Here is a 72,089-nt window from a genome sequence, read left to right as displayed (position 1 = left end):
ACATTTAGGAACATAGGGAGTAACTCGTAAAAAAAATCTTCCGAATGTACACTACTCTCTCCGTCCCGGAATACTTGACCTGTTTTCCTTATCGAACCGTCCCTTAATAATTGACATGTTTCTAAAAATGGAAATATTCTAACAATATTATATTATTTCTCACTCCACCCCTATTAACCTGCTACCTACCCCCTACTCCATACAAAAAATAATTAAAAATTCAACCCCTACTCTACCTCAACCCCACCCCTTTACACATTTCTCACTAACTACATTAAAATAATACCCCACTATCAACTACTACCTATTAAATTAAATAAGTCAATTCAAGTCACTTAAACTCTGTGCCGGTCAAACCGGATCGAGTATTCCGGGACGGAGGGAGTACTACAATACTACTCCAATAAATACATAGTCAAATAAGTGGAGTAGTGAGGGAGACAATCTCCTTGTCATTAACACTGTCAAAGGCACCTGGAAGACCCCTTGGAAATTGCAGAATATTATAGAAGACATTCAGCACATGCTTCAGAATTTTGATCAATTCACAATCAAGCATATCTTCAGAGAGCCTAATAGGGCGGCAGATTAGATAGTTAATGTGGGCCAACTAGTTACAGATTCAATATATATTCAGCATAGTAGTAGTCAGGAACTTTGTAATATTCTACAGGAGGACAGCTTAGGAGTCTACCTCGAGCATAGGGTTTCCTAACTGTTTGTGTATTCTTTTCCTTACCATTTTAAAAAAAATAAAATAAAATAAGTGGAGTAGTTTTAACAGTGTTGATTTCATTGCCTTTTGTGTTTGCGAGTGTAAGTGTGAATCCTTTTAAATCTACAGGTAATTATACTCTTTCCGTTTCTTAAGTGTTACCCTTTCTTACGCGATCGTTAATAAAAAGATAACCACTCACCCCGCTTACATATTTTTATTTTAACTAGTTGTTGGACCACGCGCTAGCGTGCGCGGTCCCCCAAGGGATTAAAAACGATTAGTGAAAGTAAATTTGTAAAACATGTATAGTAAAGGCCAAAAAAAAAAGAAATATAAAATTCACATATGTACAAATTTTAAACATAAATACTTAGGTAATAAATATAATATAGTATACATTAAATGTGCTTGGAAACCAAGATTCTTTAAGTTTTACAAAAGGAGTAAAGACAAAGAGTATTGGCCAAGAACATTAAACATTGCCTTGCAAAATTCCTCAGTACATACTAAATATGAAATTAAAAAACATACAAATTTTCGGAATATCAATGTTTTATAATTTTTACGCTTATAGTATTAGACGTATTTAAGTTTTAAGTCGTGTCTTGGAGACCGTGAAAAGTCAAATGGGGCAATCTTTTAGGGACGGAGGAATTATAACACTATGTTTAAGGAAAAGACTAAGCAAATAAATTATTAAGTGTAATAAGAAGGAAGAGTAAAACAACTACTCCCTCCGTCCCATAATTATCTTCCTGTTTGACCAAAAACACGGATTTTAAGAAAAGTGGAATATAGTACATGAAAAAGTGGAATAAAGTACAAATGATGATTGAGTTGTATGGAAAAGTGGAATGAAAAACATGTGAAAGAGAATATAGTACATGGAAAAAGTGGAATATAGTACATGGGTGGAGTTTTCAATTCAATTTTAATTAATATAGTATATGAGAAAGTGGAGACCTTAGTAGCCAAAATTAGAAACAGAAAGATAATTTTGGGATGCTCGTTTAGGAAAGCAGGAAGATAATTTTGGGACGGAGGGAGTACTATGAAGTATAATAAGAGGGAAGGGGAAAATAGTAAATGCACTATTGTTAAGGAAAAGACAAAAAGATAACAAAGAAGGAATTGAGGGGTATTTCAGTAACACAAATTCTTATTTACATGAGGTGTACGATAAATATTGTACACGAAGTTAAAGTTGACGTAAAATGCTTAAAAGTCACCATTATATAGGTAAAAGTTATCTACTTTTTAGTAATAAAAATTTTCATTTTAATAAAAATTACTTATTTAAAATCACTAATTATGTATAAAATTAATCATATAACACTTTAAAATGCTTATCTATTAACTTTTTTTTATTAGTATAAAAGTTAGAGAAAACTGGGTAAAAATTAAAGAAAACTGGATTAAAGTCATGTTGGTGCACAATAAATTTATTATACAACTTGTGCACGCAAGACCTTTTATTTCAGTAATACTACTGTTACATGAATAGTAATCAAAATTCAAAAATTTATAAGTGTTAGGATAAATACTGAGTATAACCCAAATGTATTAAAATTATGTGGCGATCGGAGTGCACGACAAAAGATTTATTAGTAAATTATTATCAATTAAAACCACTCATAGCCTCATAGGGCTATCAGTATCACTCTTTTTAATAATGGTTTGTTGGACACAAGCATAAAACGGCCCCACTAGTGCAAACAATCTAGCATTGGATCTTACTTTGTTTGTACCATAGATTGACATCTTTGTTTTATTATAGCAACAGACATATTCCTAAAGGTGTATGAGTGTATCTCCAAATATCACCAGCTTGCCGATTTTATGTGCTTTTCTTCTTCTCCTCCGTAAGTGCACTTCTACTTATAGTATGTTTATTTTGGTACATTCTACTTAGAGTATGTGAAGGTATGAAACTTCCCTTACCTGATTAAGAAATTTCCCGTTTTTTCACACTTCTCAACATCTCACACTATCTGAGGAAGTAAAAATCCGGTCAACAAAAACATAATAGTAAAAAAATTCAATGAAATGGTACATGTTTTATTCGAAATGGTACATGTTTTAATCGAATTGGTACTTTGTTTTTAATAAAATAGTACTATTTTTAATGAAATGGTGCATGTTTTTATCGAAATGGTACTCTGTTTAAGGAAGTGGTACTCTTTTTTTTTAATGAATGTTACTTTTTTTTAAAAGAAATGGTGCATGTCAGTTTGGCGTTGTGATGTGTTTGCTCACACATCACAGCATGCCGTCTCTCCACCCTCCACACTATCTACGTTTTTTTACAACTATTGACGTTTTTCACACTAATGTTTAGAGATACACGATGAACTATTTCAAGAATAAATAACAAAAGTTTACATTTAATTCAATTAACTACTCCCTCCATTTCTTTTTGATGTATCCATTTGGAATCTGGTGTGGTTTTTAAGAAAATTGGAATATTGATTTGTATGGGTATAAGTGTAATGATTGGGTGTAAGAGAAATGATTGGGTTTAAGAGAATATAATAAATAAAGGAGTGAAAAAATAATAAAGAAATAAGGTAAGAGAGAGGAGTGATAATGATGGGTGATAAAGGAGGTGAGAGAATGGGTATATGGGGAAGGGAAAAGAATTAAATATTATGGGTGGGGAAAATTAGGTGGGAATATGGGTAGAATCTTTAGGTATTTTGGTAATTAGATAGAAATGTAAGGGTATTTTAGGATAAAATGTATGTCCAAAAATAGAATAGATTCTAAATGGATACAACAATATGAAATGCTTAAAATGGAAACGGATACAACAAAAAGAAACGGAGGGAGTAGTTTTTAGGCCCGGGCGATGCCCCGGGTTACTACATTAATAACATTAACGTTTACTTATATATAATTTTTTGTAATGATAACATGAAACATGTAATAGCTTAGTGGTAAAAGCTTTATTGTTTAAACTCAAGGTCATGAGTTCAAACCTTACACAAACCATGTTTGCCATTTTTTTTATGTAGATGAATATTACATGGAGAGAATGACCCATAAGCAGAGCGTCACGTGTCACGTACACTTTCTTGTAAACGCCTTTTAATATATAGTATAGATAGATAGATAGTACGGAGTAAGTTCGATGATATCACTCAATCACTACGTCTGAAGTCCGAACCACCCTAAAATCTATGGTTACTTGGTGAAACACTCATAAATCCAAGGATCGGCCTATAAAAAATATACTATTAGTAGTGTGGATCCGTTTTGTTTAATTGTAATAAGGGCTTGTTTGGTTGACATGAGAATTAAATTTTCATAGGAAGTTGTAATTAAAGGGAAATTATTTCTCTTGTTAAATTAATGGAAGTTTCAAAGTTGTTTGGTTGAAAACATGGGAATTAGAAATTCCCATGAACTTTGATTGATCAAGAGGGGACTAGATAATTTACTTTCCATGTTTTGTAGGAACTCAAACTTTCCCCGAATTTCAACTTCCTCAATTTTTACTCTTTTATGTCAACCAAACAACTAACAAATTTATGAATTCCCATGAATTTCCACTTACTCCATTTTTAGATGTCAATCAAACAACCCTTAAGCCCTAAACTTCAGAGGAAGTAAAATCGTATGATGTGAGGTATTTGCAAAAACATAACAGCAACAAAGTGACAAAATAAGAAAAATGAAAAAATTTGTTCCTATTATATTATAAATGATATTTGTTAAATGAAAATGGTACGTTTTGAATAAGAATTGTACTTGTTAAACAAAAATGGTACTTGTTTCTTAAAGAAATTGTACTTTTAAAAAAATGGTAGGTTTTTAAAGAAAATAGTATTGTTTTAAAAGAAAATGACACTTTTTATATTAAAAAAAAAGTGGTTTCTAATGTCACTTTTTCTCTCCTATTTTTCTGGCATTTTCCTCTCTTTTATTCATTACTTTGTCCTTTTTCGTTTGTTCTATTCATTTTATCTTATTCCTATTTTATATGTTTGTTAGTGCACAATTATGAAAATGACCCTGTTATATGTGAGCAAATAGCTCACAGCATGCCGACTCTCCATTGCCCTAAACTTCAACAATCATTTAACAAAAGTGCTGTCAATTGTAGTTTTTTGTCTTAAAATCTAAACATATCCACAAAAAGAAAGTTGCCTTTCAATTACTTCCCGAAATGAAAAAAGAAAGTTGTCTGAAGATCTTTTTCTTTATTTCCAAAGGCTATATCTCTATATATAAAATAATATGTGTACCATCATATCTACAGATGTAAAATTAATAAATGAATTATGAGACCCGATTTTAGTCGGCAATAAATCAATAATATTATTTTTTATGGCCAATAACATATTTCTAATATTATATAATTATTACTTCATACATCACTTGCTTTTATAGACTAGTGCACTACTGTTATATTTAACTCATGTATGATTGGCTAAATTCCTGTTTGGTTTAACTTAATCAGACTTAAGAATAAAACAAGTTCATATACTAAGTTATAAGTTAAAATAACTGTAGATAATTAAAATTCAGGTAAATTTTTTTTTCACACATAAATAACAATTTTATCTAGGCAAAATAAGTTCAAATTTTGTAGATAAGTTTTTTTTTTTGGATAACAAGCTCGGATAAATTAAGGCCGATCCGTTTATTTTGACAGAAACACTTTCCTAGAAAAATAAATGTTTCATTTTCCTTTGTTTGATTTTCCCATTTTTCTTTTTTTAATGTTTGAAAACAATTTTTCTAAAGGTGAAAAAAAAGTTTTGCCATGGGAACAACTTTTCTTCTGAAATAGAAGAAATTTATGCCACATTTTCCTTTATAATTCCTTACATTTCTTTTTCTCTTCTCATATCCATCTTTCATTCTCCACTTTTGTGTCATCTTTTCTTTATAACCTTTTATGTAAGAGAATAAACGAATGAAAACTATTTCATTGAAATAAAAAAAAAGCACGTCTAAAATGAAAAAAATAGTTTTACATGAAAAATCATTTTCCTTTGAAAATGTTACTTTAAAATAAAAGGATCCAAACATACAAATAAGTGTGGAAAAAGTAAGCTAAACCAAAAAGGACTTCTACCTAGCATACGAGATATCTTATCCAACTACTCCCTCCGTCCCTTAATACTTGCACCGTTTTGACCGGATAAGTTTGTCAATGCACAACTTTGACCACCAGTATCTCTAACTACATATTATAAAAACTTATAAAAATATTAATATTTTGAAAATATATATTAAGATGAAGCCAACGATATATTATATACTAACATTTGTTTTCATATACTATAAATAATATAGGGTCAAAGTGAATTATGTGAATAGCACATAAAGTCAAAACGGTGCGAGTATTAAGGGACAGAGTAAGTATATATATACAAGAAGTACAAAGCTAGTAAGAACCATAGTTGTCTATTCGGTAAAAAACATAAAAATAAAAAAGTAAACAGAAATGGAAATGGAAGGGTTCAAAGATCATGATAATTGCTCTATTAGCAAAGAACATTTCCCCATTAAGATATACTTATGCAAATATTGTGGAAGGGATTTCATAAACCCACAGGCGTTAGGCGGCCATCAAAATGCTCATAAAATGGAGAGACGAGAAGCGAGGCTCCATAAACAAGCAAAGGTTTTAAGCATGATGATGGCCAATTATGGCGGTGGCGGCGGTGGGGCGCCATTGATGCCTGCTTGCTGCTTTGTTCAGCCACACGGCATCACTCTGCTGCAAGATAATAACAATGATGATGGTGGAGAAGAAGGTTCTTGTAGCTCTTTCAGCAGCAGTAATAACAACCACCACCACCACCAGCAGCCGCCTTTAAATAACAATTACTGGCCGGGAAGTTATCGCCTCGAAGACGGACCATACGGTGGTAGTTATCATGATAATCCTGTGCCGCCGCCTAGGATCACCTACCATGAGCAGTACCATGTTTATGACGGTGGTGCAGACGAGCGGGTTGAGGATGGAGGAGGAGGAGTATCTGCTCAGAGAGGGTTGCAGTTAGAGCTGCCTGACCTCAATGAGAACTACTAGCTAGCTTCTTTAATTAAGCATTAATTGATCGACTATTATGTATGATATTAGGGATGTCAGTGGGGCGGGTTTTGCGGGAGACCCGATCCGCATCCGCTCCAAGTAGGCGGGGATGGAGGTAGGTTTGGCGGGTGATGGGGCGGGGATGGGTATAAAAATCGTACCCGCCATGGGTGATGGGGCGGGTGTGGATTTTGTGTTGAACCCGCCCCATCCCCGCCCGCCCCGCCCCATCCCCATTCTCCCCGCCCCATCCCCACTCGCCCCGCTTCATACCCGCAATGGGTGATGGGGTGAATTTGGATTTATTTGCATCTTTAGGTGATAATATAAATTTAGGTGAGATTTTTATATTTTTTGTTTGGATTTTTTTTGTTATGACGAGTATTTTTTTCGATTATATAAGTTACTTTAGTCATAAGGTATTTTTTTTCTATAATTAACTTTGATTACTCCGTATATATGGCAAATGTTTGCTAAATAAGAAAAATTAGGCGGGTATTAGCGCGGGTATGAAGCGGGGATAAGACGGGGATGGATACCCAGTTGGGTGGCGGGGCGGGGATGGATTTTAGCTTACACCCGTTGGGGCGGGGATGGGGATGAACTTTGTACCCGCCATAGGTGATGGGGCGGGGATGGGGATGAAAATTTTAGGTGGGGATGGGGATGGAGGGACCTACATCCGCATCCGCCCCGCTCCATTGACATCCCTATATGATATTATAATTATAACTAGAGCCCGGCCCGTTAATTTGTTAGTCCGTAGTCCGTACTAAGTTTTATAGACCTGTGCAATGCACGAATTGTATGTTAGTTTAAATCTTTATTATTGGAAACTATTGTTGATGATGTTCTTGTAATATTATTATGAAGCTTATTATCTACACTCATTGATCTCTCTTACTACTTCACAAACCCTATCAATTAACCATATACGTAGTACTACGTAGTACATAATCCGTTGTTGGTTGTTACACCCAGTGGTGGAGACAGGGGTGTCAAGGGTGGGACGTCGATCACCCAATTTTGTTAAAAAAAACAATTATACCTTAGATTTATTTAAAACAGTAAATTAATACGGACTAATTAATACTAACCTGTCGACACTAGAATTCAAAAACGCCAACAACACGACACCCCGATACAAAAATCCTGGCTCCTACACTCATTTTTTTTTGTCAACGGGCGGCATCTCATCAGTTGCATATATATTTCTCATGCACTCTCCGCTGAAAAACTAGAGCTAATATATTTGTAGAAGATAACGTAGTAATTCTAATTGATAGAATATTACGTAGTATTAGATAAGATAGAGTTATGTTAATTCTTTCCGGCTATGTGATACTCCTTATGTTATAGAAGAAGTTTATGAGACTTAGAAAACCTACGAATATGATACGGAGTATGTGACAAAGTTATTTAACTTATTTTATGCAACATTTGATGATATTTTGGACCCATATTGTCATAAGAGCAAAATAATTCCTCATCGTCGTCTATGGAACTGACAGTTGAATCAGTTTCACTTCATACGGACCAATAACATCTCCTTCCTCCTCGTCCTCTGTTTCCTCATCGTCTTCAGATTCCTCTTCGTTTTCTGTTTCCTCCCTATCTTCAGATTCCTTTTTGTCTTCAGACTTCTCTTCGTCTTCCGTTTCCTCCTCTAGTAGTGGCGGAACTACAGAGGGTCCTCGTGGGTCACGTGACTCAGGGAAAGTTTGAAAAAATAAATAAATAAATAAATAAACATGGGCTCTAAGTGACCGGGTCTACCCGTTAACTGGTCTCTTAGGTAATAAAATTAATAAAACCCTCACCGCACAAAGACCAGAAGTAGCTACCAAATTGTTAACTAAACCTAAGAAATCAGTCTCCTACAACATCTGGTCTCTTAAGTTTCTTTTAATAAGGCACCAACCCATCTATAAAGTTTACCCTAAGTTTTCACCATGTTGTCCTTAAGTTTTGATGATGACAAAGCAAACTTCTTGATTATTGGTTAAGTGTGGTATTGTTTAGATCTTGAGATCCTTTGTTGGACAATGCTAAGTTGGGGAGTGCCTGAGTTGAAAAAACTAAGCATGTTGAAAAATATGCAAGCCATACAATCAATGTCAGAAACTACTGTGAAGAAACAATCTTACTTACAAGAATCAATGTCAGAAGCTACTGTGAAGAAACGATATGTCGTGGTTATTGTTGATGATTATTCTCGTTTCACTTGGGTTATTTTTCTAGCAAGTAAAGATGAAAATTTTGATGAATTCGTTGCTTTTGCTAACAAAATACAGAGAACCACATGACATCAACTAATACACATAAGGTCGGATCATGGAACTGAATTTGAAAATCACAAGTTCAATGAATACTGCAAGGAATAAGGTATGGATCATAACTTCTCTACTCCTAGGACTCCACAGCAAAATGGAGTCATTCAAAGGAAAAATAGAACCTTAGAATACATAACTAGAACCATGTTAATTACTAGTTCCTTACTAAGGAACTTCTGGGCAGAGGCAGTAAACACAGCTTGTTACATAGTTAATAGAGTAATGATCAAGGTCAAATTAAACAAGACTCACTACGAGAAGGAATCAAACCTAACATCTCTTATTTTAGAACCTTTGGGTGTAAATGCTTGGTTCATAATAATAGAAAAAGTAACTTAAAGAAATTCGATGAAAAAAGTGATGAGGCCGTGTTTCTAGGATATGCTTTAAACAGTAAAGCCTATAGAGTCTACAATAAGAGTACATATTATTTTTGATAAAACTAGTTGTGTTAATGAAATTCAGTAACAGGAGGATTTCGATATTGGTCTAATTCGCTTTACAGATGACGATGAGGAAATCTCTCAATCAAGACAACGCAATGAAATTAATGAACCAAAAATAGAAGAAATAACTACCAACCATGGAGTTCCTATTCAAGAGGAACAATAGGTAGATCCCAGAGTTCCTGAACCAGAGAAATTAGAAGAAATTCTTGTACCTGTGGAACACCATATTATTCAACAGGAACAAGTAACTCAGGAAACAAAAGGAACTGAGGAGACTGTAACTGTTCATGTGGCTAAGTTTCAACCTAAGCCGTGGAAACATAGGAGTTCCCATCCAATGGAACTGATCATCAGTGACATTAGAGAAGGAACTCGGACAAGGTCTCAACTCAGGAACTTCTGTGTTTTTCATGTGTTCCTCTCCATAGTCAAGCCAAGGAACCACACTAAAGCACTGGAAGATGCTGACTTGATATTTGATAACAACGACCATGCAAGATGGGCTAAATGAGTTGAAAAGGAACAAGGTGTGGCACCTGGAACCCAAGCCAAAACATTAGAAGGTGATAGGGCTAAAGTGGGTGTTCAGGAACAAGCTCGATGAACATGGAACAATAGTCAGGAACAAGGCAAGGTTGGTTGTCAAAGGCTACAATCAACATGAATGTATTGATTTCGAAGAAACTTTTGCTCTTGTTGTTAGATTAGAAGCTATGAGAATCTTAATTGCTTTTGCAGCCTTTATGGGATTTAAGTTGTACCAAATGGACGTCAAATGTGGTTTCTTAAATGGATTTCTAGAAGAGGACGTCTATGTGGAACAACCTCCCGGTTTTGAAAATCCTGAATTTTCCAATCACATTTATAAGCTTGATAAAGCTCTTTATGGTTTAAAACAAGCTCCTAGATCGTGGTACGAAAGATTATCCAAGTTCCTTTTGCAAAATGATTTTAAACGAGGAATAATTGCACAACTTTATTTTTAAAATAAAAAAAAATGGTTTACTAGTTGTACAAATTTATGTTGATGATATACTGTTTGGTGCAACTACTGAAAATTTGTGCAATGATTTTTCAAATCTAATAATCAGTGAGTTCGAAATGAGCATGATGGGAGAACTAAATTTATTCTTGTTTTGCAAATCAAACAAACTAAAGAAGGAATTATGATCCAGCAACAAAAATATGTGAAGGAACTCCTCAAGAAGTACGAGCTGGAAACTGTCAAAGTGAATCACACACCCATGGGAACTACCACAAGATTAGACGAAGATACTAAAGGCAAAAGTGGGAATCAAACAAAGAACATAGGGATGATCGGATCCTTGCTTTACCTAACTGCCAATAGACCTGACATCTCATTCAGTGTAGCGTCAGGTTCCAATCAAATCCAAATGAGTCTCACATGAATGCATTGAAGAGAATACTAATGTATCTTAAAGGAACAGACGACTTACGTTTGTTCTATCCAAGAAGTGGAACCTTCGACTTAAAAAGGTATGTAGATGCAGATTATGCTGGTTGTAGACACCTACTTTTGTCCCCATTCCCGCAAGGGAAAGGTTCGATGATGAAAGCATAAAAACTCCACTTGACAACGCATCTCCTATAAAATAAACGAATCTCGATTCCCCATTTCATTTCACCCAAAACCTGCTATTTATGGAAACCTGCTAAAAATAGTGACTGCCATAAAAGGTAGCTTCTAAAAGTGGCAAATCATAAAAGATAGAAACCTGTCAGAATTAGGTGTTGCACTCCAACATAAATCCTAAATGAGATAGAAAACTGCGAGAATCCTATTCCTAATAGGATTCGGAAATAAGAGTTACGTATTAATCGAAATCCTAACGAGCCTAGAGTTCGTAACGGGCCTAGACGCATTCCGTCACAAAATTGATACGCGCTAAAAGACTCGAATTAATCTCAAACTCTACGGATTTCAGGAATCCGAATCTGACAAAGAATTCGGCCCAGACATCACTTTCAACGCCCAGAGCTGGGCGCCGAAATCTTTAACGCCGAGCCCCGGGCGCTGAAATTACATGGATCTCTATTTTCAACGCCCAGCCCTGGGCGCCGAAATCTTTGACGCCCAGAGCTGGGCGCCGAAATTACCTGGGACGTGTTTTTTCCTAATTCTTTATGGATTAGAACTCTGCAATTCTATCTTTCCACGAACTCTTCCCTATAAATAGGCCCCTAGTTTCGACGTGAAAGAACACACAACAACACACAATTATATTCTGAGTATTGACTCCAACCCTTAGCCTAAGCCTCTCGCTGCGAAACTGTTCACGCGTTCTGTCGCAATCGATCCATAAATCGAACAGAACGTATCCTGTCCCATAATTGAGATTCGTTAAATAAAAAGGAGAAATAGCAAAGTCAAAGTGGTTAGTTTTCTGAGAACCGTGACGCACCTCTCAAGGATGCGTCGGGATGTGTCCCTTTTCGATGATTTAACTGCTTTCCTCGCCCTTTTTATGAACTGTTAAACTAACCTAATATGATTGTTCTATCACGCCTAACAAATATAATATTTTTGGGAAATCGGATTATCATGCTAAGTCCCTTAATGTTATTTAAATCAGATAATCACGATCAAATTAGTATTATATGTTGCATATTGCTAAAATCAACTCAGATTAGTTTAATAGTTAACGCATGTCCCTTCAATTATTTATGCTGAGCTAGTAAGGATATCCTGCCTCTGGAGTTATCGACGAGCGAATTACTCCTCTCGGTAGTTACAGTCCCCCGAACCCTCAATCTCTACCTTGCGGGTGTATATTGAGAGATCCCCACACCAGGGATCACAAGGGAACCTACGGCCGTCGTGGTCAAACATAATTGCACTCCCTTTATGTCACGATAACCGGGTTTTGTCAGTTTTTCTCATTGTCGTTAAAAACTGAATGGCGACTCCTATATTACTAGTCAATTGGGTGTATACTCACAGGAAATCCAATTACACTTGATTGAATAAAAAGAATCGTCACACCCACGAGGGACAAGGTCACGCATTAGCCTCGCGCTTTTTCGACCCCCTCACAGTGGCGACTCCACTGGGGATAGTGAAGGAAATACTTGTGCTTGTAGGTAATCAAAATAGCCAAAGGGTGAAACGATCCTACCCCGCGTTTATTTCCCCATCAAGTTGGGACGACCTGAAAATCAGCATATTAATGTGAACGGGCAGAACATCATAACGAATCTCGGCTCCCTCTGGAGTTGGGACTAAGGATACCTTTTTTCGCCAATAGGGGGGTGCATACGCCGCGCATGTTTCCCACTCGGTACTTGTGCAGGTAGTACACCTATCCCGAACCCAATCGCTCGCCCATTAGGTCCCTCTCGCCTGCATGCCCCCTTGGCTTGCACTTGCGGGTTGGCCTCTTAAGCGAAATTCGTCTGTTGAAGACACTACCTCGAGCGGGGCATGTGTTGGATCTACGATAGAAGCGGTACCAAGCCAGGCGCAAATAAACTACCCATAGAAGCCTATCATAAACTACATGGCGTATTTAATTTTCAAATCCATGTTTGTAATGTAGTTATGTGTAGCGAAATATGTGATTGTGTGTGACAAACTATCCTAGAAAACCAACGACCTTAAAAATTGCCCAAACATTCATAGACTAATTTGCCAAAGAGTTATACCAAAATACGTGTTCCACAAACCCGAACGATCGCCACAAAAATAAGCGACGCTCGGGATGGCCTGTAACGAATCCCACAAACGCTGCACAACGCGTAAAGGACGTTATAAGGCAAGCACCCAAAACTAAAGTCGCAAAAACAAAAGTATACGCAAACAGAAAACGAGAACCATCCAGGGACGCATTTTCAACGCCCCTGGCTGGGCGCCAAAGTTTCTCACGCCCACTGCTGGGCGCTGAAGTTGTTGCCTGGCCTTTTGGTCAAGCACAGCAGCCTCGGTGCCCGCGCATGAAAAAAATATAGGTAGCAAAAAAAACTTTTCGTAAAAATTGCTGCAGGGGCGTATGAAAAAGCACTCGATTCTAAAAGCGACTCGTAAAAAATTAATAACTCTTTGTGTCGGCGTTAGGTCTCCTACGACGACAATGCTCGGCACCCAAGACCGAGCATGCTAATTAAACGACCTTGAATGTCACATGGGCAAAGTATTCAAAAAAAATAATGTTAATATTTTTGTTGGATGGGAGCTGATTGGATTCAGCCTCATCTAGTGCCGTTTTAACAGTTGACTAACTCCGTTTTTTGGGTGTTGGCTGTCGAATATATTATTCCTGGTTGTTTGTTTTATTTACTATTGAATCGGATTTTATTTATATGCTACCCCGAGTAAGCAAGCTGATAGTAGCCTTGCTGACCTACTTTAAGGGTTAGAATCGGATTTTGCTTATGCTCTACCCCGAGTCAACAAGCTGATAATAGTCTTGCTGACCTACTTTAAGGGTTAGATTCGTATCACCCCGAGTCAGCAAGCTGATAGTAGCCTTGCTGACCTACTTTAAGGGTTTGAATCGGATTTTGCTTATGCTCTACCCCGAGTCAGCAAGCTGATAATAGCCTTGCTGACCTACTTTAAGGGTTAGATTCGTATCACCCCGAGTTAGCAAGCTGATAGTAGCCTTGTTGACCTACTTTAAGGGTTTGAATCGGATTTTACTTATGCTCTACCCCGAGTCAGCAAGCTGATAATAGCCTTGCTGACCTACTTTAAGGGTTAGATTCGTATCACCCCGAGTCAGCAAGCTGATAATAGCCTTGCTGACCTACTTTAAGGGTTTGAATCACAGTTTTGCCTATACACCACCCCGAGTCAGCAAGCTGATAGTAGCCTTGCTGACCTACTTTAAGGGTTTGATTAATTTGCTTATAATTTCTCGATTTCATTCCATGGGCCATAACAGGCCTGGCTCTATCGGCCTTTTGGGTTACTGATTACAGTTGATGCTTCATACGTAAAATTTTCTAAGGACACTGGCGTTCCATGAATTCTTGAGTGCCACTCCTCCCATGTCCTCAACCTGAACGCTCCTGGGACGATCTCCTCCCATATCTGATACGGTCCCTCCCAGTTTGGGGTTAACTTTCCTTGCACCTTGGCCTTGCCAGTGGCTGCAGTCCTTCGCAATACTAGATCTCCCACCTCTAGCTGCCTGTGTTTTACTCTCTTATTGTAGGCCTTGCTGATGCGTTGCTTATATGCTGCTGATCTGATTTCTGCTCTAAGCCTCACCTCTGGGAGGAAATCCAACTCTTGCCTCGGTAACTGGTCATTTTTATCTTCATCGTAATGTTGAATTCTGAATGTGGGCAAAGCCACTTCTGCTGGGATAATTGCTTCTAACCCAAAGCATAGGCGAAAAGGGCTTTCCCCTGTTGCCTCCTTGGTGGTGGTTCTGTTCCCCCACAGTACTTCCGGTACTATATCCGCCCATCCACCCTTGTGTTCTTCCAACTTCTTTCTCATGGCTGACAGTATTTGCTTGTTAGCCGCCTCCGCCTGTCCGTTGCTTTGAGGATGGCAAACGGAAGAGTAGGCGAACTTCACATTGTATAAACCCAAAAAACTCTGCACTGGCATCGAATCGCACTCCGTGATCCATGACGATAGCCGTTGGTATACCGAACCTGGTTATTATGTTTTCCATATGAACTTCTTAACCTGGTTTGCAGTAATCTTTGCCACTGGTTCTGCTTCTATCCACTTGGTAAAGTAGTCTACTGCCACAATCAGGTATTTTCTTCCTCCTGTCGCAGTGGTGAACGATCCCAAGATATCCATTCCCCATTGGGCGAATGGTATTGGATTCAGAATCGGCATGAGGTCATTAGCTGGACGATTTATGACCGCCGAGAACATCTGGCACTTTTCGCACTTCTTAACATACTCTTGCGCATCCGAAAGCATCGGTGGCCAGTAGTATCCTTGACGTTGACATATTAGTGCAAGGGTTTTTCCTCCCAGATGATTCTCACAAGTTCCCTCGTGAATTTCTTCTATCAGCCGCGCCGACTCATATGCCGATATGCACCTCATTAAAGGTAAGCTAAAAGCTCGTTTGTAGAGTTGCCCTCTGAAAATAACAAACCAGCATGAGTTCCTCGTTACCTTTCTGGCCTCTATCTTGTCTGCGGGTAATGACCCGTCTCTCTTATATGCCCACATTGTGTCATACCATTCGGGGTTATTTGTTATCACCATGAGCTCTTTTCCACCGACTTCAGTACTCCTACGATGCATGACCTCGACCATCACGGTTTTTGTCAAAGCGCTTGAGCTGGCTAGCTTTGACAAAGAGTCTGCCAATGTATTCTCCGATCGAGGCACTAACTTTATTTCAAAGCTTTCTAGCTGCGCTACTACCTGCTTTAACCTCTCGGCGTACCTTTTCATGGACTCTTCCTTTACTTCGTACTCCCCCGAGAACTGATTTGCGACTAGCTGCGAGTCAGTGGTCAAAATAACCTTGTTAGCCCCTGCCGATTCACAAATTTGCACTCCTGCGATCGCGGCTTCATATTCTGCCTCGTTGTTTGATGCTTGGAAAGAGAATTTTATGGCATACTCGAAAGTATTTCCATCGGGCGCAGTGATTATGACCCCGGCTCCTGACCCTAATCTGGTAACGGAGCCATCCACTGCTACTTCCCACTTTTCTTCGTCCAAATCATCCTCATGATAAGACGCTTCAACAATGAAGTCCAACAGAGCCTCCGCCTTGATAGCTATGCGAGGCCGATATTCCATGTGAAATTCTGACAGCTCAATTGCCCACTTCAAGAGTCTACCCGACGTGTCCATTTTCTGCATGGCTCTTTCAAGGGGGAAATTCGTAAGGACTCGATTCCATATGCATCGAAGTAAGGCCTCAATTTTCTGGCTGCAGTCAACACTGCCAACCCCAATTTTTCTATCAATGGATAGCGCTTCTCAGCTGATTGCAGTATGTGGCTAACAAAGTAAACCGGGATCTGTGTTTTGTCTTTTTCGACAATCAAAACTGCGGCTATGGTATAGTGGGAGGCCGATATGTATAACTGAAGAGTATCTCCCTCCTCCGGTCTTGCTATCGTGGGCAGGATTTACAAATGCCGTTTTACAGCCTCAAATGTCGTCTTTTTCGTCTCTCCCCACTTGAATTTCTTGTTCATTTTTAACACGTTGAAGAAAGGCAGCGACTTATCTGCTGACTTGCTAATGAATCGTGTCAAGGCGGCCATTCTCCCTGTCAACCTCTGTACATCTTTTATGCATGTCGGTTCTGGTAGGTTAATGGATCTGATATGTTGTCATCAGTTCCAATCTTGCTTATCTCGACTTCTTTTCTTTCAACGAACTCTCGTAGAAGGTGAAATCTACGAAGTACATGCTTGACTCTCTGGTGGTGTCTAGGCTCTTTTGCCTGTGCAATAGCTCCGTTATTGTCACAATACAGGGCTATTGGTCCTTTAATGGAGGGGACTACACCAAGTTCACCTATGAACTTCCTTAGCCATATAGCTTCCTTTGCTGCTTCATGTGCAGCAATGTACTCCGCTTCAGTTGTAGAATCCGCAATGGTGCTTTGCTTAGCACTTTTCCAACTTACTGCTCCTCCGTTGAGGCAGAAGACAAACCCAGACTGTGATCTGAAATCATCTTTGTCGGTTTGGAAACTTGCGTCCGTATAGCCTTTAACAATTAATTCATCATCTCCACCATAGACCAGGAAGTCATCTTTGTGCCTTTTCAGGTACTTCAGAATGTTCTTGGCAGCAGTCCAATGCGCCTCTCCTGGGTCTGACTGGTATCTGCTCGTAGCACTGAGTGCGTACGCAACATCCGGGCGTGTACATATCATAGCATACATTATTGAACCAATCAATGATGCATATGGAATCCCATTCATTCGTCTACGCTCATCAAGTGTTTTTGGGCACTGAGTCTTGCTTAGAGTCATTCCATGAGACATGGGTAGGTAGCCTCGCTTGGAGTCCGCCATCTTGAACCTATCAAGCACCTTATTGATATAAGTGCTTTGACTAAGTCCAATCATCCTTTTAGATCTATCTCTGTAAATCTTGATGCCCAATATGTACTGTGCTTCTCCTAGATCCTTCATCGAAAAACATTTCCCAAGCCAAATCTTGACAGAGTTCAACATAGGAATGTCATTTCCGATAAGTAATATGTCGTCGACATATAATACTAGGAAAGCAATTTTGCTCCCACTGACCTTCTTGTATACACAAGATTCGTCTGCGTTCTTGATGAAACCAAAGTCACTGACTGCTTCATCAAAACGTATATTCCAGCTCCTGGATGCCTGCTTCAATCCGTAGATTGATTTCTTTAGCTTGCATACCTTTTTAGCATTCTTTGGATCCTCAAAACCTTCAGGCTGTGTCATAAACACAGTTTCTGTTAAAACGCCGTTTAAGAAAGCAGTTTTGACATCCATCTGCCATATTTCGTAATCGTAATATGCAGCGATTGCTAACATTATCCGAATAGACTTTAGCATTGCAACTGGTGAAAAGGTTTCATCGTAATCCACACCGTGGACTTGCCTGTAACCTTTTGCAACCAATCTAGCTTTGAAAACTTCAAGTTTCCCATCCTTGTCCTTTTTCAGTTTGAAAACCCATTTGCTTCCAATGGCTTGGTAGCCATCTGGCAAATCGACCAAATCCCATACTTGGTTTTCAGACATGGAGTCTAATTCAGATTGCATGGCTTCTTGCCATTGCCTGGAGCTAGGGCTCGTCATAGCTTGTTTGTAAGTCGCAGGTTCATCACTTTCAAGTAATAGAACGGCATAGCTCTCGTTCGTCAAAATACCTAAGTACCTTTCCGGTTGAGATCTATATCTTTGCGATCTACGCGGGGTAACATTTCTAGATTGACCATGATTCTCACCAGATTCTTCTAAAGATCTCTGAGTTTCATCCTGAATGTCATCTTGAGCATTCTCTAGAGTTTGTTGTTCGACTCGAATTTCTTCGAGGTCTACTTTTCTCCCACTTGTCATTTTGGAAATGTGATCTTTCTCCAAAAAGACACCATCTCGAGCAACAAACACCTTGTTCTCAGATGTATTGTAGAAGTAATACCCCTTTGTTTCCTTTGGATAGCCCACAAGGATACATTTGTCAGATTTTGGATGAAGTTTGTCTGAAATTAATCGTTTGACGTATACTTCACATCCCCAAATCTTAAGAAAAGACACATTTGGAGGCTTTCCAAACCATAATTCGTATGGAGTCTTTTCGACAGCTTTAGACGGAGCTCTATTTATAGTGAGTGCAGCTGTATTTAGTGCATGTCCCCAAAATTCTAATGGAAGTTCGGCCTGACCCATCATTGACCTGACCATGTCTAGCAAGGTTCTGTTCCTCCGTTCCGACACACCATTCCATTGTGGTGTTCCAGGAGGAGTCAATTCTGATAGAATTCCACATTCTTTCAGATGGTCATCAAATTCATAGCTCAGATATTCACCGCCTCTATCAGACCGCAGTGCCTTAATCTTCTTGCCTAATTGATTCTCTACTTCACTCTGAAATTCCTTGAATTTGTCAAAGGATTCAGACTTATGCTTCATTAGGTAGACATAACCATACCTACTGAAGTCATCAGTGAAAGTGATAAAGTAGCTGAAACCACCTCTAGCATTTGTACTCATTGGTCCACATACATCTGTATGGATTAAACCCAATAGTTCATTTGCTCTTTCTCCAACTTTAGAGAAAGGTTGCTTTGTCATTTTGCCAAGTAAACATGATTCGCATTTACCATAATCCTCTAAGTCAAATGGTTCTAGAATTCCTTCCTTTTGAAGTCTTTCTAAGCGTTTCAAGTTTATATGGCCTAATCGACAATGCCACAGATAGGTGAGATCTGAATCATCCTTTTTGGCCTTTTTGGTATTTATGTTATATACTTGTTTGTCGTGATCTAATAAATAAAGTCCATTGACTAATCTAGCAGATCCATAAAACATCTCTTTAAAATAAAACGAACAACTATTGTCTTTTATTAAAAAGGAAAATCCCTTAGCATCTAAGCAAGAAACTGAAATGATGTTTTTAGTAAGACTTGGAACATGGAAACATTCTTCCAGTTCCAAAACTAGCCCGGAGGGCAACGACAAATAGTAAGTTCCTACAGCTAATGCAGCAATCCGTGCTCCATTTCCCACTCGTAGGTCGACTTCACCCTTGCTTAACTTTCTACTTCTTCTTAGTCCCTGTGGATTGGAACATAAGTGTGAGCCACAACCTGTATCTAATACCCAAGAAGTTGAATTAGCAAGTATACAGTCTATAACGAAAATACCTGAAGATGGAACGACTGTTCCGTTCTTCTGATCTTCCTTTAGCTTCAAGCAATCTCTCTTCCAATGCCCTTTCTTCTTGCAGTAGAAGCATTCGGATTCAGAAGTGGGTTGACTGACCTTCCTCTTTACAGATTTGGCGCCAGTTTGCTTAGTTGGGCTGGCCTTGTTGCCACCTTTCTTAGCATTCCTCTTCTTTCCAGATTTCTTGAACTTGCCCCCACGCACCATAAGCACATCCTGCTTATCACTTTTGAGCGTCTTTTCAGCGGTCTTCAGCATACCGTGAAGCTCAGTGAGCGTTTTGTCCAGACTATTCATACTTTAGTTCAGTTTGAACTGATCATACCCGCTATGAAGAGAATGGAGGATGGTGTCTATAGCCATTTCCTGAGAAAATTGCTGATCCATCCGACTCATATTCTCAATGAGTCCAATCATTTTGAGAACATGTGGACTTACGGGCTCGCCTTTCTTAAGCTTGGTCTCAAGAATTTGCCTATGAGTCTCGAATCTTTCGACTCGAGCCAGATCTTGGAACATGTTCTTCAACTCACTGATGATTGTGAAAGCATCTGAGTTGATGAACGTTTTCTGCAGATCCGCACTCATGGTGGCGAGCATTAGACATTTCACATCCTTGTTGGCATCAATCCAACGATTGAGGGCTGCCTGAGTGACCCCGTCGCCTGCAGCTTCGGGCATCGCCTCATCTAGGACATACTCCTTTTCTTCCTGCATAAGAACTATTTGCAAGTTCCTTTGCCAGTCAAGGAAGTTTTTCCCGTTCAACTTCTCCTTTTCGAGAATTGATCGAATGTTGAATGAATTGTTGTTTGCCATATTAAAACTACAATTGAAAAGAATAAACAAATAAATAACCATTCACAGTTTCTCTTAATAAACTTAAATTCTAGCATACATGCATAATTCAATGTTTATTAAGCATTTTATTCAAGTTATGTGTTCCGGCAGGTGTGAATAAAATGATTCCAAGATCCTAAAATCATTGAAGAACTAAGCACAGTTTGTCGACTTAATCCTAGAACATCTTAGGTAAGCAAAAGCCTTTTGCTAATAGTCTAGAAACTATTCTTGGTTGATAGGTACGTCTAAGAATTATTAGGTAAACCTATCGATTTTTCCACGACATAAAAGGACTCCTTACTTATATCGTTGAGTTTCACCAAAACTAACATGTACTCACAATTATTTGTGTACCTTGCCCCTTTAGGACCAATAAGTAACACCTCGCTGAGCGAAAACTATTACTAGATTGATGTAAAGGATATCCAAGCAAGTGTATATTTTGGCATGGCACCTTTTAACTCAATTTTTAAGTTTGGAACTTAAGGCTCTTACTATGTTGGTTAGATTTTAAGTGAACTAAAATCCTTAATCATGCAACATAATCAAGCTTTTGATCTCATGCATTTTAAGACATATTTAAAAGCAATAAATAACTTAAAACATGCATAAGATAAATGTGATCTAGTATGGCCCGACTTCATCTTGAAGCTTTGACTTCAAAGTCCGTCTTGAAAATCTCCGTGGGAGGCACCATTTTCTTCAAATAGGATAAGCTATAACTAATTACAACTATTTGATGGTTCGCAGACCATATTTGAATTGAAAAATAACTTTGGTACTTTAGACCAATTACATTCAAATTAATGGTACGCAGACCATATTTTCTATCCTATTTGGGCCATACTAGTCACTTCATAACCTGCAAAACAGTACATATACAACATATATACCATTCACCCATTCATTATCATGAATGGCCAACATAGCTGGTTAGTAAAACAAATTATGCATCACGTAAACATTTGCAGCAATTAATCAAGGGCACCAATAATCTACCAATTATTCAGTCCTTATTAATTCTAATCAAGTTGTTTTAACCTTAAGGATTTGTAGACCTAATCAAGAGTTTATGACTAAAAAGCGCTCCCACTTAAACCAATAAATTCATATGCTTTACTAATTTTAAACATAAAAATGTATTTCTAGTCTAACCGGAAACATACAAATTTAATTAAAATTTAAAGCTCATATAAATTTATAATTGAATCCAAAAAGTTTAATTTAATTTCAGTCGTTATTTAAATTAATTCATGATTTTAATTTTAGTAAAATAATTAGAATAAATAAAATTTATTATAATTACAATATTCAAAATTAAAATCCAAGAAAATAATTTAAATTATTAATTTTAAAATTAATTAAAATTACGTGAACTGAAATTTTCAAATTAAACATTCAAAACGATCTAATCGTAACGCAAACACCCTACGCATTGCACGCCCATGGGCCGCACGCACACAGCCATTGCTGGCCATGTGCGCGCAGCCCATGCGCTCGTCGCATAGCTGCTGCATCTCCCATCGCAAGCCATCGCACGCTGTGGTGCTCGCTGCGCGCGCGCCAGCGCTCGTCGCACGCGAGCCATCGCTCGCAGTGCGCGCTCGCCAGCGCTCGCTGCGCGCGCTCCATAGCTCGCTGTGCGCGCGAGCCATTGCTCGCTGTGCGCGCGAGCCATCGCTCGCTGTGCACGCGAGCCATCGCTCGTTGTGCGCGCGAGCCATCGCTCGCTGTGCGCGCGACATCGCTCGCTGGGCGCGCGACATCGCTCGCTGTGCGCGCGAGCAACGCTGGGCGCAGCGCTCGTGGCACGCGAGCTTGCGCTCGCTGCGCGCGAGGCTGCGCGCTCTTGCGCGAGGCAGTGCGCGTTGTGGTGCAGCTTGCTTGCTGCCCACACGCGACTGCCTTGGCTTGCCTTTCGCCCATGCCCATTTGTTCATAGCTCTTGGCCCACGACACAAGGCAGGGCTGCTGCCTTGTGCTCGTGCACCATGCCTTGCTCATTGCATTGGTGCCGCACGGGCGACGAGCTCCCTTGCTCGTCGTCGCATGCCCGCACTATACAACACCCCTTAAGGGTAACACGAAGCGTCCATTGCTTTGTGCGTGCAAGTTATATGAACGAATCGCATAAAAATTTAAAATTTATATTTAAAATTAATGACAAATTAATAAATAATATTAATTTCATAATTTTAGGGCGAAAAATCGAAAATTTATTATTCAATTGATTTCCGATTGTTATGGATTCAAGTCTAGGTCATAAAAATTTAAAATTTATCATAAATTTACAATTTTTATGGTGGTTTTTAATCATAGGTTTCTAATTAAGTTATAATTAATTATGAAAATCAAATTAATTCTAAATTATTCTAATTTTCAACAAATTAATCATAATTACAAATTAGATTGCATAATTAACAAGGCTAGGCATTCAAACTTGTTAAACATATTTAATTTATCAACAAGAATCGCAAATATTTAATTTAACATCTTAAATTTACGAAATTTTGCATTCGAAAAACTAAAACCTTCGAAAAGTCATAGTTAGGCTTCGAATTTGAGAATTCTGGGTTCGGCAGAAAAATATTATTTTTGTCAAAATTTTAGAATGCCTTTTACATGCGGAATTGACACAAAAATCACTCGATTTGGATGAGTAACGAAGAAACTGCCGAAAAACTGCGTACGTATAATTAAATAAACGCAATTTGCAATTAATTAACAATTACGAAAATTAATCACCCCTTTTAATTCTTGCAAATTTGTAATATTTAACCATGTTCATGCAAATTAGATTATGAAAATAATAAGGGGCTCGTGATACCACTGTTAGGGTATGATACATATGATATTACATAAATCATGCGGAAACAACCATTAACCCAGGAATACATATTATTTACACATAATCATATAGCATAATTTAGATGCATACTCTTTGTTGCGTGCCCTCCCTAGCTGCGCCCGAACCGAACAAGAACAAGTCTTTAGGACTCCAAGTGTCGTCCCTCCGTAGATAGTCCACAGCACGTCCGGATCCGCCTTAAGATTGACCAACTAGAATCGCCCTTAAGTTACTAGAATTTTCGGCACTTTTGAGCAAGATGTGTGACTGAATTTTTCTCTCAAAAACTCACTTTGAATACTTTAAAACTCGTTATAAATTGTGAACCCAGGCCACATATTTATAGGGGTATGGAAAGAGAATTGGAATCCTATTAGGATACGAATTAATTAAACTTAGAATCCTACAAGAACTCTAATTAATTAATTTATCAAATAGAATTAGGAATTTAATCATTAACCGAACTCTGCACGTTTTAGGAATCGTGCATGAACACAAACTCACACACACACACACGGCAGCCACGATGGGCCGCCCATGCGCGTGCGTGCGAGCAGCAGCCCACGCAGCGAGGCCCACGCAGCCGCGGCCTTGGCGCGCGCTGGGCCTGCTTTGCGGTAGGCCTGGGCGCTTCCTTGGCTGGGCTTGTGGCGCGCGTTTGGCTTGCTGGGCGATGGCCTGGCTTCGAGCTGGGCCCTCGTCCGGCAGGCCTTGTCCGATGCTTATTCGTACGATACGCTTCCGATTAAATTTTCGATTCCGGAATTCATTTCCGATACGAACAATATTTAACATTTCCGATTCCGGAATTAATTTCCGTTTCGAACAAATATTTAATATTTCCGTTTCCGGAATTATTTTCCGATTCCGATAATATTTTCGATTCTGACAATATTTCCGTTTCCGGCAATATTTCCAATTCTGGCAATATTTCCGTTTCCGGCAATATTTCCAATTCTGGCAATATTTCCATTTCCGATAATATTTTCCGATACGTACCATGTTTCCGTTTCCGGCAACATCTACGACTTGGATAATATTTATATTTCCGATACGATCCATATTTCCGTTTCCGGCAATATCATCGTTTCCGGAGTATTCATTTCTTGCCTGTGACGATCTCAGCTCCCACTGAAACCAAGATCCGTCGATTCCGAATATTCATAGATGGAGTATTTAATGCTATTAAATACTTGATCCGTTTACGTACTATTTGTGTGACCCTACGGGTTCAGTCAAGAGTAAGCTGTGGATTAATATCATTAATTCCACTTGAACTGAAGCGGCCTCTAGCTAGGCATTCAGCTCACTTGATCTCACTGAATTATTAACTTGTTAATTAATACTGAACCGCATTTATTAGACTTATCATAGAATGCATACTTGGACCAAGGGCATTATTTCCTTCACTTGATTCCGGCTGTGACCTGATTTCCTGTCGGACAGTTGGAGCCTGCTCAATTCTACCTGCTGATTGACTGTATCCCGGCTGAGTGGGCACATAGAGAGCGTGATGTTGTGAATTCTGCTGCCTTCCATTTTCGCCTTTGTTATCCAGACGGGCTTTGTATTGGGATAGGTATCCCTTTCTTACCAGCTCTTCAATGTTATCCTTCAATTCTTTACAGTGCTCTGTATAATGGCCATGGTCGTTATGAAAAGCACAAAAGTTTTTTGTGTTGCCTGGAGTGTCTAGGGGTAGCGGCTTCCTCCAAGCCGCCGATTTTTTGACTGCGTAAATGGTTGCCCTGGCCGTATTGAGCGGGGTGTAAACCTGATATGCTCCTATCGGTTGTCTAGCCTGAAATTTTCCTCGGGGTTGATAGCTCTCTTTTCTGCCATGATCTTTTTTGAAGTTGTGTTGTTGCGAAGGACCCTGGTCCTTTCTAGCCGGTTGTGATACTTGACTTCCCATCGAGGGGTGCGATATGAGCATCAGCTCATCGCTTCTGATATATTCGTTGGCTTTTTTCAATGCTTCTCCCAAATTGGTGAAGGACTTTCTCCCCAGGTATCTTTTGAATTCACATTCTTGCATTCCTCTCAGCAGAGCTAGAACTGCTATCTCTTGTTGCAGATCTGGTATAGTAATGGACTCATTGTTAAAACGGGTGGATATTCTCTCAGAGGTTCTTTTGACCTTTGGGAAATCGACATCAGTTCTCCCGAAGTTTTCTTTCTCTCCACCTTACTGATAAAGCGTCTCACAAAATCTTCCTATATCTGCCTGAAGCTGAATATCGATCCTGCGGGCAATTTCTTATACCAATCTGCTGCCACCCCAGACAAGGTGGTTTGGAATACTTTACACCACATGGCGTCTGAATCTGAGTACAACATCATATGCTGTTCGAATGCGGTGGATTGATTTTCAGGATCCGTGGTTCCATTGTATTTACAAGTAGGCATTTTTACCTTCTCCATGGGCTGCTCAAGGATGCCCCTGCACAAGGGGGAGTCCTTGGGATGGATGGTGCGTCTCATCGGCTCGGGATAGGGCATATACCTTTCATTTCTGTCCCACCCAGGCTGGGGAGATTGTACGATATACTCCTCCTGGTAGGGTGTGGGTTCTCTGCCAGCCGGGGTGGATTCTGCTCGCTCAGAAGCCGATTGGTGACGTCTGGCAGATCTCTCTCTATGCCTGGAACTGTGTCTCCTTTCTCTCACCGGCTCGCGGTGAATTTGCCTGGGTTCAGGTTGCACTGGCAGCATTGCTTCTTGCTCCAGACTTTCGTAAAGATTTCGGACGGGCATTTGGCTGGGTTGGGAACCGACAATAACGGCCTGACCTACTTCCCTATCTCCTGAAGATAACTCAGCCATCGCCTTCATGACTGCCGAAGCCGTCAGGAGTTGTTGTGGTGTGAATCTTTGAGACAGTGCCGACAGGCTACTTTGGATAGGTGGGGGACTTGGGGAGTTCTGCGTTCTTCCCTCTAAGGACGTTTCGTCTTCCACGATAACCTTGTTCGGGTCTTCAAACCCTGGGGGAATGCTTATTTGGGACTTGAGTGTTTTGGGAGCAGGGTTGGTTATTGTGTTGGGTATGGGAGTGACTTGGCCAACTTGACCAAGCTGGGTATTTGTAGCAGTGGAGGTGGTCGCCACCGCTTGGGAAAGGCTGGTGTTTTTCTTGGGTTTTTTATGACTGGTTGCAGAGGTATCCATGGTGGCTGTTTTCATAAGGTTGGGAGGTCCCCTCCTTCTAGCGCCAATTGTTCCGGTATGGGAAAAGAACGATTGGAGAGGCCGAGTTGATAGGATAACTTCGAGTTCGTGATACGATCCTGCACATAAGACAAAGGTAAAACTAGCATCGGAGGTGATTCGAGGATCCCCTCCGATGCTAAAGTCAGAGATGATGAGATATATGTTTTTAGGCTTAATGAAATGATTGGGATTGCGTACCTCTTACAATAAATGCGACCCATATATATAGTAGCGAGTCGGGTGTACGGATTTATCGGGGCCTACCCTTTGAATAGCGACCCGTTGACTTTATCGACGATGGACCTGGGCTTTCTCTCGGCTGGATGGTAGTAGTAATCAGTAGTTACTGGGCCGATTGTGAGTTTTGGTATTCTTTTAGCCTGACAAGTGAAAGTGCTATCTGCCAGCTGATAGCTCACCCATACAATTGTTATAAACCCTAATATAATTAATTACTTCGTACAATTTATAAAAGGAAAATTTCGTTCGCCGGAGGATTCATGCCATATTTTTTCATTGCAAAGCTTCTCGTAAAATTGATGTCAACGTTATCAGGAATAATAAGATTCAAAACGAAATAAAAAAAAAAAATTACAGGAAATTCAATTTATGAAGAGAAAGAGAGGGTTTACCGCTTTACCGGAGTACGAGGAAGTGAATAACCTGAGAATAGAGAACGATGAGAATAGAGAACGAGTGTTGCGCTGCCGATTCTTATAACGGAGTAATTATCTTGAGCAAAATTAGTTTGAAGGAGAATTGAAATAGATAAGAGTTATATACTATACGTATGAAATATAGGCCCAAAGTGTGAAAGAATTTGAGCCAACTTTAAATAACCCAAGATTTGGCCCAATTCTCTAGAAATAGCCCAAGGCAATTGATATTTTTTAAAGCCCAAGATTTATGCTTTTTTTTTTTTTGAGGAAGTATGCTGATCCATTTCAGTCCAAAAAGTTTGTGTTTGTGACAGTAAAATGTTTTGCTGATGAAGATTTATGCAGTTTTTGTATTAGGCATATTGTGTTCGACTTATGTTTGACTTATTTCAAACAAAATAAGTTAATATTAGTTCGAAAAAATTAATTTTTCATACATTTTCACAAATAAATAGGTTTATTTCAGACAAAATAAATTCAGATATGTTCAGATAATATAAGTTTAGACAAAATAAAAGTAAAGTAAACCACAGCCTTAGATGTCAATTTGGATACATAATAATTGAATTATATCAATGAAAATATATCACAAAGTTTTGAGAATTTTCATAACAAACCTCTTAGGGCTCATTCTCTTTTACTTATAAGTCTAGAAATTATCTAAACTTATAAAGGTATAAGACCTTATTTAACTTATAGGACCTTATATGATCTTAAAAGACCACTGGACCTTGTTAGACTCGGTTTAAAATTTATTAGATTCAGTTTTAAACTTTTAGCCATTAAAATACTTTATAATAGTTTATTGTGAATATAATAACTATAGATTAACAAAGTAATTACAATTTATTTCTTATATTAATTATTATATCTTTTGTCTTATCATTAATAATATAGATTATTGCTTTGTACTAATAATATTTTTCTTTTTATAATCCTAATACGAATCCGACTTTAAAATCTAAAGTCTATAAATTTCGACCCGTTTGTAAAATATTTGCGATTAACTCATTAATATAACAGTATAAATATTATTTATTTTAATGTAACAGCGTAAATAATAGTAAAATATATACGGGGTGATAATGGTACTTATAATCATAAATTTATTTTATTTATTGGAACTTATTACTTCGTAGAACGTACTTATTAGACCTTGATGGAACTTTTTGAATTTTATTTCAATTTTATTCTATAAGGGAACTCATGAAGTCATACTCGTAAATGACATTTTGGTGTCCCTCTATAGAATAGTCTAAAACGCACTTAATAACTTATATTAAAAATTACTTTTAAATACAATAAAAAGGTGCAAACAGTAATTAGCCTACCAAAAAATAAAATCACAATGTTAGGTGGGGATTAATTTTTTAAGAAAAGAACTGGGAAAGAAGTAAATAATAAAAAGAAGAGATTAACGTGTAAATATTTAAAAAATAAAGAGGTTAAAGATTTTTGAACTTGCATGCAAAACCTTAGCATAAGACATCAGGTTTTGGATCCTCTAAAGTTCTAAAATAACTCTAGAGTTTGAGCATATCAACCATTGAATGAAAAATCAATGGTTGATATATTATCTTTCCAAAAATTTTCCTATTTTTTCTCATCAATATGAGCCATTGATTTTAAAATGTATGGTTTAGATACAACTCTACCTTGTAAAGTTTTATTAAAATTCTAGAGAATCCGGACTCAAGAAATCAATATCCATATAAACTGAAAGTAACTTAACCACAATTTTCTAACAGTTTGAGTAAAAGATAAATATTTTAGGATGGTTTTTTTAGCTTTTTAGGTGTTCTGGTATATGAAGACATATAATTAATAAATTCAGCACATTTAGACGAAAACATATTCCCTAGAATTCTCCATATGTTTTATTAGGAGAACTTTGTTTTATGAGTAATTTGGGGAAATAATATTACGTAAGTTATCATAATATTTTGGGGAATTCTCTTTGGTAATCTTAAGTTCCTTATTTTTCTCGTTGGTAAAATAAAAATAAGAATGTTCTTTGATAACCTTAAGTTTTTGTACATAATTAAACAATGACATTAATTATGGTTTGACCAATTTGATTGACCGTGGTTAACATCTGGATGTACAAAAATACCCTCTTTAACGGGATAGTACACCATTCACCTATACTCACTGACTTTTCATCGATTGAAGCGTTTCAAACAAAAACTGTTGCAAATCAATGGAAGTGTTATCCGAATGAAAATGTGGGAAACTAAAGATTATTTAAAAACATTGCAAATTTAACATTTATGATGATGTAAGCAACTACTTGTTGCACAATAATGAGTTGGGTGTTAAGATTTATCGGTTTGGGTATATATAAGAGGAAATGATTTAGAGGGAAATACTCTATTCATCTTGGAGGGAAAACTGTGTTTTAAGGGTATTTAGGTAACTTAATCATTAATTCATTATAGTTAACTACAGTTTAGTCTAATAATGTAGTTTTTAACCAAGAATAAGATAAAACCATCATTTAATTATATGTATACAAACTTAAGGCTACCAGAGAGAAAATTATTGTTTTATTTTACCAAATAGAAAATTAAGAAACTTAAGGTTACCAAAGAGAATTCCCTAATATTTTTCTAAATATATTTATAATAATTTTGGTAGAATAACAGTACGTATATATGTGTAGTTTTAGAGTTTTATAATGGATGAAAAGCGAAGATCAAGATCAAGATATGCTAGACCGAATGTTGAAATGGAGGGATAAAAAAAAGACCAAAAAGACAATCACTCATCCCAAAACAAAAAAGACGTGAAATGCAAAAGAAATAATCAAATTTTAGTCGTTATATACTCTCGCACGCACCGCGTGCATATAAGACTACTAAGATCTTATTGTAACTTAAAGAAACTTATTGGAATTCATTGAACCTTATTGAACTTATAGACCCTATTTAGCTTATATACACTAGTAGAAAAAACCCCTGTTGCAGCCCCCTTGTTGCAGCGTACATGTATTAATACGCTTCAACAACCAGTAGGTCAACGTGGGTCAAACCCTTTAAAGGGTTGTTGCAGCGTACAAATTAATTGCCCTCTGCAAAAGAGTTTTTTGCAGCGTACAAAGTAAAAGCCCCCTGCAATAACCCCTTTATTTTGCAGCATACGTGTAAAAGCCCCCTGCAATAACATGTTAGTAATTTTCTTCGGCTTCAAAGTTAATTCAGACCAAATATTTCATCTCAAACGCGCCCACTCCCTTCTTCTTCCCTCAGCGTTCCCTGCATCTCGCCCGTCGCTGGTGGTTCTCGCCAGTCACCGTCGCCTCTGGGTCTCTCCCGTTGCCGGTGGTACTCCAGCAAGGGTCTGTTTCCTCGCCTCCTCACCGGTGGTCCCTTTCTCAAAAAACCACCTTCCCTGCTCGAAAAACCACCAATGAAGTCCATCCTTGCTCGAAAAACGAAGCTACTTTCCTCGGCCGGTGGTTCCAAGTGATATTGTTGCTCGCGAACCCTCTTCTCCGTCAATCCTCGCCGCTGCAAGTAACTTTCTTCCCTTTCCCTCTTGATTTTCGTTTTCAGAATTAGGGTTTGTTCATTTATATTAATTTTTTTTTTTGTGGCAAGTTGTTCATGGGGGAAGATTGAAGCTGCTATTTCCTGGTAGACCTGTATGTTGAAAATTCCAATTTTTATTTGGCGTTATCCATTTTTGAGAAGAATGGTACGCAACTGCAGCGAATGCTGCTTCTACCTGTTTTAGGTTGAGCATTTTGTCAAACTTTATTTAGCCTTTTTCCATTCTAGATTATCTATTGTTGTTGAGCCTTGAGCCTTCCCTTCGAAGTTAGCTTATAGCTCGATAATGTTTTATGTCCTAGCTTGAAATGTGGACTTGATTAGGTACTTAGGTGTTTAAGTAATACTGATTGTTAATGCCCGCAGGCTTCTTAGGAGAAAGGAATTTGTATTTTTTATTTTGAATTACAATGAAATTGCATACTGATGTTTGCTTATTCGACGGTCTAGCTGCTATAGATTTAACTTTTATTAACTGGAATCTATGGACTTGTGGGGGTTTGATTCTTGTATATTATTCTGACTTGCTAAAATCTCTATCAGGTATGAGTTTAAAACAAATCATGGAGAATGGATCACTTCAATGAAACCAAAGTTTGGGGATAATGTATCCGGACGTGTTCGTACAACAATCAAGTCAGTACCTCAGAATGTAAAAAAGTTCTGTATAAAGTCCTCATATGGGAAACCAGCTGTGAGATTTTGGTAGGTAAGTACATCTCATTCAACCAATTTTTTGTTTGTTTTGGCATTTCTTGATTACTGTTTTGTTGTATGATGAGCTTGGTAGCTGATTGGTGGTTTGTTTACTTCTTCATGTGCACACGATATGCAGTGTATTTCCTTTGTTTTTGTCTTTGTCTTTTTTGTTTTTGTTCTGGCCGGGGCCGGGGCGGGGGTGGGGGTGGATTGAGTGTTTTGAGTCCAGCAACACTAGATCCATCTTCTGATTATGTCTCCTGTTATGCTATTATGAGATTCGTGTATGTTGATTTGTCCAACTTGATTTATAAATTATGAGAGTTAGATCGACAATTGAGCTGACTAATCTGTTGTATCTGTCAAGATATGGAGAGCATGGTGCTTAACTGTGCATTCAATTAGCCATGATTGCGGGGCCATTGCCCTAAATTATGAGACTGGTTTGTCATTTTTGAAGGGGAGTACTAATGGTCTGTTTATTGCTTGTTTTGTTTCTTTAGCTCTGTTAGTGGGGTTGCCAAGATATGGAGTATATGTTGCATTTTCTCCTGTAAGTGACAATGTAGCAACTGCCTCAGCTGATCGTACTGCAAAGTTGTGGAACACAGATGGCACTTTATTGAGAACATTTGAAGGTCATTTAGACCGCCTAGCTCGTATTGCCTTCCATCCATCTGAGAAGTATTCTTGCTTTGGAAGGCCACATCAAACCTGTAAATTTCTTCTCTAGTCATTAACATTTATTTTTGTGATGCTAACCCTGATTGTTGACTCAGGTTTTTTCTTTTTCCTCTCAGGTTTATGGAGTTGATTTCTCTCCTAATGGCTATCATTTGGCCACTGGTTCTGAGGATAACACTTGTCGGATTTGGGACTTGAGAAAGAAAAAGTCATTGTACATAATTCCTGCCCATTCAAAGCTTATTTCACAGGTCAAATTTGAGCCTCAGGAGGGATATTATTTGGTCACTGCTTCATATGATACAACTGTTAAGGTATGAGACTTGGCACTCAATTACTCTCAGTAGTCTGTTTTGTTAAGTTACAAGGAGTGTTTTGTATCATTTTGCCCTATTTCATCAGGTATGGTCATCTCGAGACTTCAAGCTTATCAGGACATTGTCAGGACATGAAGCAAGAGTTACACCCTTAGATGTCATAGGAGGTAAGATCTTTTCTCTTGGTAAACTGTAGTAAAAGTGATGCGTGCAAAATGGGAACTTATAGTAGCATCTCATTACAAGTTTATAACTGTCATCTTGGGATGGAATTATGGTAAAGTTTATGGAAGTTGCCACTCAAAAACTGAATTTGTTTAAATACGTTACATTCAACAACAGAGATAAAGTGAATGCAATTTGATATAAAATATTGTATGGGTAACCTATCTCTAAGATCTCACCTCTCTCACTAAGTCTCACTCCAGCGACAAATCTGAAATTTGACTACCTAAACAACCAAAATCCGCCGGGAAAACAGTAAATCCGGCGTGTCAAGGGAATAGGTGGCATGGTTGGGTCGTTATAGGTCATATATTGAGCTAAAATGACATTTTCGCTCCCAACTTTGAACTAAAGAACCTAAGGACTCATTTGATTCTTATTACATGACTAATATGCATAGTTTTAAGTTTCTAAAACTCATTCGAACCTATTTATGCACATTTATGGCTCGTTGGGTCGTTATAGGTCATATATAGAGCTAAAATGACATTTTCGCTCCCAACTTTGAACTAAAGAACCTAAGGACTCATTTGATTCTTATTACATGACTAATATGCATAGTTTTAAGTTTCTAAAACTCATTCGAACCTATTTATGCACATTTATGGCTCGTTGGGTCGTTATAGGTCATATATAGAGCTAAAATGACATTTTCGCTCCCAACTTTGAACTAAAGAACCTAAGGACTCATTTGATTCTTGTTACATGACTAATATGCATAGTTTTAAGTTTCTAAATCTCATTCGAACCTATTTATGCACATTTAAGGTTCGTTGGGTTGTTATAGGTCATATATAGAGCTAAAATGACATATATAGAGTTAACTTATTACATGATTAATATGATTATTTTTATGTTTCCAAGATTCAATCCAATCTATTTATGCACGTTTGAGACTTGTTTGGCCATTATAGGTCATATTTAGGCTAAAATGACGTTTTCGTTCACAACTTTGAACTAACGAACCTAAGGACTCACTTCCAACTTATTACATGATTAATATGATTTTTTTAAGTTTCCAAGACTCAATCCAATCGATTTATGAACATTTGAGACTTGTTTGGTCGTTATAGGTCATGTTTAGGCTAAAATGAGGCATTTTAGCTCCCAAGCTCCCAACTTTGAACTAACGAACCTAAGAACTCATTTCGAACTTACTACATGATTCATATGATTAGTTTTAAATTTCCAAGACTCAATCCAATCTATTTATGCACATTTGAGACTTGTTTGGCCATTATAGGTCATATTTAGGCTAATATGACATTTTCGCTCCCAACTTTGAACTAACAAACCTAAAAAATAATTTCAAACTTATTACATGATTCATATGATTATTTTTAACTTTTCAAAAATCAATCCGATCTATTATGCACATTTGAGACTTGTTTGGTCGTTATAGGTCATATTTAGGCTAAAATGAGACATTTTCGCTCCTAATCTTGAACTAAAGAACCTAAAGACTCATTTTAAACCCTTTACATGATTAATATGCTTAGTTTGAAGTTTCCAAGACTTATTCCAATCTATTTATGCACATTTAAGGTTTGTTTGGTCGTTATTGGCCATATTTAGGCTAAAATGAGCATTTTCTCTCCCAAATTTGAAATAAAGAACCTAAGGACTCATTTTAAACCTTTTAAATGATTAATATACTTAGCTTTAAGTTTCCAAGACTCGTTCCAATCTATTTATGCACATTTAAGGTTCATTGGGTCGTTATAGGTCTTATTTAGGCTGGATTGACATTTTCGCTCCCAACTTTGAACTAAAGAACCTAATGACTCATTTTAAACTTTTTACATGTTTAATATGCATAGTTTTAACTTTCTAAGACTCATTCCAATCTATTTACGCACATTTAAGGCTCATTGGGTCGTTATAGGTTTTATTTAGGCTAAAATGACATTTTCGCTCCCAAATTTGAGCTACATAACCTAAGAATTCATTTTATACCTTTTACATGATTAATATGCTTAGCTTTAAGTTTCCAAGACTATTAGGACATTGTTATTAGTTGCTTGAATGTTAAAGTGTGATATTTAATTTGAATTTAATCTAATGCTTAGTTGAAATTTCTGTTTTTGTAAAGGTCTACACTCCGAGGAATGCGCCTATACTAGTGAGGAAATTGATGTGGTTCGTGAGCAACCGGCTAAGTGTTTTACCCGCAAGTATTTACTATTGGCTTGAGCGCGCTTGATCGAGGTGGTTTAGTTGTTATAGAACAATCGTTTACATTAAAATGTATGCGTACATTGAAATTGGAACGTATATTTGAATGTAGTACGTGCACTTTGGTTTTGGGATATATATATATGTATACAAAACACCAGTTATTATTTTTTATATTTGTTCTACAGGTTACGATATTTTATTTATTGTTGTTGACAGGTTCCTATATTTGGTGCAAGACACCCTAGGTATAGATAAATAAAACTAAAATTTTCCCGCCAAAAGCACAGCTTTGTTGCAGGGGGCATATACTTGTTCGCTGCAACAAGTGTGTAAAATTAGGCAAAAATCAAGACTTGTTGCAGCGTACAAAATGATGTACGCTGCAACAGACTGGTTTGTTGCAGCGAACAAAATGATGTACGCTGCAACAGACTGGTTTGTTGCAGCGTACAAATAAAAGCCCGCTGCAACAAACCAGTCTGTTGCAGCGTACATCATTTTGTACGCTGCAACAAGTCTTAATTTTTGCCTAATTTTACACACTTGTTGCAGCGTACATGCAAATGTACGCTGCAAAAAAGTACTTTTCGCAGCGTACATTGTACGCTGCAACAAGTCAATACTTGTTGCAGGCCCCCCAGTTGCAGCATACGATGTACGCTGCAACAGGGGTCTAAAAGCCCGCTGCAACAAGGGTTTTTTCTACTAGTGTTATAGGAGTTTATTGACGTTTATCTGAACTTATTAGCCATAAAATTTATTCAAACAAGGTCTTATAAGCTGAACATAATGCACATTTATTCGCAACCCAAAATCCAATTAATAGAAAACAAATGTTTTAATTCAACGTTATTGCAGCAAATTCTTAACTACCGAACATTTAAAGATCTAGGTCAATATATGATTTTACATGGATACAAACATCCCTTCCAGTTGAGGTTTTTTCCATATCTAATACTCGAACCTCTTGATCAAGGAACAAGAGACACTTAAGCACTCATGTCTACCTCAATTAGGCCCTGTTTAGTTCACCTTATTTCTCCTGATCTGATCTGATCTGGTCTGGTCTGATCTGATCTGAACTTGTTTTTTCTGATCTGATCTGATCTGAACTTATTTTTTCTGATCTGATCTGATCTAATCTGGTCTGATCTGATTCTTCATAATTAAGTTTAAACAAAATTCTACATTTATTTATATTAAACGACTTACGTGTAAAATAAATGTTACACAAATTTATAATATTAATATTATTTATTTGACTTTGCTCATGATTTAACTATTCCTTATATTAGATAGACCTAGACATGATCTAGATAGATCAGTTATGATCTAGACATATAAGTTCAGATATGGATATGATCTGTACAGATCGATTCTGATCTGGACATGATTTGTACAGATCTGTTCTGTTTGGACATGATCAGTTCTGATTAGGACATGATCTGTACAGTTCAAATCTGATCTAGACATGATCTGTGCAGACCAGTTCTGATTTGAACATGATATGTACAGTTCAGTTCTGATCTGGACATGATCTGTACAGAGTAGTTCTGATCTGGACATGATCTTTACATACCAGTTCTGATCTGGACATGATCTGTACATACCAGTTCTGATCTGGACATGATCTGTACATACCAGTTCTGATCTGGACATGATCTGTACAGACCAGTTTTGATCTGGACATGAGTTGTACAGTTCAGTTCTGATCTGGACATGATCTGTACAGATCAGGTCTGATCTGGACATATCAGTTCTGCTCTGGACATGATCTGCACAAATCATTTCTGATCTAGACATCATCTGTACATATCAGTTCTGATCTGTACAGACCAGTTCTGATCTGGTCATGATCAGTATAAATCAATTCTGATATGAACATGATCTTTGCCGATCAATTCTGATCTGAACATAATCTGTACAGAGTCAATATCTAGACCAGTTATAATCTGGACATATCGATTCTGATCTGGATATGATCTGTACAATTCGGTTTTGATCTGAACATATTGGTCATGTAAGGATTGGTTCTGGCGTAGACAAGATCTTTGCAGATTTGAACATGATCTGAACATGATCTGTACAGATCAGTTATGATCTAGATATTATCTGATTCTATCAGTTCTGGTCTAGATATGTAATGGCTTTGATCTATAAAAATCAGTTTTGATATGGACATGACTTGATCATATCGTTTCTGATCTGGATTTAATGGTTTTAATTTGGACATGATGAATTTGAATGTTTTGTTAATGTTTTTTTATGCCTTAAGTAATAGATTTGCACCGACAACAACATTCTTTTTTATTAAAGCAATAATAGTAATAAATATTAAATATAATAACAATGATATAAATATATAATAATAATCATAATAATAATAATCTGGTCTGACCTGATCTGATCTGATCTGATCTGGTCTGGTTTGGTTTGGTCTGATCTGATCTGATCTGAACTTATTTTTCTGATCTGATCTGATCTAGTCTGGTCTGGTCTGATCTGATATGATCTGATTAAATCTGAAATAAGTAATAAGGTCCTGAAATAAGGTGAACTAAACAGGACCTTAGTATAATAGTCCCTTTATGTTAGTTTAACATCACTTTATTGCTTCCAACATTTGTTAAAGTAGACAAACACATTATAATTCTCCATGGTTTATGTTTCCGAAATTCCATTAATATTTCTTACCAAACTAACCCAACCATGCTTTACACGTCCATTTTGATCCCAAATTTGGAGGAGAAGAGCTCTTATATCAAATTTCTTAACCACTTGCGTTGTGTTTGATTTAATTGGACAAGTCTGTAATACGATAATAATGTAATATGTACTACATATCGTCCATGCGTTACATCTTACATGAAATCCTTTTTAGGGCTAAGCTTGATATTGAGATCTTTTGACGTGTAAAAAAGTCTAAAATGTATTCTTGTAGATGTCACAAGCGTAACCAATAAAATCATGAGAATGATAAGATATTGTTCCAATGTGCTGAAACATACGAGTTCGAATTTTTAGTGCCACAATTTATGTATGGTTGTTCCCATTGTTAATATAAATACTATTTTAGATATAAAAATAAATATGGTTGACTAATTACAAATATCAACCAATATAAAAAGAAGTAACACATAAAGGATGGGATTAGAAGATTTTGACTTAAAACATACTAGGTTTCTGTCTTTTTCGACCTACTTTGACTTATTTCAGACAAAATAAGTTCAGATAAATTCATATAAGATAACCATCTATCTTCGTCCTTAAAAGATTGTCTCATATTCTTTTTATGAATGTCCCTTTAATTCTTTAGGTTTGTCACATACCTCAAATGATATAAAAAAAAATCACTTGTTCTTTCTCTATCTCTCTCTTCATAAGCTCACACTACCAACTCATATGCATATTTTTATATAATTTAGAGTGATTTTTAGGACAAATTGTTGTTTACCACCTAAAAAAATTTAAAACTTGTATTTTACCACCTAAAAAATATATTAAAGCTTGTTTTTTACCACATGAAAGCGGAAAAATAGATGAAACATTTATATATGGCTACGTAATTTAATTTCCCTCCTATTTTTTACATCCCCTGTGTGATTTTCTTTAACTCTTTCACCCTTTTCTCTTTACTTCCATTAAATTTTGTCAATTTTGTGAACTAATGATGGTGAAAAATTATATAAGTTCATGAAATATAAGGAAGTTGGGGAAGAGAAATGAGCTAAACATGAAATCGTGGAATAATATAACATATAAGAAGTATTGCCGTTATTGTGGCCCTCCTACATAACATTTTCATATATTTTTTCATTTTTCAGGTGAAAAAAAAAAATTAAACTAAAAAACTAGGTGACTCTCTTCTCATGTGATAAAAAAAAAAATTAAGCTACAATTTTTTTTTTTTTTTCATTTTCAGGTGATAAAATAAAATGAAACTAATTTTTTTTTTCATATATTTTTTTTTCCAGGTGATAAAAAAAGTTAGTTAATTTTTTTAGGTGAAAAAATATAAGTTTTATTTTTTTTAGATGAAAAAAATAATGTATCCTTTTAATTATGAGGCAAATGTGTTAGGGGGAGTGGTAGTTTTCCGTATTTGTAATCAAAACCATTACTCTTCGCAAAAGCCCGCGTTACCCAAAAAAGAAAAGGAAAAAGAAAATAGGCATCTTCTTTGCCACAGCACTAAAACACACCAGTACTGTACTTTCATACCTTCCTCTTTTGCTTTTTTTGTTCCTGTGGGCTGTGGCTAACATTTCTCTCCCTCTCTCTCCCATTAACGGTGCCCATGTTTCTGTGTAATTTACCTGCAATTGGGCATGTCATCCTTCTTTTTATACTCCTCTTTTCTTACCTCTTCACTCTTTCTTTAGCTTGTTCTGGGGGCAATTGTCAGGTAATTACTTCCTCTTTGTTGAATTTTTGGATTTTGTTCTTTAGATTTCAGCCTAGATCTGTGTAGTTGTGCAGGTTAATTGTATGAATTTGTACCTAAAATCTTGCAGGTTTTAGAGTCATGTTCAGCTGCTAATGATTGTGCGCCTGGTTTGTACTGTGGGAATTGCCCTGCTGCTAATAAGCGCCAACCCGTTTGTACTAGAGGACAAGCTAACATACCCACTTCTATTGTTAGTTTTCTTCTTCTTTTGAACTTATAATTTGTGCAAATTTCAGCTTATTGTGATTATTTCTTGCCTTTTTTATGATGAATTGATGGGTATTTCTGGGGAATTTTTATTTTTTATTTTTTTGGGGGGTCATGTGATAAAAGTATTACTTTTTAATGAATTCTCTATAAGTAGATGCTTTTTGTTAATATATTGTTAAGAATTATGCCTACTTATTGCTGGGTCTTGGATTTTTGTGTGTGAAATTTAGGTTAGTGGGTTGCCCTTTAACAAGTACTCATGGCTAGTGACTCATAATGCTTTCTCAAATGTGAATGCTCCTCCATTGTCGGGTGTACAAAGAATCACATTCTACAATCAAGAAGATACAGTGACCAATCAACTAAGGGTATGGAAAATTAAGTTTTTCGCTGTTTGTTTACCTGAAATTAGGTCTTTTGTTAATGAAGATGAGTTATGTTAATAGTTCTTTTGTTGTTGGTTGTTATTTAGAATGGAGTGAGAGGATTGATGCTGGACATGTATGACTTTGAAGATGATATTTGGCTCTGCCATTCGTTCCAAGGCCGCTGTTATAACATCACTGCTTTTGTAATATATTCTTCCCCTCAGCATCTATTTACCTATGTTGATTGATTTAATTCCTTAAGATTGGCATTACATTATAAGAAATGATGACTCAGGGGCCGGCAGGCGACACTTTGAGAGAAGTTGAAGCATTTTTGACCGAGAATCCCTCAGAGATTGTCACCATTATCATAGAGGATTATGTTCATTCCCCGAAAGGGTTAACTCAGCTGTTTGCAAAGGCTGGGCTGGAAAAGTATTGGTATCCTGTATCCAAAATGCCAAAGAAAGGTGAAGATTGGCCTACGGTAAATGATATGGTTCAACAAAATCACCGTCTTTTGGTTTTTACCTCTGATGATTCGAAAGAGGAAGCAGAAGGGATTGCTTATCAGTGGAGATACATGGTTGAAAATGATCGTAAGCATCTTATGACTAATGACTGCATCTTATTGTTGAAAATAAACTCAATGAAGTGAAACTTACACATTTGTTTGCTATGTGATGATTTTCCAGCTGGAGATCCTGGAGTAAAGCAAGGTTCTTGTCATAACAGAAAGGAATCTAAAAGACTTAGCTCGAAAGGGGCATCACTTTTCTTAATGAATTACTTTCCAACATATCCTGTTGAGGATGATGCTTGTAAAGAAAACTCTTCCCCTTTGGCTGATATGGTTGGTACCTGTGATAAGGCAGCAGGAAATAGGATGCCAAACTTTGTGGCAGTGAACTTTTATATGGTATTATTATTTTGAATTCAAGAGCTATATTAATCATGCTACTAAACAACAACATTCTAATTCGAAAAAGTTTATATCATTTCAGAGGAGCGATGGTCCAGGAGTCTTTGACATATTGGACAAAATGAATGGACAGACATTATGTGGCTGCAGCACCGTAACAGCCTGTCAGGTTTGTTCATCTTTCGCTTCTCCTTCAACATGCAAAGAACCCGTGTTTCTTTATCTGCTTCTTGCTTGACAATTAGCAAAGCAGGGTCTTTATTCCCTGTTTGGCCTGAAATGCTTATGCATGTCTTTGAAGGTATTTCAGACAATTTGCATCCTTTGGTATTCCATGTTTGGCCTGAAATGCTTGATATTCCCTCTCTCAAATTGTTTGCTTAAGATGATGGAACATGCATATTACGAAATTAATTTAAGTAATACACTTTGCCCTTATTTCTAGTAACTTCGGAAATGAAAAATAGAAGATTCTTTTTCCAAGTTTTCATCTTATATCTTCATGTGAATTCATTAGTTACCTACAGTGATTAAGGGTGTAGAAGAATAACAAATTTCATGGCATGACTGTAGACCATAAAATGATCACATGTTACTCCAGCAAGAACAATCTCATTTACACTTTGTTTGGATAAGCAAAAATGGAGAGAAAGGGAGGTGAAAAATCCTCCAAATTTGGAGAGATTTGGAGGCAAAATAGAGCTCACCTACCCCGTCTCTTTCAAGCCCCACCCTTTCTCCTCTTTCTCTCCCCTTCCATTCCGTTCTATCTTGTTATTCAATCACACCGTTGTCAGCCACACACAATTGGAGCACAGTAGGATTGCAGAACACAGCCAGACAATGAAATAGGCTGGTTGGTTAGTCTCCTGTTTGTCGGGCATATTATCTCATAAGGACTCGAGCATGTTCTGACCTCGTAGCATTGGAGTTTATTGTCAAAGGCACAACACACTATAGCATATTATATTGATTATTCTTGAAGACATAAAAGAGGGCCATCTTGTTGGAAGACAACGGAATTGGTTTTCTGTCAAAAGCTCTTGTTATAGAAGCAAAAATGGATATGAAAGATGCCAAATATTCGAGCAAATGGAAAAATAAGGAATGTTTAAAAAGAGAGGAAGGCATTTTATAAGATGATTCGACATTCTATTTTGTGATGGGATACAGATGAGTTGCACAGGGAAATGCTATGGTTGAGACAAAGTTTGAGTCCTCACCGGGATAATTAAAGGGATTATAATTCATACTAACCCAAAAGTAACACCTTGTTTGGATAGGATAAAATGGAGAGAAAGGGAGGGGAACAAGTTCCCTTTTTTGGATAAGGGGTTGGGGACAGTAGGTGAGAAGGAGGGAGAGGATGGATCAATTTACCCTCTCTCTTTAATAAATACCATCCCTACAAAATCAGAGAGATTTAGAGGGGAAATGGGGCTCTCCACCTTCCCCCTCCCTCTTTAATAAATACCATCCCTCCAAAATTGGAGCGATTTGGAGGGGAAAAGGGGATCCACCTTCTGCCTCCCCTTCCTTTCCCTTCTATCTTCCTATCCAAACAAAGTGTTGCAGATTCTTGCAGCAAAGAAAAACATGAATGTTTGATCATAAGGGGGTTAGCAGCAAACTGTTGATGAACTATCTAACCCCTTTTTTGGTCTGCACACTCTAAAGTTAGTGTGCTGTTCTAACTTCTAACATCGTTTCGGATTGTTTAATCTACAAGATGATGCCTGGTGCAACCTATTCAACAGACCAAGCCTTTTCCCTTGGTTTGTGTTAGAGACAAAACATTTCACACATCCTTATTTCTTGGGGAGCTAATTTGTGATCTTGTCAGGTGTTTCTGATGATAGACTTTTAGATGACAGGAATGTATGATATTATGTCGACATCATTGCATTTGTAAATTGCATTTACTTGTTACTCTCTAATTTGGATCATACATGTTGGATCTTTCTTCCACATTCTTGTAACATTGAATTTCTTCTCTTAAATTTTCCAGCCTGGATCTCCACCTGGGGTTTGTAAAAATGTACCAGCACCAGTTATAGCTCCTCCTGCCTCAAGTTTCAGTGGAAGCTTTTCAGGATCTGTACAGTTATCTGGATTTGCTCCAGCTGCGTCTTATCCAAATATTTTACTAACTTGTTCGTTTCACTTATCATTGATGTTAGTATTGATGTGGTTATAGTGCACGTGACATGAGTGCCAAAGTGTACGATTGAACTTGTATGCATCATTAGAAACAGGTTTTTAGAAGTACTGTATTAGAAGTAAATCTTGGAGCAAGAAAAGACATAGTACATAGATTCTATTGAAGGAACTTCAAGGGTAGCTTAGATCTAGTAAATTGAATCAGATGGATAACAATGAGTATATACTCTCCAGACAGATTTCTGCCGGAAGACAGAGCAAGGCATCGATGACAAATGATTAAAGAAACAGGTATGCCACAAGCTGCCTCCTGCTTGCCTTTTATTCTTATCATTTTTGCAAAAACTTGTCTAAAAGGACTACAATGGGGTATTTGTATTCACCCCGAATATTAGAGATGTATAGGTTGCAGTGTGTTTAGGAAACTAGAATTGTGTTGGTTTAGGAATCTAATGTTAGAGTCTCATGTCTATTATAGTTATGTTATGGTTTTCTATATAAACTCATGATATAACCAAGTTATAACTAGTTTGTTAGGTTTATTATTGTTCAGTCAACATAGTCCAGCAGATATATTCTCTTTACCATGGTATCAGAGCCCATGTTTGTCAGGCCTTTCATTACTGAACATTATTTTAAACCATTGGTTAAGGGACCTCTATTGGGTGTTCATTCCCAAATGAGAGTTATGGTAACTTCTTGTGTGCTCTTATTCTAAGGACACTCATATGTGAGGGAAACGGTTAAAACCCAATATTTTTAACTTCGCAGATAAGTGACATTTACTTCGTATTAAATATTTAAATTTGGGAGGACTACACTAAATTCTCAATGGATACAAACCAATATGTTCTTGAACGTTTCTTTTAGGATTATATGCCTTCCCCTCACCTGTGACTGCAAGTCTACAAGGAGTCAAGGATTATTTGTCAGTATTACCAACAATTCCCCATTTGAAGCTCATATTACCAACAATTACCTGCAGTTTGAGTTGCCTCCCTAATCCCTCACTCTCTTTCCATTGCAGTTTCTGTAGAATGGCTGAAGAGAGGTAGAAGACATCGAGATAGCCGTAGGGTGAATGGAATAATTAACACACTAGTGTTATCTTCTGATGTTAGTCAATCACTCACTCACTCAAGTCTGTATTTAGTAAAAAGCTTCAGTTTTCTTAGCTTGTTGAATATCTTACTTTAGTTAACAAGCTATATGAAGATAGGCTCATTCATTTTAGCAGCAAACCCTTTATAACATAACAGAAACATGTCTTTTTTATTGCTGATATCATAACAGAAGAATCAGAACACATGAATGCAGAGTCTTTGTTTAGCAGATCAAATTCACCAACTTATAGGAAACGATATTTACAAAGAACGAGTGAGATTGCCAATTTAACTGTATAAAATCATCATCATACAGTGATAGCTTCAGCATTATGAAGGAGCCCTATTGGTTTGATCTGTAGAGCAGGGCTGATATTGCGCAGGCCAATGAAGCAGTCAAGGGGAACTCTTGTACCCCAAACATTTATCGATTGCAGCTTCCTACATTTGTTTACGAGGTATAGAAGTCCAATCTCGGTCACATGGCGGCAGCTCCACAACACTATTGTCTGCACGATTAGGAAGATGTAACCATTACCAGCTTTAAACTCACAACAGAGCATTATCCCTACTTATATATACTACCCCCGTTTCAGAAATGATCTTTATACATTCCGTTTTATAATGTTCTTTATATTTTGTTTTATCCCATTTTTTTGACATGAAAGTTTACTACCTGACCCTTCTTAGTTCTTACCCCCACAATATTTACAATTTTCCACATACTTTCTCTTACTTTAATCAATTTTTTAACACCCACCCACCTTTTTACACATTTCTCTCCCTTTATCCATATTTTATTCTATTCAACAAATTTTTTCATTTTTGTCTTAATATCTGTGTAAATAGTAACCGTAAAGATGTTTATGAAACGGAGGTTAGTATATAATCTGCATACAGTAAACAACCTTCAAATGCAGACAATTGTTTCCAATTGCAAACAAGGATTCATCAGTAATGAATGTTCCGCCGATGTTGAGGTTCTGCAAGGAAGTTGCTCTTGAGACCTGTTTCCAAGAATACACTACTGAATCATTTTGGTGAATTAGTATTATAAGGAAGGATAATTATGTTGGATTAAGCTAATTCAAGCGAATCATATGTGTAAATTATCAGGAAAACCTTAATTATTAGTGATAAAATTAGGAAACTTATGTGATTCATACCAATTGCACAACACCGTTGTCTGTGATTCCTGTCATACCCCATATTGAAATTGAGGTCAAATTGCTAATACACTTTGCCATTGATATCTCAAACAGCCCATAGTCTGTTATTTGACAACCCCATCTACTCCTTGAACTGCAAGGAATAACAACACACATATAAAAGCACATTAAAACTACTCCATTTGTCTATAGTTCACAAATTGCATTATAGTTGCTCCATTTGAACCAAACATCTCACACAGCAAAAGATGGAGCAAGTAAAATGAGACTGATGGAGTATACACATTTACATAGACTAAATACTCTAAGGAAATACATATACGTGGTACAAATAAACATCAATTTAATAGGGTGTAAGGGCCGCCAAGTTTATAACCGTGATATGCTTAAATTGGCATCAAGAATTATTGTAAGGGATCTCGACTCTTGAGAACTATTAGTGGCATCATTTCTTTTTACTTCGATGCCCAAAAGTATTTACATATCACAATTACAAACTCCGAAATTTGATCTCAGGTAGTGGCGAATCTTGGCCAAAAAATTGTGAAGGGCTTAGATTTGAAAATTCAACCTCTTACTAAATATGAATACATCCAATCAGCATATCATCCGCATTTTATATGTATAGTTTAGCTTGTATAATCAATAATTTCAAAACACTTATCATCAAAGTTAATCCCTGAATGATCCCGCTAGAAGATTCTCCCCTAAATATCAAGTAACATGATGTGTCACACAATAAACAAATCATTGAATCACACAATAAACAAATCATTGAATCATACTTTCAAATATGGAATTAACGTTATCCAACTAGCTAGGGTGCTTATAGATTTATTCATTTATAGTCAACCAAAGTACCAAACAACATTAAAAAGGTTAAAACTTTACTAATTCTTTTTTTTTAAAGAAGTTAATTAATAAAGAAAGGGTAGAAAGATTAAAAAATATACATGTCAAGTTCCTTGAGAGAGAAGGCAAGGTGAACGAGGCGAGAAGTAGAGTCATCATCCATTTTACACCCATAAAAGCTCAAACTTTGTCTTCTTCCCAATGATTGCTTCACCCCTTCCCTCCATTTCTTACACACACAGCTTGCCCTTTATATCACCAAAAAAACATTCAAAACTCTTGTTAGTTAAATTAAACGAATTAATAAAGGCTAATTTAATTAACATGATGAAACGTGACAACTAATTCGGGACGGACTTACTGAGCTAAATCAGTGAAAGTAGAGAAAAGGAAGAAGATGTGAGAAAGAATATCAGTAGGAAGCTTTTCAATTTCTTCTGATTCTTCTTTCTCTGTTTCCGCCATTTCTGATATCTTTATCAACGTACAGCTAGCTGTCAGCAAAAGAGAGAAATTAGAGATAAAACTACAATATAAAGAAAAAAGAAAAGAAAAAGAAACTGTCTATACAAACTAATTCGGAAATTACCTTTTCTAACACGAGAAATTAGGAAAAATAAGAAAGGGAAACGCAAGTAAAATTGTAGTTAGGGGGGAAAATTAGGAAAATGAGATGGAAAAGGTCGGATGATTAAGAAGTAATCTGGTTTCTGGAATGGGTGTGACAAGTAACATCGAAGACTTTAATTAGAATTAAATTTTAGATTTTATAAAAAGGGATATTTATATACAGCAGGAGAGAGAGAAAGAGACATGAATGGATGTGGTCATTTGGGCTTCATAACCTCGTCATATTTTAGACATTCAATCATTCATTTTTCGTTTTTTTGGTTTCGTTTTCTATTTTCAGATATTATTTAGGTAGCCAAGTGGCCAACCTCATGGGTTTTACTAGTATAACGTCATCCGGGTTTTTTAATTTAAAAAATCGGTTATATTTATATGTGCTATAAAGTAGGATACGTAAATTTTGAAATAATAAAATGTGAAAGATTTGGAGTATAATGAAATTAAATTTAGAATGTGAAAGAAATAAAATTAATTTGAAATAAAATGAACATCTAATTCAGGAGAAGAAGTGAAAAAGATGAATATAAATGATGACACGTGATATCACTTTATGCAAACATTGTGTTTTAAAATATTAGTATAGATTTACTCCGTATTTTATTAAGAACTTGTTGTAAACTGTGTACACGGATTAATAAAGTAGGCACGTGAAAATAGGTATGGAGAGAGAGGAAGTGAGCAAACTTTCATTTAAGGTATGAAACAATATGTGAATGTCAACTAGCTTAATTGGTAAAGTCTTGAGGGGTGGTACTCAAGAACTGAGATTGAATCCCGTCTATATCATTTGTCGCCTTATCCTTTGTGACTCTCTCTACAACAACAAAAAAAAAAAAAAAAAAAAGGTATGAAGCAATCTCAAGACTCAAAAGGACACCCAAGAAAAAAAAAATATGAGGCAAACAAAAAGGTACAGAATGAGTATGAAGAATATGTTTTCTCATATAAATCTTTATCTCCAGCTATTGGCGATCTCATTTCCGTACCAACCCAAGATACGCTTATTGGACTCTATATATATTAACGAGCGGGAATTGTGGAGGTATTTGTGATTAACATAACATGAATGCTCCCCTAAAAAAAATTACTCCGTACGTCGTTACGAGTAGTACACAAGTCCTAAGTGCATGGACGTTTCGTGTTTGGAATACAATTGGGCCTATTGACTAATGAGTAATGACTCAATCTCATATTCTCATGTAGGCATCTAGGTGATCCACTTGAGCATTAGTCCAGTAGCCCATTGTTTAGGGCCTAGATCATTAATCTCTTGGGCCTAGATCATTAATCTTTAAGGATTCAGCTTTTTGTGAAAATTACCCTCTATGGAACTACGAAAAGCATTTTTTTTTTTGGCGATTAATATATACTGTATTAAAAAGCAAAAGCAGAGAGCAAAAGCTCGATTGTTACAATGAGGGCCAGACCTCCAAACCACAAACACCAAAAACAACAAGCACTAAGACTGCACCAGTCCTAAATCTTCACTAGTTTATCTCTAAGTTCATCTAAACATCTACAAGAAACTCTGAACATAATTTCTTTAACAATACTATGAGCTGCCTTGACTGAACTCTTGAAAATGACAGCATTCCTAGCAAGCCATATGCTATAAACAGCCTCAGAAAAGCACATAACATAGAGCTTTGCAATATTACCAGCTTTCCTACTCTTCTTTGCAGCTATTTCCAACTCACTGGAGAAACCAGTTCCACCTCCATTAATCCCTAAGTGCCTCAGAACTGCCTGCCAAATTGCAGCAGAGAAACTACACTCAAAAAATAGATGTATTCCCCCAAGCCTGTATTCTATCTGCAGTGTATAATCTGTTTAACCCAGCTAACCAGGTAATGAAGATGCTTCTAGGACTTGCCTTATTATTGCAGATAACTCTCTTCCATGGAACTTTAGGGTGATCACCTTGCAATTTCCTGTAAACTGTACTAATTGAGTATTTTCCTTTAGCAAAACAGTGTTACTCCATCCACCAACTTGTTGAATCAGCTCTCTAGCACCAAGAATTTTCTTCAGAGACCAAGAACAGGAACTAGGAATGGGGCACATCAAAGGATCTTTCCCTTTCATATAGTAAATTAGTAACTGTCCACCCACTGCACCCATAACTTGTCTTTTTTGTGAGCCAGAGCCAACAACAACTTTCCTATGGCCACTTTATTCCATAGAGAAATATTTTTAACATTCCAACCCCCAGACACCTTGGGCAAATACAGTTTCTCCCAAGATACCAGATCTTTCTTTGAGCATGTTGTATCACCAATCCATAAGAAAATCCTACAGTATGCCTCAACTTCCTTAATAATTTTCTTTGGAAGAATGAAAATCTGACACCAGAATGTTTGCATCCCAAACAAAATCGTCTGACATGTTTTTGCATCATTTCTAAGGGGATGCAAACATTCTGGTGTCAGACGATTTTCCTCTTATTTCTAGTTGAGTTTAAGAGCAACATCTGTATACTGTATTAGTTGTCAGCATTTTAACCATAGCTTTAAAATTTACCTTACCGCATAAACTTATTATCCAGCCATTTATCCAGTCTTTACCACGTTAATAATAATAATAGTATGTGATCCTCTCTTATTTTTATTTTGATGTAGCATGCGTGATTATTGAATTTTTTGATCAAATATCAATTGGAAAACAATCTCTCAGCTGTCATAGGGTTAAGTTTACAACTTTTTTTAACAAAGTTTTGGGTTACGGAGAAATGTCGATGTTGATGCTATCTTTTGTATACTTGTCAAACAGGTTGCTACAATGACTTGTATACAGTTCCCTCCCTCTAGACTGTCCTGATATCCTCCTAACAATTCTCTATGTTTCCAAAAGGAAAGAAAAATCATCTCCAGCTTCTGGTTAACAAAGTTGTTATACTTGGAGGTTTTTGTTTACATTGTTTACCAAAGGCATTTGTCGCGAGGTTTTTTCCTCTTGTTTTCTTATTAAGTTAAAGCTTCGCCACTTAAAATGAAAAGGGATAGTAGAGATTGGGGCACTGAGTTGGCAATTGGGACTCTCATGGATACTCTTAATTGATGGAGTTAGTTAAGCTATTAAAACAATGGCTTTTAGTGGAGTTTTGTATCTGACAGACTGACATGATCTGATAGCTGATGCAGACATAGGCAAATTCTAGTGTGACCAAGAGTCCTGTTTATAGTAGAGATTTCTAAGTAGATTATTTTAGTTAAAACACCAAATTAGTGCGTTTGATACAAACATCTGTGATATGGTTTTGGTTTTATCAATAGAGAGGAAATAATAGGTAGAGCTTCATTTTTAGTAATGAAGATACAAGCAGATTGAAGATTCAAAGTTATTTCTAAAAGATCCAATTGACATTGTAACTAAATACTAGAATAAGCTGATGTAGACACATTGCTAATTTCGACGGTTCATTATGCATTTGTGATACGAAAATGATAAAGGTCGCAACATGCGACCTTTAAGCCGTGTCACAATGATGACATGGCATGTTTATGTGTCATGATTTAAATTGGAATCTAAAATATTTAACTTATATATTCTACTATACATGTTTAAAATAAAGGTAGAAAAATCTTAAAATTCTAATTTGTTTCTTTCTTTATATCAATTACCTTATTTACATGTTTTCATAGTAAAATTTTTGCATTGATAGTAAAAATATTATGATGACGCATAGCATACGTGGCGCCTATATGTACCAATTAAATTTCGACACGTGAGATTGCGACAACTAAATGTTGTCGCAACTTGCGACCTTTATCATCGCCCTTTGTGATATACCATGTTTGTCATTTTCGTCCAAAATTCAAGTGTTTAAATCTCATGTTGTATGAGGAAAATCAGCACTTCATATATTTGTCATTAGTTAGAAGTATTAGATTGGTTGTGTTTAGCCTTTAGAGACTTGTTGTTCATTTCTGATCTGCGTTGCTGTTCAGTTCTGTTCGGATTTGCTTTGCTTTGCTGTTCAGTTTTGTTTTGATCTTCTTTGTTGTTCAGTTCAGTTTTGATCTTCTTTGTCGTTCAGTTCTTTTCTGATCGCTTGCTTGTTAAGTTCCTTTTTTATCTGCTTTGCTCGTTTTTGTTTCTTTCAGTGCAACTGTGTTGTGTGGTTTTCAGCTGTTTTGCATAATTGATCATATTATTTCATTTTAATTACATGCATTAATTTTCTTATTATATTGACTATTATTTTTCTGTTTACATGGTGGTACATAAAAGGATGGCATGAAGGGCATATATTGAAGTTCTTTTGGACTGATTTGGACAAATAAATTAAATACTAGATAGATTTTAGATTGCTTAAACTATTACTCTGTAGTTCTTTTTGGAGATTCATTAGTTTTCTTAATTGATGTTTTTATATTATAACAATGGTTTTCGTTATTAGAATGGTTTTTATGGATATTTTATTTTAATAATAAGTAAAACTTAATTCGAAATAAATGTTTTCTATTTGCAGTAGTTAGATATTTGGTATAATATTTTCATTTTAATGAGCTATTAAATAAACACGTATGAAACTGTTGCTATAAGCTTACATTAAAGTGCCGCAATAGTTGTATGAAGAAACGTTGTTATAGATTCACATAAAAATGTCGCAATGGCGTGGCAAGAAATGTTGCTATAGGGTCATGTAAAAGTGTCGCAATAGTTGTATCAAGAAACGTTGCTATAGACTCATGTAAAAGTGTCGCAATAGCGTATCAAGAAATGTTGCAATAGACTACAAAATTGTTACAATATTAGAGCAATAAATTGTTGCCATAGGCTGTTGACAGTGCTGCTTTAGATAATAAAAGTGTTAGCCTAGACACTAAAACTGTTGCTTAAAATCCTAAATAATTGTTACTAAAACTTAATAACTGTCGCCTTAGATATAATAAAACTGTTGGCAAAAGTTAAAAGTCGTTGCATAAGAAAAGCGTTGCTAATGATAACTATGGCAACAGTTTTATAATGTTGTTGCCTAAGGAGTAATAACTGTTGCCATAGAGTTATAGCAGCGCCACCTATTGACAACACCATGTAAACTGTTGCTATAGGTCTATGGCAATATTTAATGGATCTTTGCCAACACATTTAGGTCGTTGTTATAACCCTATTTTGTAGTAGTATAAGCAGTAATCTGCCTGCATAAGACAGAAATTTAGCAGACCACACTTTAGGTTTGCACTGGTGATAATTCAGTTTCTTGGAGGAAAGTGGGACCCCCAAGTACCTAAAAGGAAGAACTCCTTTTGGTATCTCAACCTGTTCCAGAATGTGAGCTTTCTCAACATTAGTGACACCTCCAAAGTAAATGTTACTCTTCCCCATGTTAGCTTCCAGTCCAGAAACAGAAAAGCATTTTTTTAATCATCCTTTGCATTTCACTACTTTTTCTCTTCATTTTTTCATCACGTCCAATTTATTTTCGGCCTTATTTCGTTAGAAGTTACATAGTTACATTTTTCTTTTTGGTAACTTCTACATTAAAATACTAAACTCAAAACCCTCATTTTTCAGTGTTTATTATTTCTTACTTTCTCATGGTCCCACTAATATTTTAAACAATTGTCCACTAGGATGTACCCGTGCTAATGTACGGGATATTTATTATCATGTTATCCATTCTTAATAGTATATAATTGTAAGCAATGTTTTGGTTTTTATTTATTTTTTCTTTATTGAAATCGACGATTACATGTAAGTAATGAAACTTACCACTTCATAATTAACAGTACTCCATGAATGTACTCTGTTAGGATATTCAATAGTGTTCTTACAATTTAAATCTTTTCATTCAATGCATGCATGGGTAAAATAATAAAAATAATTAAATAAACTATGTTTATCAAATATAAACCCTAGTTTCATTTTATACCGGGTGCCTTATTATTTTAGAATTACCCTAAATATTTACTTGTGAATAATAATTTGACAATACACAATAATAATCAGAGTACATATAGAAACGGTAAAAAAAAAATTAAAAAAACAATATATGTGCTTACGTTATCTTAAAAACTTAACATTTATAAAACAGAAAAAATACTCCTCATTTAGTTGCATTTTAATTAACAAAAAAAAGGAATAGTATTTCATCATAATATTCCATCTTATAATCACAAAAAAATCTCATCTTATTTTTTTTTTTTTTTTAAAAAAAAAAAAAAAATCCCCACCAAAAAGAGCAAGTATGCAAATCTAAAAGTCTAAAACTACACAAACAATTTCTTAATAAATGTTTGTGATTATAAAATCTAAGATTTAATTTTAATAAATTCATCAATCAATGTAAACTCAGATTTTTTTGCATGCATATATTTTGATTGATGATTTAGTCCAACTACTTAAACAATGATGGTCTAAGAGGATCTAATTGTAACTAATAAAATAATTTTGGTTGAACAATGATCCATGTTGTCTATAACGTAATTTTGGTTAGATGAATTTTTACCAATGCATTCGTACAACTCAACATTATAAAAAATGAAAGATATGCAAAATATAATATTTTACCAAATACAAAATGAATTTTCTAAAAATTGTTTTTTTTTCAATTAGCAAACTACTCCCTCCGTATAAAAGAAAACTTCTCAATAATGTTCCTAAAATTTGTCCAGTCAAAGTGTAACTCATAAAAAGTACGGAGGAAGCATCATTTTAAAAATAGTTCTCCAAATTTCCCCCTCTCAAAATAGTTACTGGCATAATATTAATTGTAAAAAGAGGTATTCCTAGCACATAAGATAAATAATATAATACAGAGTATTTAAGATATTACGTTATGGAGAAAAAAAATATCACAAATCAATATGGAGTGATAAATTAGGAAATTAAGATAAGATAATATAATTAAAGAGTGATTTAGTAATGTAGTCAAATATGTTAAGATTTGATTGAATATTTAATTACATAATTAATGCTTCTTTGTAAATGTTATAATGTGGGTTGGAGAATCTAATGGATGAAATTTAATTAAGCAGACCATGGTCCAAAATGCCTAATGCATGAGATGCATGGCTTGGATGACATTTTGCTCAACTTTCATTCCTCACCATTTTGCTATAATAATATAGATGTGTCTATTTTCCTTTTTTAGTTAGATCACATTATTTCCGTATATTTCTTTCTTACCTACTTGCATAATTATCATTCAAAAATCTACTAACATTACTTAATGTTTGTACCTGTCAGACTACCAACATGTAACTGAGGCCTCCATGTAACTCCTAAAAAATACTGTGGGATTCTCTATTATATAAGGGAACTCCTAAGGTCATTTTAGTAATTGACTTTTTGGTGTCCCCTTATAAAATACTCCCTCCGTCCCATAATATAGTGCTTGTTTTTCTAAAATGGTGTCCCTAAATGATGTACCTATTTCTATTTTAAACCATTAATTTTTACCCATAATACCCCCATGCACTAATTGTAATTCCAAAATTGTCCCAAAAATGTCAGAATTTTTACTTTGAAAATTGTACTTTTTGACTATTATTCAACCCATGTGCTTGATTTTTGTCTTTTTTAGGCCCATTTATTATGTACACACATTTAATATCTAATTTCTCTCTCCATAAAAGTCACCTAACATGTATTTTATCTTGAAAATACAAATAACTAGTTTTATGCCCGTGCGATGCACGGTTTGTTAATATCTTGTTTTGAAAATTAAACTCTATGTTAAATAAGATAAATGTATCATAACTTTTTGTTATATATCTAATATTTGTTGTTAGGTTAAACTCTTTTGATGATGAGTAATAAAGATTAGGTCTCATACTTGTATGATTGTATCCAAATACCAATAGAGCTAATCATAAAAAAGATAAAAACAATCCTTATTTTTTTTACGTGATCTTAATCTCTATTATATAAGCCAAGAGCTGAGGTTAGTTTGGTAAATAACTTTTGGTGTATACCTTTGAATTGGCCAAAATACCCCCACATATTCACATTCAACCCTTCCTGGCTTCCTGCTCTCCTTCCTCCCGTCTTCTCTCTATCCTCCCCCGTCTTCTCTCTTTCCTCCCTCCCGTCCTCTCCTTCGATGTTCATCTCAGATTGAAAAAATCCATAAAATTAAAAAAAATAATCTAGATCTAAACAAAAGATACGAGACCTAATGTTTGTTCATCCCCAATACGATTCGTTAATTTTGGGAAAATTTAAATGCGACTTGAATTAGGGTTTGGGTCAGATTTTGAGATGGGTTTGTCATCTTCGTCGAATGTTGCAGATAGATCGGTATTTGATTTGTGTTATTGAGTTCTCACTTGCTGCTTTTCCAGTTATATTCATTTCTCAAGAAACTTCACAGAGATTCGATAAATTCGTATTATAACTCATTTTTCTTATTTGTTTCATCTTTGTGTTATTGAGGTTTTTTAATCATCAATTGGTGGGGATGGATAAGGAGGCGGCATCGGTCGGCCCTTTTCACGTTGAATCTCTTCAAAAATCAAAACCTTCATCATCACCTAACCAGTTGAGTTTCCCAATTTCTTATTTTCGTTTAATTACTGTTTCAATTTTGCTTTACTTATGTCAATTTGGTCGTATGTGAATTTAGAATTTTTTTTTGGGTGAAGTTTTTAGAGAGGCGAATTTATGATTTTTGGATAAATTTGTTTTGATTGGATATTGTTGATGTGATTTTATAGTGTTTAGTCTAGAAATGATTAATTTAGGGTGGGTATAGATCGTTGTTTAGCATTACCTTAGATTGTTTTTTACAATTCATGGTCAATCAATTAGGTTATCTCTAAAATCGGATCTTCATGTCATTCAATATTTTCTTCCTGTTTTGGGTTTTGGATTTTGGTTTTTTGTTTTTATTTTAATGTTTATTTAAAGTATCTTCTTATTCAAATTGTAACCATTAATTTGAATAAGAAGATAATTTAAATAAGAAACTTTAATGAATTGTTGATTACTACGAGTGATCAACGCGGCCATAAACCAAGATCTCTTCTTCTTAGTCGCAAACCACTCATTCACGGTAGGAGGGGAAGATAAGTACTTGAGAGCTGGCATGGTTGGTCTCCCTAATGTTGACGATTTCTTTTCAATGCTATTGTAAGCCATTTTTTCTCCTTCATTGATTCTCAGTTCTGTTGTTTGGTTCTGTCCGTAAGGTGTTTGATCTAATGACAACACCATTTCATGTGGTATGTTGCTTTCTTTCATTTCATTTCAGCCTTTTAGAATGGATAAATCAACCATGGTGGTTTTCTTAATTTGCATTTGATAATTCAAGTAGTACAGAATAGTATTGTTCAATTACTTTAAAAAACTAAATTAGTTTGTTTTTGTATAAAGTATATAATGTTTAATACACATAAATCTGAACTTCAATTAAACTTTTACCCTGTTGTTCAGATGTAGCACAATCTCCATCTTCTTCGGCTTCCACTGGATCAACTCCAGCTACTAATAAAGTTTCCATTTTTGTCCTATTTCAATTTTGAATGTTAGTCTAATTTTAAATTTGTCAGTTAAGAGTTTAATTAAGATTGGGATTTTGCAACTTAACTTATTGCAAAATTAAGTGCTTTTTGCATTAATCTCTATTATATAAGCCAGCTCCTGAGGATTTTTTGGTAAATTAACTTTTCGTGTTCCCAAACTAAATGACCAAAACACCCTTGAATTTCGTTCATTAACGCTGCTCGGCAGCTCGCTGAGCCCCCTCTCTCTTTTCCCTCTCATCACATATCAGACGCTCCACCCTCTCACTTTTCTCTCTCTTCGCGTCCCCATTTCTAGGGTTACATTTCCTCGCCGTCGTCCCTCACTAAATCGCGTTCCAAGCCGTTGCGTTACCAGGTTGGTCTCTCTCCTCTGATTTGAATTGTTTTATTTTTATTTTTTAAAATTATGATACTGAAAACTATTTGTTGTATTTGAATTACTCATTTAATTGGGTGTTTTGTTGGTTCTTCTTTTTGGTAATTTGTTTAATTTTGATGGAGTTTGTATTGTAGTGAATGGAGAAATTTCGGTAATTTGGGTTGATTTGGACCATGATGGTCGGATTACTGGTGTCGAAGCCGTCGCTTTTTTTCAAGTTTTTCCCAGGTTTTGCTCCTTTTCACTACTATCTTTTTCAGGTTTAATATTGTATATTTGATAAGATGTAATTTTTAGGGCATTTCTGTGAATTGTGATTGTTTGTTCATAATGTGAATTGCTGAATTTTCGTTCTTTTACTAAGGATTCCAAGTTATTATTCAAAACTAGGATCTTAGTTGTTTTTAGAATTTGATTAAAATGTGTAAGATTGTGATTGTGATTCTGATTCTGATTGTCATGTATTAAAAGTTGTCTGGATCTGACTTCAGAGACTCCTTAATCCTTATACATCTTTTAAGAGATGAATTTATGCATTTTTTTGTTAATCTGATTTTGAAATTTTCATATAATACTTCAATTGATCGATTTCAATTGATTTTGGATTAAATTACATTAATTAGCAAGACATAAATTCAATCTCCATTTGTTTACTTAAATTTGATTTTGAGTTAGCATTTCTGTCTATTTCCTCCAAATTTAAGATTTGTCGGTTTAAATTTGATTGATTTGGTCCAAAGTACACCTAATATTTGTAGTTTGCTTAATCTGTGTGATAGTCTAATTAGTTGAAATCATTGTCCAAGGGTATTGAGAGAGCTTTGGTTTTTATGTAGGTGATTGCTTCCCGAAGGAGATTGGATATGAATATGGAAATACTCTTACTGTTCGGCATTGAACTGACTTTAACCGCCTCTTTGGTAGGTCGTAATGTATGGTGACAGTAGTAATTGATGGCCGTCTACCAAACGTTTTTATTAAGGATAATTTTCTTTTTATTTTTGATTTTTCAAAAAATAATGATTTCGACGTGGTTGATAAGGATCTTAATTTCTTTTGTGCTGTGATTTTGAAGTATCAGTTATTACAAATTGATTGAACTTGCAAAATTGATTGTTGGTCATTTATAGGTCGAACCTTGAATGAGAGCCAACGACTCCTTGCCCAAACAACTGCTGCCTTGGGCCTTCACAGCTCTCTGAACTTCTTTGGTGTTGGTGATGTTTCTGACATCGTGGAGACGGCTGCCTCTGGTGTGTTTCTGACATCTGAACTTCTCTCTCCTCCCTCCTGTTTTTCTTCCTCAAATCCTCTCCTTCAACCTGTATTAAAATACTCTCATATCCTCTCCTTTCTCAAATCAATTCAGGTGAGCGATTACACAATATTAGCAGATCAAGCAGCTATTTTATACCTGACTTGATCTGACTCACCAATGGCTATAAAAGAAATGCATGCATCAACTTTTCCAAATATCTGGTGAGGAATAATCTTCAGGTTTCTTATACTTTATTGCTTTTTTTTACTAGGTTATGTTTGGCTTAGGAATAACCTTTGGTTGCTTTGGTGTTTTTTTCCTTTTAATGTTGGGACAGATTTGTGGCTTAGTGTCGCACGGCCGCAGGATCGCCGGCCATGCCTGCATAAAGCCTCTTGGCTGGCTGTGTTTCGAGCAGGTATTTTGAATTTTTCCTTTTTTCTGTTTTTGTTCTTTTATTTAGGTCTCGAATTTTTTGTTTGATTTTATGAATTTAATATGGTATTTTATTGAGATATGGTCGATTTTATTGGATTTGAGTTTTGTTTTGGTCGAATTCATGTTTGATTGAACAAGTATTGGAGTTAATTTTGACTTCCTTTTAATGAATTAGATTTTCAGATTTAAAATAAAAATAAAAGTCCTAGCTTAATGTGGAACAATAGATAACATGAACATAGAGATTTAATATTCTTCCAAGGACCCTTCCATAGCCTGCAAAAAAAGATAGGATATAAGGTACTATGGGAAAACCCATATGAATCTTATTATTTCACCATCACCAGATACCAAAGTAAATACGAAGTAGGCTTTCGCACAAGAATAAATAATCACAATTTCTAAAATAATATTATTTTGAAGTGTTATTTTATCTAACTTACCAAGAGAAGTTGTTTTTCCACCTCCATTACCAACTATCATCATTACAGCAGCCAAAATAAATCCAACTCTGATTGCTAATTTTAGAGAAGAGCATTACTTTATGGGCTCAATAAAGCTTAGTTTGGTTGCTAATTTTTATGTAGTTCGTGTAATTTACGAATGTTTGATATGAGTAAGAATTCGGGCAATTTGTTTTTTCAATTCTAGAGCTTGGGGAAACGTAGGTGGTGGTGGTGGGTGGGTGGTGGTGGTTTGGTTCATGAGACGACAGTGTATTAGATTAGGTTCGAGTAATGCAATTTTAACATGGTTAAGCTCACTGGTTCAATTGATTATTTGTTGTTTTAGTGCTAGAGTTGGTCTTCTAAAATTTCGTGATGTCATCTTTTGTTTTAATTAAACTTAAACCATTCATGTTTGATCCTATCGATTCTGAATTCTGAAATATGTATAAAGTAGTAATCAATATATTGATATCCCTTTGGTTGATATATTCCTGTGAATCAAGTATTATTTTTATACTCAATTTTTTTTTTCTTCTATTGAACGCCGTTCTTTTTTCTTTTTCTATTGCAGTGGACCTCATAATCGTAGCATTATTGTAGCTGCGACACTGCCGAAAATGAACAGAATGAGAGATGTCAGAATGTCAAGTGACAAGTCGAAGCGTAAGAGACAGAATAGTCGTTGTACTCGCAATCAAGTCTCATTTTTATACTCAATTTCTTTTTTAACTCACAATCAAGTATTCAAGTCTCATAATCGTAGCATTTTGTTTTAAAGAGGTTTGTGACAATATATCCACCCTGTGTATAATCTCGCACGCATCGCGTGTATAAAATACTAGTTATATTAATTCTAACTAAGCTAAACAACTATAATAAACATATGATCTCACATTTGTCAAAAGTATTGAAAATTTGAAACTCTGCACGACTGCACCATGTACCATGATTTTTAATGTGGTCAAATGCGAGCTAGGCATAGAGTTCGTGTGGTTGACTTAAGTTTCCCACAGTTGTTTGTGCTTTAGGTTGTGTTGTTTTGTTTGATGTAAAATCTACTGCACGCTCATTCATGAACATGATAAATATATTGTTGCAATTTTACAAATTACAACCAATAAAAAATAAAATTTAAAAAATTACGTTCAATGTGGAAAAACAAATGCAAAACCATTATTGTAAGCTTGTAGCACTAAACTCAAATCCTAATGCCATTCAGTTCATTATAGAATATGCATTAGGATGGGGATATAGGATTTAATACATATATCTATAGAGAGAGATTAAGAATGAGATAACAAACTAATTATAGTTCAGACATGTATGAATTACTCAATCTTTATTGTGGAATTTAATATGAAGTACCATCTTATCTAGAAATCGTTTATTATTTTCTTATAATGATAAAATAATATTGAAATGTGATTCGGATACATATTGATATTTTCGTTGATAAAGTATCAACCCTCATCCAACGAAAATATCATGTGTGTTAACGAAAATATCATCCCGGCCTCACTCTTAATAACTTTTATATTTTCTTTCCTTAAAATTTACATTTATCTCGTTTATTGTTTTCCTAAAAAAAATCAAACGTTTTTTTGATGGGAGGAATTCACAATACACCTCGTGATTTTATATACTATGTGATCCATCAGAGTTTATTATCTTAAGAACTCATAATTATTAAAAAGATAAATTTAATTAGCTTACAATATTTGTACTTATCTTTTCTTTTACTTATTTTTGATATTTATCTTATAGATCAATATCATCATATCGGAGTTTATTATCTCAATAACTCTAATTATTAAAAAGATAAATTTAGTTAGCTTACAAAATTATTCTGATTTTTATAATTATACAATCCTACGTGGACGCTCTCAATGTTCTTGAAAAAACTCCCCTTTATTTATATATATTAGATTATTGTTTTATTATCAATGTTATCTTTTACCTTAATAACCGTGATTTTGGTTAAACGAGCACTATATTATGGGACGGAGGGAGTAGTCTATAACACTCTTACTAACTTCAATTCACAACTTAATCTATACTATGTATTAAAAGGCGTCTATGAGAAAGTATACGTGACACGTGGCGCTCTGCTTATGGGTAATTTGTTCTATGTAATCTTCATATGCATTAAAAAAAATCAAATATAGTTTGATAAGGTTTGAACCCTTGACCTAGAGTTTAAACAATAAAGCTTTTTACCGCTAAGCTATTACATGTTTCATGTAATTATTGAAAAAAAAACCAGATATAACTAAAAATGAATGTTATTAATGTAGTAACAGGGGCATCGCCCGGGCCCAAAAACTAGTTTAATTTTAAAAATTGATTACTTAGTGACAAATCACCAATCAGAAAAGTCTTGGAAATCATGCATAGAATCACGCAATTTTGTAACATGACAATAAAAAGGCCAACAACATTAGTTACTCTCCACAACACGCAGGAAAACGAATTAAGGGGAATTTACAAATTTGATATCAAGTTGACAACCAAATATGCATGTACACTAAATGTTCAATGCCAAAATATTCCAATCCAATCACTTGCGTAACAAATATTCCAATCTCCTGTAAGTTTTTCAGTACAATTTAAGCAATTAAAGGGGGGGGGGGGGGGGGGGGGGGGGAGATCATGTTCTGTTAAGGATGTATATTCTATTTTTCAGATTGGATATATATTTGAGTTGGTTTTAGATTTTTATGTAGTTTAGTTGAACTCTACTTGTTAACACTTGCTTGATATAGAATGTTATTCACGTACTCAATTTCTTTTTGATACAATAAGAGCTACAGAGTACAGTAGTAAAGAAAGAAAATAAAGAAACTCATGTTCACGTACATGGATCTACAATAACACATAATTTATCTATATTGCTATTGCAATGATTATTTCAAATCATTATGTAAAGATTGGGATAATCTTCATACTTTAAACCTTGTTATTAGCTAGACATTTCATTTAGAAAAATATATTTATAACACATAATTTGACATTTGACATTTGATTTAAAAATAATAATTAAAGATGTATTAGGAGATGATACGAATAATTATCAGTGTGTCTGTTAATAATGTATAATATTGTTATTGCACTTAAATATAAAGTAAATAAATAAGTTCACTCTATGCACATTAAATATATATTTAAATATAATTTATTACTCCCTCCATCACAAAATTATAGTCCTGTTTTCTAAATCGGACGTCCCAAAATTATAGTTCTATTTCTAATTTTGGTTGTTAAGGTCCCCACTTTCCCATCACTACTACAGAAATGCCATTTAAAAGCGTTTTTATAATAGCGCTTTTGCCTATTCTGCTATTAAAAGTATGAAATATAGCATATTATAGCGCTTATAAAAAATGCGCTGTCATAACTACACATATTATAGCGCTTATCCTACGTGCGCTGTCATATTCCATACGTATGATAGCGCTCCTAAAAAAACGCTTTCAAATAATATAAGAAAGAACTTTTAAAAATACACTCCCAAAATTAAAAAGTTGTTTAAAAAAAATAAAATAAAATTATGAGTCCCATTACATTTTTTCTCTCGATCACCACGCCCTTTCCTGTTAGTTTTCACACCTCTCACCTACCTTCTCCGCTTCTTCTCTCCTCGACTCCTCTCACCGGCCGGCGAAAACCAATGGTCTGACACGGAAGGAAGTTATAGGAAGCACAGAGACAACGTCGTGTTTGTTCTTGTGGAAATTTTTGGAATTGAATTTCAGAAATTAGGGTTTGTGAATTAGGATTTGGGGATTTAGGACTACGGGGGCATTGTAGGGGAATATAGTTAAACATAATAACATGTGCGGAAACAATCCCCAAAGCCAGGAAACATGTATAAAGCACAGATTAAGCAAACTTACATTCGAAGCGTATTTCCCTAGTAATCTGTCAACAAACACGAACTTAGAACTCCACTTGTCGTTCCTCTAATTGGTTCACCGACACGATCAGATCCGTCTTGATAACCGTAGCTTAGACAATCAATCAAGAGTTTTGCTTTTTGGGAAGAATAGTTTTCTCAGAGAGAGGAAAACTGAAGAACGTAATTCTAAATTAGGTTTAGGGTTTGGAAAACTTGTGTGTTCTGAATTGTGTGGAATAATACAATAACCTAATTTTATTAATGATGTAACCGGCCAAGACTAATAAGCCTTGACCGGCCACACACATAAGCACACGGACCACAGCCCACCGCCCAGCAACACACGCTGCAGGCCGAAGCCCACAGCGCGCGCGTCGAGCAGCTAGGCCATGGGCCTGCTCGCTCGTCGCAGCTCGTTGCTTGCTTAGCTGTTGCGTGCTTGCGCCCCACACGTGGGCTGGCTGCTCGCGAGCTTGCTGGCTCGTTGGGCCTTGCACGCTTGCGTGCTTGGCTCGACGGGCCGGCAACTCCGATGCCCTTCGTATTCGCGATTAATATCTTTCCGATATTATTTATCGTTTCGTATACGACGAATTACCGTCGTACGATACGATTTATTCGTTTCGCCCAGCTTACGAATATTCGCGATACGATATACAATTCCGATGCAAGGTCGTATCGTATAATACGTTTTCCAAAACTAATTCCCGAAACGCTATTAAATGAATTTCCGATTCATTTAATCCCGTGATCTGTTACATGCCATTGGTGTGACCTTGTAGGTTCAGTCAAGAGTAAGTTGTGAGCTTAATATTCATTAGAACTCACTGATCGAAAACATTGCTCTAGCTAGCTGTTCCGATCACTTGATCTCACTGAATTAATTGTTCGCAATTAATCTGAACCTTGGTATTAGACTTAATGCACCTTGGGTGAAGGACATATTTCCTTCAATCTCCCACTTGTCATTCAGACAAGTGTGCATTCACATTCCTTTGTCACTTAGTGTTACTTACTGAACATAAGGTAAGATCTAAGCCATCCTTATTAGGTCCAGAAGTGTTTCTCGGATTACAGAGCTCAACTGTTAAACTTTTACAGAAGGTTAAGCCTTAACCATTCTGAGCACGGCCATGAATTTTACAGTATCTAACTCTCCGAGAGGCCTCGTTACACAACAACACCATATCCTATCAAAGATAGGAGGACAATCCATTCTTGCAATCTATGAACACTCACTTTGATTCATAGTACGACCAATAACTGCTTTTATAGCCTCCTTTTACGGTGCGACGTTTATCTAGCATCAAAGCGAACTAATTCTCAAACGAGCAGACATAATCGCTCATGTTCTAAGGAACGGTTCTAATCACCATTAATGAGAACTACCTATGACATGACTTTAATCCCTTAAAGTGTTCTCATGGTCAATTCGATACAAGATCCAATAAGTATCTATGCAAAAGATTCTGACATCCAGTCACTCTAGTTCAAGAAACAGAACTAAAAAATCTACTTGCAATCTAATCTTAATTATTCATTGGTCGTCCACCTTTCAATGACATGGATTATGGATCCTTTTTGACTTCAATATTCAAGTTCACTTATGGGTGTTTCTTTGTCGAAGAATCCATATTGACATCCCATTTGAATGATTTGAATCACATGGACTTTATCATTTAATACTAAACCAAAATTAAATGAATATGAAATAATAAATTTCAAAAATATGAAATGGTTAAACCAATTGTTTTAAACATAGATCTAACAAATATTCTAAAACAATACTTAGAAAATCAAAGCCATTCTCCAACATGCTTGATTCCCATGGTTGCTACATGTGCGTTGTGTTTCACTTGTGGCAACGGTTTAGTCAATGGATCCGCGACGTTGTCGTCAGTTCCAACCTTGCAAATCTCGATTTCCTTTCTTTCAACGATCTCTCGAAGTATATGAAATCACCACAGTACGTGCTTGGACTTCTGGTGGATCCTTGTCTCCTTTTCCTGGGCAATGGCTCCGCTATTGTCGCAATACAAAGCCACTGGTCCTTTAATGGAGGGGACAACCCCAAGTTCTTCGATGAACTTCCAAATCCAAACAGCTTCCTTTGCTGCTTCTGAGGCAGCAATGTACTCGGCTTCAGTTGTAGAATCCGCAATAGTGTTATGCTTAGCACTTTTCCAGCTTACTGCTCCTCCGTTGAGGCAGAACACAAACCCAGAATGTGATCTGAAATCATCTCTGTCGGTTTGAAAGCTTGCGTCCGTATAGCCCTTAACAATCAACTCATCTGTACCACCATAAACCAGAAACTGATCCTTAGTCCTTTTCAGGTACTTTAGGATATTCTTGGCAACAGTCCAATGTGCCTCACCTGGTTCTGACTGGTACCTGCTTGTTGCACTGAGTGCAAACGAAACATCCGGCCTTGTACAAATCATAGCATACATGATGGATCCAATAGCCGAAGCGTATGGAATTCCACTCATCTTTCTACGCTCATCAGATGTCTTGGGACACTGATTCTTGCTTAGATATGTGCCATGTGACATGGGTAGATGGCCTCTCTTGGCTTCCATCATATTGAACCTAGCTAGCAATTTGTCAATGTAAGTGCTCTGACTTAGTCCAATCATCCTCTTAGATCTATCCCTATAGATCTTGATGCCCAATATGTACTGTGCCTCTCCTAAGTCCTTCATTGAGAAACACTTTCCAAGCCAAGTCTTTACAGACTCCAGCATAGGAATGTCGTTTCCAATAAGTAGTATGTCGTCAACATACAAGACTAGGAATGCAATTTTACTCCCACTGACCTTCTTGTATACACAAGATTCGTCCTGATTCTTGATGAAGCCAAACTTATTGACTGCTTCATCAAATCGTTTATTCCAACTCCTTGATGCCTGCTTTAGTCCGTATATGGACTTCTTAATCTTGCATACCTTTCCTTGGTTCTTTTGATTGACAAAAACCTCCGGCTACGTCATAAACACAGTCTCTTCAAGAACACCATTCAAGAAGGCAGTTTTGACATCCATTTTCTGAAGGAAATAATGCCCTTGGTCCAAGTATGCATTCTATGTTAAGTCTAATAAATGCGGTTCAGTATTAATTAACAAGTTAATAATTCAGTAAGATCAAGTGAGCTGAATGCCTAGCTAGAGGCCGCTTCAGTTCAAGTGGAATTAATGATATTAATCCACGGCTTACTCTTGACTGAACCCGTAGGGTCACACTAATAGTACGTAAACGGATCAAGTATTTAATGGCATTAAATACTCCAACTATGGATATTCGGAATCGACGGATCTTGGTTTCAGTGGGAGCTGAGATCGTCACAGGCAAGAAATGAATACTCCGGAAACGATGATATTGCCGGAAACGGAAATATGGATCGTATCGGAAATATAAATATTATCCAAGTCGTAGATGTTGCCGGAAACGGAAACATGGTACGTATCGGGAAATATTATCGGAAATGGAAATATTGCCGGAATCGGAAATATTGCCGGAAACGGAAATATTGTCAGAATCGGAAATATTATCGGAATCGGAAAATAATTCCGGAAACGGAAATATTAAATATTTGTTCGAAACGGAAATTAATTCCGGAATCGAAAATATTAAATATTGTTCGTATCGGAAATATATTCCGGAATCGGGAATTTAATCGGAAGCGTATCGTACGAATTAGCATCGGACAAGGCCCGCTAGACGAAGGCCCAGCACGAAGCCAGGCCGTCGCCCAGCGAGCCAACGCGCACCAGCGCACGCCAAGCCTCGACCAGGCCCAGCGCAAGGCCAGGCCCAGCCAAGGCCTTGGGCGCGCGCACGGGAGCACAACAGTGGGCCGAGCGCTGTGCGCCTAGCGTGGGCCGCAAGGCTTGCGCGGGTGTACGGTGCTCGTGCAATGCTTGTGCGGGAATCCTGATGCAATCGGGATTCGAAGTGTGATTAAATCCTAAAACTATTAGATAATGATTATTTAATTAGAGTCCTAGTAGGGTTATAATTAAATAAATTAGTATCCTAATAGGATTCCAAAACCCTTTCCATAACTCTATAAATAGGTGCCTAGGGTCACATATTTCATAGATTATTCAAGTATTCAAAGTGAGTTTTTGAGAGAAAATTCAGACACATTCCTTGACTATAAGTGCCGAAAATCTTTAGTACCTTAAGGGCGATTCTAGTTGGTCAATCTTAAGGCGGATCCGGACGTGCTGTGGACTATCTACGGAGGGACGACACTTGGAGTCCTAAAGACTTGTTCTTGTTCGGTTCGGGCGCAGCTAGGGAAGGCACGCAACAAAGAGTATGCATCTAAACTATGCTATATGATTATGTGTAAATAATATGTATTCCTGGCTAAATGGTTTTTCCGCATGATTTATGAATTGTCATATGTATCATAACCTAACAGTGGTATCACGAGCCTCTTATTATTTTCATAATCTAAATTGCATGAACATGGTTAAATATTACAAATTTGCAAGAATTAAAAGGGGTGATTAATTTTCGTAATTGTTAATTAATTGCAAATTGCGTTTATTTAATTATACGTACGCAGTTTTTCGGCAGTTTCTTCGTTACTCATCCAAATCGAGTGATTTTTGTGTCAATTCCGCATGTAAAAGGTATTCGAAAAGTTTGAAGCCTAACTATGACTTTTCGAAGGTTTTAGTTTTTCGAATGCAAAATTTCGTAAATTTAAGATGTTAAATTAAATATTTGCGATTCTTGTTGATAAATCTTGAATTTTTGATTGACCTACTGTATATGTTTAACAAGTTTGAATGCCTAGCCTTGTTAATTATGCAATCTAATTTGTAATTATGATTAATTTGTTGAAAATTAGAATAATTTAGAATTAATTTGATTTTCATAATTAATTATAATTCAATTAGAAACCTATGATTAAAAACCACCATAAAAATTGTAAATTTATGATAAATTTTAAATTTTTATGACCTAGGCTTGTATCCATGATAATCGGAAATCAATTGAATAATAAATTTTGATTTTTCGCCTTAAAATTGTGAAATTAATATTAATTTATTAATTTGTCATTAATTTTAAATATAAATTTTAAATTTTTATGCGATTCGTTCATATAACTTGCACGCACAAAGCAATGGACGCTTCGTGTTACCCTTAAGGGGTGTTGTATAGTGCGGACATGCGACGACGAGCAAGGGAGCTCGTCGCCCGTGCGGCAAGAATGCAATGAGCAAGGGCATGGTGCACGAGCACAAGGCAGCAGCCCTGCCTTGTGTCGTGGGCCACGAGCTATGGATGAATGGGCATGGGCGAAGGCAAGGCACGGCAGTCGCGTGTGGGCAGCAAGCGAGCTGCGCCACAACGCGCACTGCCTCGCGCAAGCGCGCGCAAGCTCGCGTGCCACGAGCGCTGCACCCAGCGTTGATCGCGCGCAATTGCTCGCGCATAGCGAGCGATGGCTCGCGTGCATCAAGCGCTGGAGCGCGCGCAGCAAGCGCTGGCGAGCGCGCACAGCGAGCGATGGCTCACGTGCATCGAGCGCTGGCACGCGCGCAGCGAGCACCACTTGTGCGATGGCTTGCGATGGGAAGATGCAGCAGCTATGCGACGAGCGCATGGGCTGCGCGCACATGGCCAGCGATGGCTGTGTGCGTGTGGCCCATGGGCGTGCGATGCGTAGGGTGTTTGCGTTGCGATTAGATCGTTTTGAATGTTTAATTTGAAATTTTCAGTTTACGTAATTTTAATTAATTTTAAAATTAATAATTTAAATTATTTTCTTGGATTTTAATTTTGAATATTGTAATTATAATAAATTTTATTTATTCTAATTATTTTACTAAAATTAAAATCATGAATTAATTTAAATACGACTGAAATTAAATTAAACTTTTTTCAATTATAAATTTATATGAGCTTTAAATTTTAATTAAATTTGTATGTTTCCGGTTAGACTAGAAATACATTTTTATGTTTAAAATTAGTAAATCATATGAATTTATTGGTTTAAGTGGGAGCCCTTTTAGTCATAAACTCTTGATTAGGTCTACAAATCCTTAAGGTTAAAACAACTTGATTAGAATTAATAAGGACTGAATAATTGGTAGATTATTGGTGCCCTTGATTAATTGCTGCAAATGTTTACGTGATGCATAATGTGTTTTACTAACCAGCTATGTGGGCCATTCATGATAATGAATGAGTGAATGGTATATATTGTATATGTACTGTTTTGCAGGTTATGAAGTGACTAGTATGGCCCAAATAGGATAGAAAATATGGTCTGCGCACCATTAATTTGAATGTAATTGGTCTAAAGTACCAAAGTTATTTTTCAATTCAAATATGGTCTGCGTACCATCAAATAGTTGTAATTAGTTTTAATTATAGCTTATCCTATTTGAAGAAAATGGTGCCTCCCACGGAGATTTTCAAGACGGACTTTGAAGTCAAAGCTTCAAGATGAAGTCGGGCCATACTAGATCACATTTATCTTATGCATGCTTTAAGTTATTTATTGCTTTAAATATGTCTTAATTATGCATAAGATTGTGGCTTGATTATGTTGCATGATTAAGGATTTTAGTTCACTTAAAATCTAACCAACATAGTAAGAGCCTTAAGTTCCAAACTTAAAAATTGAGTTAAAAGGTGCCATGCCAAAATATACACTTGCTTGGATATCCTTTACATCAATCTAGTAATAGTTTTCGCTCAGCGAGGTGTTACTTATTGGTCCTAAAGGGGCAAGGTACACAAATAATTGTGAGTACATGTTAGTTTTGGTGAAACTCAACGATATAAGTAAGGAGTCCTTTTATGTCGTGGCAAAATCGATAGGTTTACCTAATAAGTTCTTAGACGTACCTATCAACCAAGAATAGTTTCTAGACTATTAGCAAAAGGCTTTTGCTTACCTAAGATGTTCTAGGATTAAGTCGACAAACTGTGCTTAGTTCTTCAATGATTTTAGGATCTTGGAATCATTTTATTCACACCTGCCGGAACACATAACTTGAATAAAATGCTTAATAAACATTGAATTATGCATGTATGCTAGAATTTAAGTTTATTAAGAGAAACTGTGAATGGTTATTTATTTGTTTATTCTTTTCAATTGTAGTTTTTAATATGGCAAACAACAATTCATTCAACATTCGATCAATTCTCGAAAAGGAGAAGTTGAACGGGAAAAACTTCCTTGACTGGCAAAGGAACTTGCAAATAGTTCTTATGCAGGAAGAAAAGGAGTATGTCCTAGATGAGGCGATGCCCGAAGCCGCAGGCGACGGGGTCACTCAGGCAGCCCTCAATCGTTGGATTGATGCCAACAAGGATGTGAAATGTCTAATGCTCGCCACCATGAGTGCGGATCTGCAGAAAACGTTCATCAACTCAGATGCTTTCAAAATCATCAGTGAGTTGAAGAACATGTTCCAAGATCTGGCTCGAGTCGAAAGATTCGAGACTCATAGGCAAATTCTTGAGACCAAGCTTAAGAAAGGCGAGCCCGTAAGTCCACATGTTCTCAAAATGATTGGACTCATTGAGAATATGAGCCGGCTGGATCAGCAATTTTCTCAGGAAATGGCTATAGACACCATCCTCCATTCTCTTCATAGCGGGTATGATCAGTTCAAACTGAACTACAGTATGAATAGTCTGGACAAAACGCTCACTGAGCTTCACGGTATGCTGAAGACCGCTGAAAAGACGCTCAAAAGTGATAAGGAGGATGTGCTTATGGTGCGTGGGGGCAAGTTCAAGAAATCTGGAAAGAAGAGGAATGCTAAGAAAGGTGGCGACAAGGCCAGCCCAACTAAGCAAACTGGCGCCAAATCTGTAAAGAGGAAGGTCAGTCAACCCACTTCTGAATCCGAATGCTTCTACTGCAAGAAGAAGGGGCATTGGAAGAGAGATTGCTTGAAGCTAAAGGAAGATCAGAAGAACGGAACAGTCGTTCCATCTTCAGGTATTTTCGTTATAGACTGTATACTCGCTAATTCAACTTCTTGGGTATTAGATACAGGTTGTGGCTTACACTTATGTTCCAATCCACAGGGACTAAGAAGAAGTAGAAAGTTAAGCAAGGGTGAAGTCGACCTACGAGTGGGAAATGGAGCACGGATTGCTGCATTAGCTGTAGGAACTTACTATTTGTCGTTGCCCTCCGGGCTAGTTTTGGAACTGGAAGAATGTTTCCATGTTCCAAGTCTTACTAAAAACATCATTTCAGTTTCTTGCTTAGATGCTAAGGGATTTTCCTTTTTAATAAAAGACAATAGTTGTTCGTTTTATTTTAAAGAGATGTTTTATGGATCTGCTAGATTAGTCAATGGACTTTATTTATTAGATCACGACAAACAAGTATATAACATAAATACCAAAAAGGCCAAAAAGGATGATTCAGATCTCACCTATCTGTGGCATTGTTGATTAGGCCATATAAACTTGAAACGCTTAGAAAGACTTCAAAAGGAAGGAATTCTAGAACCATTTGACTTAGAGGATTATGGTAAATGCGAATCATGTTTACTTGGCAAAATGACAAAGCAACCTTTCTCTAAAGTTGGAGAAAGAGCAAATGAACTATTGGGTTTAATCCATACAGATGTATGTGGACCAAAGAGTACAAATGCTAGAGGTGGTTTCAGCTACTTTATCACTTTCACTGATGACTTCAGTAGGTATGGTTATGTCTACCTAATGAAGCATAAGTCTGAATCCTTTGACAAATTCAAGGAATTTCAGAGTGAAGTAGAGAATCAATTAGGCAAGAAGATTAAGGCACTGCGGTCTGATAGAGGCGGTGAATATCTGAGCTATGAATTTGATGACCATCTGAAAGAATGTGGAATTCTATCAGAATTGACTCCTCCAGGAGCACCACAATGGAACGGTGTGTCGGAACGGAGGAACAGAACCTTGCTAGACATGGTCAGGTCAATGATGGGTCAGGCCGAACTTCCATTAGAATTTTTGGGATATGCACTAAATACAGCTGCACTCACTATAAATAGAGCTCCGTCTAAAGCTGTCGAAAAGACTCCATACGAGTTATGGTTTGGAAAGCCTCCAAATGTGTCTTTTCTTAAGATTTGGGGATGTGAAGTATACGTCAAACGATTAATTTCAGACAAACTTCATCCAAAATCTGACAAATGTATCCTTGTGGGCTATCCAAAGGAAACAAAGGGGTATTACTTCTACAATACATCTGAGAACAAGGT

At 36.3% G+C, this 72,089-nt stretch overlaps 4 protein-coding genes across 5 annotated transcripts; 3 read left to right on the top strand and 1 right to left on the bottom strand.

Annotated features, from left to right (window-relative positions):
- Positions 1-6,173: 6,173 nt before the first annotated feature.
- On the top strand, positions 6,174-6,764 carry LOC110777009 (zinc finger protein 3-like). Its single transcript, XM_021981590.1, has one exon. The coding sequence runs from the start codon at positions 6,174-6,176 to the stop codon at positions 6,762-6,764; it is 591 nt and encodes a 196-aa protein (XP_021837282.1).
- A 24,819-nt stretch (positions 6,765-31,583) lies between these two features.
- On the top strand, positions 31,584-35,274 carry LOC130470135 (probable E3 ubiquitin ligase complex SCF subunit sconB). The gene is given in 7 exon segments (XM_056839740.1): positions 31,584-31,694; positions 31,791-31,898; positions 32,067-32,362; positions 32,364-32,415; positions 32,500-32,697; positions 32,786-32,867; positions 35,018-35,274. Coding segments are annotated over 7 exon segments (948 nt in total). The 3' UTR covers positions 35,119-35,274.
- Positions 35,275-39,265: 3,991 nt separating this feature from the next.
- Positions 39,266-44,384, top strand: LOC110777007 (PI-PLC X domain-containing protein At5g67130). 2 transcript variants are annotated; one of them, XR_002530298.2, is made up of 9 exons: positions 39,266-39,508; positions 39,618-39,740; positions 39,991-40,128; positions 40,233-40,331; positions 40,424-40,727; positions 40,824-41,047; positions 41,133-41,219; positions 43,059-43,501; positions 44,238-44,384. XR_002530298.2 is itself a non-coding variant. In XM_021981587.2 (8 exons), exons 1-8 carry the CDS (start codon positions 39,401-39,403, stop codon positions 43,245-43,247), a joined length of 1,272 nt encoding a protein of 423 aa, XP_021837279.1. In that variant the 5' UTR covers positions 39,266-39,400; the 3' UTR covers positions 43,248-43,762. The 2 variants fall into 2 exon arrangements, 1 of the variants encoding a protein (XP_021837279.1); XM_021981587.2 differs by lacking the exon at positions 44,238-44,384 and having other exon boundaries at positions 43,059-43,762.
- Positions 44,385-44,463: 79 nt separating this feature from the next.
- Positions 44,464-47,084, bottom strand: LOC110777008 (F-box protein At5g67140). The gene is made up of 6 exons (XM_021981588.2): positions 46,924-47,084; positions 46,696-46,828; positions 46,436-46,582; positions 45,480-45,615; positions 45,222-45,320; positions 44,464-44,822 (listed from the first exon to the last, which is right to left on the bottom strand). Exons 2-6 carry the CDS (start codon positions 46,797-46,799, stop codon positions 44,622-44,624), a joined length of 687 nt encoding a protein of 228 aa, XP_021837280.1. The 5' UTR covers positions 46,800-46,828; positions 46,924-47,084; the 3' UTR covers positions 44,464-44,621.
- Positions 47,085-72,089: the final 25,005 nt, after the last annotated feature.

Source organism: Spinacia oleracea, chromosome 3 (genome assembly GCF_020520425.1).
Source record: "Spinacia oleracea cultivar Varoflay chromosome 3, BTI_SOV_V1, whole genome shotgun sequence".
Taxonomy (NCBI): Eukaryota; Viridiplantae; Streptophyta; class Magnoliopsida; order Caryophyllales; family Amaranthaceae; genus Spinacia; species Spinacia oleracea.
The sequence above is the reverse complement of the archived record's forward strand: the minus strand, read 5'-3'. Positions and strand labels throughout refer to the sequence as shown.

Bases quoted from the DNA above. Each gene is read 5' to 3' on its own strand.
- LOC110777009 (XM_021981590.1), top strand. From the start codon at position 6,174: ATGGAAATGGAAGGGTTCAAAGATCATGATAATTGCTCTATTAGCAAA.
- LOC110777007 (XM_021981587.2), top strand. From the start codon at position 39,401: ATGTTTCTGTGTAATTTACCTGCAATTGGGCATGTCATCCTTCTTTTT. The intron at 40,332-40,423 runs GTAATATATTCT...ATGATGACTCAG, and splicing joins GTTATAACATCACTGCTTTT to GGGCCGGCAGGCGACACTTT. The intron at 41,048-41,132 runs GTATTATTATTT...ATATCATTTCAG, and splicing joins TGGCAGTGAACTTTTATATG to AGGAGCGATGGTCCAGGAGT.
- LOC110777008 (XM_021981588.2), bottom strand. From the start codon at position 46,799: ATGGCGGAAACAGAGAAAGAAGAATCAGAAGAAATTGAAAAGCTTCCT. The intron at 46,583-46,695 runs GTAAGTCCGTCC...GGTGATATAAAG, and splicing joins ACTTTCACTGATTTAGCTCA to GGCAAGCTGTGTGTGTAAGA. The intron at 45,616-46,435 runs GTATATTTTTTA...TATTCCTTGCAG, and splicing joins TCTCTCAAGGAACTTGACAT to TTCAAGGAGTAGATGGGGTT.